Source organism: Dendrobates tinctorius, unplaced genomic scaffold (genome assembly GCF_039654945.1).
Source record: "Dendrobates tinctorius isolate UK_male_01 unplaced genomic scaffold, ASM3965494v1 ptg000097l, whole genome shotgun sequence".
NCBI lineage: Eukaryota > Metazoa > Chordata > Amphibia > Anura > Dendrobatidae > Dendrobates > Dendrobates tinctorius.
The window spans coordinates 539,558-608,384 of record NW_027361765.1 but is presented as its reverse complement, the minus strand read 5'-3'; the positions used below and the strand labels follow the sequence as shown (position 1 = coordinate 608,384).

The 68,827-nt window shown below is 46.1% G+C and overlaps 3 protein-coding genes across 3 annotated transcripts; 1 reads left to right on the top strand and 2 right to left on the bottom strand.

Annotated features, from left to right (window-relative positions):
• Window positions 1-8,173: 8,173 nt before the first annotated feature.
• On the bottom strand, window positions 8,174-9,106 carry LOC141098984 (olfactory receptor 6N1-like). The gene has a single exon (XM_073587038.1). It carries the CDS (start codon window positions 9,104-9,106, stop codon window positions 8,174-8,176), a length of 933 nt encoding a protein of 310 aa, XP_073443139.1.
• A 14,562-nt stretch (window positions 9,107-23,668) lies between these two features.
• On the top strand, window positions 23,669-28,948 carry LOC141098887 (endogenous retrovirus group PABLB member 1 Env polyprotein-like). Its single transcript, XM_073586852.1, has 2 exons — window positions 23,669-26,375; window positions 26,984-28,948. The coding sequence occupies exon 2, from the start codon at window positions 27,326-27,328 to the stop codon at window positions 28,436-28,438; it is 1,113 nt and encodes a 370-aa protein (XP_073442953.1). The 5' UTR covers window positions 23,669-26,375; window positions 26,984-27,325; the 3' UTR covers window positions 28,439-28,948.
• A 3,424-nt stretch (window positions 28,949-32,372) lies between these two features.
• Window positions 32,373-33,305, bottom strand: LOC141098983 (olfactory receptor 6N1-like). Its single transcript, XM_073587037.1, has one exon. It carries the CDS (start codon window positions 33,303-33,305, stop codon window positions 32,373-32,375), a length of 933 nt encoding a protein of 310 aa, XP_073443138.1.
• Between the last annotated feature and the right edge of the window lie 35,522 nt (window positions 33,306-68,827).

Below are 68,827 nucleotides of genomic sequence, written 5' to 3'. Positions count from 1 at the left end.
GCAGCATAAGGGGAATAATCTATGGAGCATCTTATGGGGGCAGCATATGTGGGAATAATCTATGGAGCATCTTATGGGGACAGCATATGGGGGCATAATCTATGGAGCATCTTATGGGGGCAGCATATGGGGGCATAATCTATGGAACATCTTATGGGGCCATAACCTTTATGGAGCATCATATGGGACATATTATTCTATGGAGCATCTTATGGGCGCATTATTAACCTTTGTGCAGCATTATATGGGGTGTATTTTGTATGGAGCTTCTTATGGGGCCATCATGAACTGTATGGAGCATTATATGGGGCTCCTGATTCAATATGGATATTCAAAAACATTTAACCTACTGATGTCTCAATTAATTTTACTTTTATTGGTATCTATTTTTTAAATTCACCATTAGCTGCTGCATTTTCCACCCAAGGCTTATACTCGAGTCAATAAGTTTTCACAGTTTTTTGTGGCAAAATTAGGGGGGTCGGCTTATACTCGGGTCGGCTTATACTCGAGTATATATGGTACTTTCTAAATCACACAGAGAGAGGATTAGTATATTCTAAGGGGCAATTTTACCATTTAGAGGACAAAAAGTGTGTTTTATTATGTAATTAACATATTGGGTGACATTACTCTGTGGGGCACTAAAGAGAGTGCCTTTACAGTGTCACCCAACAAGTCTACCATGCCCCTCTTTTTTGTTGTTCTTTATGCATATATTTGTGTTAAGAATTATTTGTGTTTAAGAATCTTTGTTATAAAATGCCTGAGGAAGGGACCTAAGAAGTCCCGAAAGCTTGCTTTATAACGTTATTTAGTTTATTTTTGTTAGCCATTAAAAGATTGCTTTATAACGCCATTTATTTTATTTTTGTTAGCCATTAAAAGGTATCATAACTACAAGATTATCTTGTTTTTCACATTGAGAGCATTCTTCTTACAACAAGTCTAGTAATATGGACAAATATCGCATCAGCAGACTCAGCACTGAGGTATCAGTAGGATGAGGAGTTTGTACAGGTTGGGAATAGTTGGGGACAGTGTTGGAAATGTGAGAAGTCACATGTGTCTTTCTTGTAAAAATCTGCAGAAAAGTTGTGGCTGGAAGAAGTTGTCATGCCGGTCTGAGCCAGAAAGAAAAGATGGGAAATGCCATCAGATAGAACGTCGGCTGAAAGTCAGTCTATAACTGTACTGTAATCTCTTTAAGGGAATCTTTCTCCATATTGATTTATCCAGAGGCGAATCTAGGGGGGCACAAGGGGTATGTGACCAGGGCACAGTCGGCAGGGGGGCACAGTAAGGCCTCCTACTGTGGCAGTCCGAAGTGTCTCCCCCGGCAGCTGAATTTTGCTGCACACCCGACTGTGATTCGGCAGCAGTTCTCTAAGAGCTGACAGCCGGCTCATAGAACATGCAGCGCGCCGGCTCCCAGTGATCAATTGTATTCATGTCTTTCAGATGACATCAGGAGCGTGATCCAGTCATGTGATCACACTGCTGGCGTCACTCGCCGGTGCGCATTGGTTGTCCACACTAATGGAGCTGAAGACACCAAAAATTGAAATTGACATGGGTGGGGGTGGGAACTTAGTGTTGGGATATTTACAGGAATGAATGGGGGCATTTACTGGATTGTGGATTGTATATTTACTGTGTGAAGGGGAGATTCAATGTAACAGAGCTTGAGGAAATTTACTATGCATGGGGGTATTTACTGTGTGGGGGGTTTTTACTGCAAAAACTTAAAGTCCAATAGTGGGACAAAGTAAAAAAGTTAAAAAAAAGCGAACAATATTGTAAAAATCTTTAAAAGAATCACAGAATAATTAATATATATTGTACCCACAAATAAATATTTTTCTAAAAAAAAGTAAACATATTGAATATATAAAACTGTCCTATAAAACCTATAAAACTGTCCCACTAGTTAACCCCTTTAGTGAACACCTTAAAATAAATAAATAAAACATGAAGCAAAAAAAACAAAGCTTTTGTCATGATACCAGTGCTGGGTGACCAGCACTTCTGGGGTTAATGTTCTGATCTCAGTGCAGACTCTCACCTGCACACCTGGGACCTATTATGGTGGCCTCTCATTGGTTCTGGGGAGGCTTCTTATAACCTCAGGAAGCTCCCATCCCCCATCAGTTATACTTTCGCCCTTGGCATTGTGTGGTGACCTCTGAGTGTGTTGTGCTGTGTTCTGGTTGCTTGATTCTCTGTGTATGACTCAGTCTGTTCTCTGGATATCGCTTTGGATTCTGCTTGGTACCTTCTACGTCCGTTTGGTTTTTGATCTCTGCTTGGCCCTGACTGTCCGTTCTGTCTCATCCCTGGTACTGTACTGATATCTTGTGTATGACCTTTGGCTTTGTCTGACTTTCCATCTGTTTATCCCTCCTGTACCTCGCTTGCTTGTATTGTGCTTGACCTCTGCTTTGCCTGACTCTGAGTTTTCTACCTCCTCTGAAAGCAGGACGCTAAGCCCGCCCCCTTGCAGTCACATGACCGTTCACATGACCATAGGTCTTATGCCGGCTTGCTAAACTTCTACATTCAGGTCCTGTGCATCTTTATTTTCCGGCTGTTCTTGTCCCCAGGGGTCTCTACGGTGCGGGTGAGTCCCTGCTTATCGGAGGCTGTACGCCGGCGCTGTCAGGACTCTGACAGCTTTATCATCATACCACCGAACAAAATGTGAAATAAAACGCGATCAAAAAGACTAATCTAAATAAAAATGGTGTAGATGAAAACGACATCTTGTCCCACAAAAAATAAAAAATGTATAGCTCTCAAACTAAAACAAAGCAAAAATAATTATTTTTTCTATAAAATAGTTTTTATTGTGTAAAATCAGATATAAATGGGGTGTTGCTGTAATTGTACTGACCCCAAGAGTAAAGCTGCCTTATCAACTTTATCACATGCAGAATGACATAACAAAAATACTGAATTGCTGGTTTTTGCTCATTCTGCCTCCCAAAAATTGGAATTGAAAGCAATTAAAAATGGTACCAATTAAAATGTCAACTTGTTTCACAAAAAAACAAGCCCTCACATGACTGTATTGGCTGAAATATGAAAAAATTATAGCTCTCAAAATATGGCAATGCAAAATCTATTTTTTGTAAAAAAAAAAAAAGCGTCTTTTAGTGTAGGACAGCAGCCAAACATAAAAACCCCATATAAATCTGGTATCGCTGTAAAAGCACCGACCCAAAGAATAAAGTTGCCTAATCACTTACACCACATGAGGAACGGCATCAAAATAAAAAAACAATTCTTCACCAACTATTGAGTTTTAAATTCTGCCTCCCAAAGATGGCAGAAAGCCTTAGCTCACATTCAGCGCTTCCACCGGGGTTTCCGTGTAAATTTCTGAAATATGTCATTCAGAGGGAACCCCCAGTGGAAGATTCCCCATAATGAGGTAGATGAAGGCACTGTGGATGCCATGTGGCTGTCTATGATCCTGCGATGTCTGTCTTTTTTGACTGGCAAAAAAGTGATATCCACCATAGTTTTCTGTGCTTTTGAAGAAAAGGACAATGCTGAACTACCGCTGACGTCACTTATGCTGCGCAGACTTCCTGCCTGACCTGAGGTGAACTCGACAGCGTGGGAAAATGTTCAGAAACTTTCCCACGCTAATCAGATCATCTCCGGTCAGGTGGGGAGGCTGTGCAGGCAGCTTTTCTTTCATTCCTCTGTTTTTTACAGCCGGGCAGGTCGCATTAGCGCTGATCCCGGTTGTAAACTATTTAACCCCTGCAGATGAATTGCAGTGTGGGACTTGATTGTACAGCAGACAGGAATTGGATATTGTTGCTTTTTATTTTTGATTTTTTACAGGAGAATGATGGCTTTGATTGGATTGGGAATGAAATAAAGATGGGAAAAAATGTGTGTATTTATTTCATTAAAACTATTTAATCTTAATGTGTGTGTGTGTTTAACCCTTTCATTAAGCCTCTCCATGATTAACCAGGCTTAATATCACCTTACAATAGCAAGGTGACATTAACCCCTTATTGCTCCATATGCCACCTGCTACAGGGCAATGGGAAGAGAGAGGGTAAGTGCCAGAATTGGTGCATCTTAGAGATGCGCCTTTTCTGGGGTGGCTGGGGGCAGATTTTTTTTAGCCGGGGGGGCAAAAACAATGATCCCTCTCTTGGCTATTAATATCTGCCCTCAGTCACTGGCTTGCCCTCTCTGGCGGAGAAAATTGCGCGGGAGCCCAAGCAAGTTTTTTCCATGAATTAATTTAACACCTACAGCTCCAAAATTTTACACACACACTGCTAACAGTATTAGTGAGGGACATATATTAATCTATCGGATTTGCACTTGTTTACTGTATGTAAACCATGTCTCATATCTTGTCGGGTTCTGTAATGATTTTACAGATGCCGACAATTGAATTTTCATCTATTCTGCTATGTATCTCTCTATGAAATATAAATATGCTAGAGGTGTGCCCGATGCTATCGCATCGGGAGGGAAGTGTGTGTGTGTGGGGTGTGTGTGTGAGTACGTTTGTGTACGTACGTGTGTGTGTGTGTGTGTACATACAGTACATATGAGTGTGTGTATGTACATGGTGGGCAGGCGGCTGGGCTCCTGGCGGCGGCCAGCTGGCAGGAAAGACCGCGGCTTGCGGCCTGTGCTGGAGATGGGGTGTGGCGCCACCAGAGGGCACCCGCACCCCATCTCCATGACAGGCCGCAAGCTGCGGTCTTTCCTGCCGGCTGTGAGGGAGGTGGGTGGGCAGACAGCGGCGGGTCCAGTGGGGGGGTCCAGCAGCGGCGACGGGGGGGTCCATCAGAGGTGGCGGGGAGGTCCGGTGGCGGGGGGGGGCGGCGGTGGGGGGGTCCCGGCGCGACACGCTGTAACGTGTATTTTTTCAGTACAACGACACAGTGTAGGTGCACTGAGACGCTTTACCCTTTTTTTATGTACAGCGTGTATTATTTTAGGTCCAGTGGTCCAGCGACACGCTGTAACGTGTGTTTTGTAGGTCCAGTGACATGCTGTAACATGTATTATTTTAGGTCCAGTGACACATTGTAATGTGTATGTTTTAGGTCCAGTGACAGGCTGTAAGTGTAACCTTTTTTTTATGTACACCGATTCAGAGTCTTTTTTTTATGCACACCAATGCAGAGTCTGATGGCAGGTGCATCACAGCAATAACATGCTATGATGCAGTTCATAAATAAACAGATAGAACAACTGAATTCACATGCACGGTGGCCGGGATTCCAGCGGCGGCTGTGATTCCCATGGCCGTCGGGATCGCAGCTGCGTCCTGGATCCGAGCACAGCCACAAATGTGCATGTGTCTGCACAAACGGTTAGAAACCAACTCCATGAGGATGGTCTGAGTGCCTGACATCCACAGATGGGTATTGTGCTCACAGCCCAACAATGTGCAGCCCTCCAAAGAAATGCCACCACACACCATTACTGACCCACTGCCAAACCGGTCATGCTATAAAGGAAGCTAAAGGAAAGAAAGCGCAATAGGGTCTTATCCGGGTGGTGTTTTAAAGAAATATAAAGAAATTCACTCACCTTTTCCAGCACGCCCGAAGGTCCACTCGTGACCACCAATATGAATCCTTATGGATAAGATATTTTTTGGACTTACTGTGCGCTGCTTGACAAAGTTCAATGGTACACCATAAAGGGTTTTAACTGTTTAATTCCCTGTGAATTAAACAGTTAAAACCCTTTATGGTGTACCATTGAACTTTGTCAAGCAGCGCACAGTAAGTCCGAAAAATATCTTATCCATAAAAAAAAGGTCATGCTGAAGGATCTGCCAGGCAGCAAATCACTCTCCACAGCATCTCCAGACTGTGTCACATGTGCTCAGTGTGAATCTGCTTTCATTTGTGAAGAGCACAGGATGCCAGTGGCGAATTTGGCAATCCTGGTGTTCTGTGGAAAATGCCAAGTGTCCTGCACGGTGTTGGGCTGTGAGCACAACCCCCATCTGTGGACATCGGGCACTCAAACCATCCTCATGGAGTCGGTTTCTAACTGTTTGTGCAGACACATGCACATTTGTGGCATGCTGGAGGTCATTTTGCAGGGCTCTGGCAGTGCTCCTCTTGTTCCTCCTTGCACAAAGGCTGGTGTAGCGGTCCTGCTGCTGGGTTGTTGCCCTCCTTTGTTTGTTTCCCATCTGTGTTTTCAATATGATCACTGCACCCCTGGATGAATTAATAAAGAGGTGCAGTTTATAAAGTGGTGTCTCTTATGTTGTGTTGTGCTGTTCTGGCACCTCAGGGGATCTGCCAGAGTGACATGGCATCCTCAAATCTGTCCAGCAAAATCTGAACTCCAACATGACGCTTCTTCTTTCTGAGCTTTGAACTGTGCCTCAAAAGTAATTTCCCCCCACAAATGGGATATTGGCACACTCAGGAGAAATTGCACAACTTTTGGCTTCCATTTTCTCCTGTTACCCTTGTGAAAATAAAAAATTGAGGCTGAAATAACATTTTTGTGGGAAAAATCAGATTTTTATTTTCACGGCTCAACGTTATAAACATCTGTAAAGCACTTGGGGTTCAAGGTGCTCACCACACATATAGATAAGTTCCCATTTCCATAATGATGTGACCTGTGGGGGGTTTCCATTGTTTAGGCACATCAGGGGCTCTCCAAGAGTCACTTGCCATCCGCTAATTATTCCAGAAAATTTTGCATTAAAAAAAGCAAACTGCGCTCTTTTCCTTCCGTTTCCTGCCATGTGCCAAAATAGTGGTTTTTCTTCACAAATTGGGTATCGGCATTCTCAGGAGAAATTGCATAATAAATTCTGGGGTTAATTTTTTCCAGTTGTCTAAAGTAAAATTTGAGTGAAAAAAATATTCATTTTTTTCCTTTCACATTCTAAAAAATCCTGTGAAGCACCTGAAGGGTTAAGAAACTTCTTGAATGTGATTTTGAGTACCTTGAGGGGTGCAGTTTTTAAATAGTGTCACTTTTGGGTATTTTCTGTCATATAGACCTCTCAAAGTCATTTCAAGTGTAATGTGGTCCATAAAAAATGGTTTTGTAAATTTTGTTGAAAATAAAAGAACTCGCTTGTCAACTTTTAACCCATATAACTTCCTAACAAAAAAATAATGATTCAAAAATTGTGCTGATGTAAAGTATACATGTGGGAAATGTTATTTATTAACTATTTTTTATGACATAACTCGCTGATTTAAGGGCATAAAAACTAAAAGTTTGAAAATTGATAAATTTTCTAAATTTTTGCCAAATTTTTGATTTTTTTCACAAATAAACACAAGTCATATCGAAGAAATTTCACCACTATCTTGAGCTACAGTATGTAATAAAAAAGCATTCTCAGAATCAGTGGGATCCATTGAAGCATTCCAGAGCTATTGCCTCAAAAGTGAAACTGGTCAAAATTGAAAAATTAAGCATGGTCATGAAGCTGAAAACAGGCTTGGAGGTTGAGTAAATTAATATTTGGCGCAGTAAGGAAGGTCTTCTTTTTAGTCCCAATGATGTTAATTGATGTACTGTGCCTTCACAGAGAAAACATACTTAGAAGAGTCAGCATGCAACCTTGGATCTCACTTGACTTGACCAAGACAGGTCCCAAGCGGCTTCTCCCTGCTTTGTTCCCCTTGACTGGCAGGTAAAGGGGATCAAGCAAGGCGAAGCCAGTGAACTGCATCAAACAAGTTATCCAAGATGCGTAGTCTTCAGAAGTATGTTTCCTCTGAAATGCAACAGCATTTCAGAATCAAATATAACTAAGTTCATTAACACAGCTGAATTCTGATTCATGCGGTCCATGAATCAGGCAAATTAATCAGATGACAGGTTCACCTTAAGACTCACATTTAGTAAACCAATTTTTTTTAATATTACATTTTTTACTTATTCTTGCAGGCATTCAAGTTTAGAAGTACTGACCAGGTCCTCACTGTCTCAACCTATATAGACAACAAACAATATTCTGGGACTTAGTATCAAATATTCTCTTTAACAATTTCAAAACATAATGACCCTTTGAACTAGTTCAACTCTTTGTAGCCCTTTGGCCTCATCCTCAGCGGAGCTCAATTTTCTTAACCCCGACTGTTCTTCAAGATGTTCTTTGCTTATGGCCAACAAGAGTCGAAGATCAAATAATTTACAATTTACTACTAGTACTTCTGAGATGAAGATATTTCTTAATTGTCTTCTTTATCTCTTTATTCCTTAAACTATAAACAGTGGGATTTAACAATGGAGTCAAAATGGTATAGTTAATGGTTACCAGCTGGTCATATTCAGGTGCATATACTTTCTGTGGTCTTACATACATGAAGGCTACACTTCCAAAAAATATCAACACAACCGTGATGTGAGCTGCACATGTTGAGAAAGCCTTTCTGCGTCCTTCCGCACTGTTCATCATAATTATTGTAATCAGGATTTTAGTGTAGGTCAAAGCAATGAACGCAGAAGTCAAAATAATGATGCAAGAATTGATGATAAAATCTGTAATAACATTAAGAAAAGTGTCTGCGCAAGCAAGGTGTAGAAGAGGAGACAGGTCACAGAAAAGATGGTGTATTTTATTCGATCCACAAAATGGTAAAAAATTGACCAAAATTAGTTTTGTTATTGGACTCATAAAACCACATAAACAACAAATGACTACAAGAAGCTTGCAGCATCTAGAAGTCATGATAGTAGAGTATCTGAGAGGGTTACAAATGGCGATGTAGCGGTCATAAGCCATAACAGTCAAAAGATAATTTTCAGTTATCCCCAGAGAATGAAAAAAATACATTTGTAATAGGCATCCACTGAAGGTAATATAGACGCGTCCCACCCAAAATATGACCAGGATTTGAGGAATTGTGACTGCAGTATAACATAAATCTAAAAAGGACAACGTTGCCGCAAACACATACATGGGAGTATGCAGACGTGGCTCAACCCAGACAATAAGAGCTATGGTTACATTTCCAGTAATTATTAGTAAATAAAGAAAAAGCAAAATTGCAAAGATAGGATATCGCAATGATTCCAAATGTGAAAATCCCAAAATAACAAAAACAGTAAGGGTTTCATTCATAGCACTAGAAAGTGTTATTATTAGGAGCATGCATCAGAAAGACAAAAATAAGCAATGTTATTATTTTATATGACGTCAAAAACACTACAGAACTGACAACCTATTTATTATAGCCATTATATATAACGGACATTCAATCTGTATGAATATGTATGCACTGGACCATCACACATTTATGACAACATAGCCAATACTATACAAATAACACATATATTCAGCTATGGCAAAGCACAGGAGTATAAAAATGATATTTAGCCATGTATAGTTGTTTTGCACACTTGTAAGGAGGTGGTGGGGATCCTCACGTGGCTTCTCTCTCCTGAATGCTGTGCACATATATCCCGTGTTTCACCTGGGCGTTAATTCATGTGCATTAATGTGGATGCATTGCTATATGTTTGTCATATACTGTAATGTGGTGCATTTGTTATGCATTGTGCATAAGCTAGGGATAGTAAAGGACCATTGGGGATTAGAGTAGAAGGGGGGCATCATAGAGATAGGATAGCATAGAATAGATAGAAGTGTTAGTAAGGAACAGGCAGCATGGGAATTGAGCAGTGGGGAGGAGTTAGAGCAGAGCAGGGCAGAGTCATAGGGATATGGGAGAGGGACTTCCTGATTAGGCAGCAGAGCCCAGGCAGCCTTGACCAAGGCAGTTTGTGTGAGGAGTAGTAGAGCAGACAGCTACAGGCCATGGGGATAAAGCTGCTATGGCAGTAAGGAGCCCCAGGTGGAAAACAGTGCAGTCGGGCACTAGCTCAGCAGGACCATCCCCAAGAAGGATCCGGGGTCTATGACTAGGGAGAGAGCAGCTGTGATGGCGTTCCCGGCACCTTTCCCAATTGGAATGGGATAAGGGGCTAACAGGGAGCTGGGGAGGTGAAAGGCACAGATGGGACACAAACTGTCCAGAGATACGGGAGGGATCACCAGGAAAAGGAAGCTGATAGAGAGGATTGGGCCTGCCTGGACAGCAGGGAAATATAGGAAGACGTCTCTGGGTTTAACCTGTGCTGCCAATGTGATGAAAGCCCTTTTGATTAGTAAAGTTCAACTATTGGAAAAGAACTGTGACTCTGAGGTGTTTTTTGGAACTTGGAAACATGGAGCGGAGGGACAGAACTGGAAGGGAACCTGGTAGTGACCGAAAGGGTATGTGCACATGATGCGGATTTGCTGTGGATCCGCATCAGAATTCATAGTGATTTACATTACAATGTTATTCTGTGGGAAATAAAAACCGCTGTGCACATGCTGCGGAAAAATCCGCGCGGAAGTGCAGCGGTTCATTTTCCGCAGCATGTCAATTCTTTGTGCAGATTCCACAGTGTTTTTACACCCATTCCATTATGAGAATCTACAGGTGTAAAAACGCATGCCAAATCCGCACAAAATTCACAATTAATCCGCAATAAATCAGCAGGAAATCCTCAGGAAAAACGCGCAGATTTTGACCTGCAGATTCTGCCAAAAATTGCAGATTCCGCATGGAAAATTCCGCACAGGAATCCGCAATGTGTGCACATACCCTAAGTGTTCTGCTGCGCACATTGTACACACAGCAGGAGAGACATTATATTGCATCTGTGGGGCACCAGGGTGTGGGAACAGAACTACCACGACTACCACCCTGGCCGCCTTACACACTCACCTATTGTTCATCTTCCACTTATTTTTCAGTTCTCATAGACATGAAGCTAATAGTAAAAAAAAAAAGGCACATGGAACATTACTACACACGTCACAATTCCTTAATTTACTGCACTACAGTAGATCTAGGATACCTTTACCTATAGATATTGCCTAAAGGGTCCAGCTTTTGCTCTTGCTGTATTCCTGCTGCTCCCAAGTTAACCATTTTTTATTTATAAATCTACCATAGAGTTTCAGTTTCAGAGATATGGACCTTTTTATTTAGTACTGTGCCAGGCTAAAGCTTTAAGCTATGTTTACTGAGTGTTTTTGCTGCATTTTTTTCTGAAGCCAAAAGCTGCTCTAGTGCTAATAAAAAATACACAGTTTAAAATTCCCATTTTTCTGCATTTTTGCTGTGTTTTTGGCAGCATTTTTTGGGGTATCCTTTGTCAACATTATGTGTTTAGTAATTAGTTTTATTCATTAAAAATGCTTCAAAAACGTGGTGAAAAATGCTGTTGCGTTTTTTCACTTTCTCGTTGCTGTCTCTGAATGTGTACATGGCCTTAATAATGGCAGTAATTTACATGATTTCATAGTGACAATTTTAGTAATTTCTCTTCTTTTGTGATGACAAGTGGGATCAAGTCAAGCAATCTTTTACAATGTGCAAACTACTTGCATCTCTGATATGGCATATACACTTCTGTAAGTTTCCTAGCACAGACAAGGGCTCATATACACGTCAAACCCCTGAGATGTAAAGACGTACAATACAGCTCCCCTACACCTGTATTGGGCCCTCTTGTACCTCTAGATTCCGAAGTAAGACTTCATGTTCTCTCAGAAGTACCCCATAATAAAGAGCTGTATATTAGTACATTAAGCCCTTGAGGTTCAATAGTACAGGGCAGCAGGGGCTCCACGTACAGAAAGCTACAAACTACAACTACAAATAAAGGATGCAGTATTGCCCTGACTATAGATTCTAATTTGGTTGGTTCATTTTCTTTCCACTTAAAATTTTTGGATACTGAAATGACTGGATGTCATCACTGGATGTCATTAATCTCGACTTCTCTAAAGCATTTGACACTGTCCCACATAAAAGATTGGTAAGTAAGATGAGAAAGCTTGGGCTAGGGGAAAATGTGTGTAGATGGGTAGGTAGCTGGCTTAGTGATAGAAAACAAAGAGTGGTTATTAATGGTGCATACTCAGATTGGGCCAGGGTTACTAGTGGGGTACCACAGGGTTCTGTATTGGGCCCCCTACTATTTAATATATTTATTAATGATCTAGTGGATGGCTTACACAGTAAAATAGCAGTATTTGCAGATGATCCAAAACTATGTAAGGTAGTTAACACAAAGGAGGACAGTTTGCAACTACAGACAGATTTGAGTAAATTGGAGAATTGGGCTGAAAAATGGCAAATGAGGTTTAACACAGATAAGTGTAAGGTTATGCACATGGGAAGGAGAAACAGATGCTACAATTACTTACTAAATGGGAAACTGCTGGGGAAATCAGACATGGAAAAAGACTTAGGCATCTTAGTCAATAAGAAGCTAAATTGGAGTGCCCAGTGTCAGGCAGCTGCCACCAAAGCAAATAGGGTCATGGGATGCATTAGAAGAGGTCTGGGGACACGAGATGAAAACATTATTCTCCCTCTGTACAAATCACTCATCAGACCACACTTGGGGTATTGTGTGCAATTTTGGACGCCGGTGCTCAAGAAAGACATTACTGAACTTCAAAGGGTTCAAAGGCGGGCTACTAAAATGATAAATGGAGTTGGTTCACTACAATACCCAGAAAGATTATCAAAATTAGGTCTATTTACTCTAGAAAAGAGAAGACTTAGGGGACACCTAATATATATGTACAAGTATATCAGAGGGCAATACAGAGATCTCTCCAAAGAACTGTTTGTACCAAGGACTGTGACAAGAACAAGGGGGCATTCTCTTTGTTTGGAGGAAAGACAATTTCTGCACCAGCATAGAAGAGGGTTCTTCATGGTAAGAGCAGTGAGGCTCTGGAATTCTCTTCCTGAGGAAGTGGTGATGGCCAACTCACTGAATGAATTTAAGAAAGGAATGGATGCTTTTCTTGTGAGTAACAGTATAGAAGGTTACGAATAACAGAATATTAAAGGTAGATGGTTGACCCAGCTTAGGAGAAGGAATTTTTTTCCCTATGGAGAAAATTGGCTTCTACTCTGTAGGTTTTTTTTTGCCTTCCCCAAGATCAACAATGCAGAACAACTGCACTAAAAATAGCCTGAACTAGATGGACATAAGGTCTTCCTTCAGCCTTCAAAACTATGTTGCTATGTTACTTTTGGCATAACCAAACTTCTTCAGACATCCTGTTTTCAGAAGAAGATCGATCATTTCATTCAACGGCACTATTTTGCTTCCAACAAACCTTCCTTAGTGCATCTCTCCTCAAAACGTTTTCTACCTACTCATGCTCCCCATTCTTTATAATTCTCATTAATTCAGGTGACATAAAAGACTATTTAAATAACAATGGGATTGATCAGGAAAAATCACAAATTGGCATTACATGATCTCAAGAATATTATTTTCACATTTTGAAATATACACAGATAAAAGTAATACGTGAAAACTACAGCAGTAAAACAACAAACCTTTCCCTACAGTACATGCTCCATTTATTAAACTACAAACCTTGCTGTCCCATTTATAAAGATTATCAACCTCTTTCTATGTGAAGCACATATTCCCTGTCCCATTCTTACTGACTAGGGAGGTGAACAAATAAATTGGACTTCCTAAGAGGCCACTAGGTAATACTCCGCTGTTCAATAATATCACACAAATGAATTAAATAATCACTACAGCTAAAAATTGTTTCATCTAGTACTTTATTATGAGCATGCATTTTGTACATACATTATTGCTAAGCCTTTAAGAATTAATGGAAAGGTGGTCACAAGTGATGAGCGAGCATGCTCGTGTAAGCAGAAGGACCGGGCTGGGGGTACCTTTCTCGTGCCAGGTCCAGAACTGTCGGGGCTGTCTCCTCTGTTGCCTGGGGGAAAGCTTAAGGAACCAGACCAACCTTTGCACATAGCAGCGGGAGACATGGCTAACTCAGGGATAGCTAAGCGCATGTGAAAACTATCAGACTTGGTGGGAACAGACAGCGCGCATTGTTGTGAGTTCATTTTTCCCTTCACCATTGAGGTCTGATGAACTCCCTCCTCTGGTGAAGGAAGGTAGTGAGACTGATTACCAAACACCTGGGCAGCTAGATGATAACTGGGTGGCTGGAATTGAGGACTGGATATAAGGCTGCCGACGCCCTTCTTCCTGGCTGGTGATTTTCCGGCTGGATTCTTGGGGACCAGTCTGATTCCTGCGTCTCAAAGCTAAGTTTTTCTGCTCTGCTTTGTACTCTTCAGTTTTGTTTTTGTTTTGCCTTGTTTTTTGGGAGTTCTGCCATCCCCGGCCGGGGGTGAGCTGAATTCCATTTTTGTCTCTGATCTGTTGATCTTTTGCTCTGTCTTCAGAATATACCTGAGTGCTGATATAGTCTTTTGAAGCCTAGCGACTTCAGGGCCTGTTTTTCCTATCAGTTGGTTGGCTCATTTTGATAGGGTTTTTGCGGATGGCAGACAGCAGCTTTCCTATCCTGTCCTATGTAGTTAGCTTGGGCCCCATCATTTGCTCTACCTATCTTTCTATCTGTGTTAGTGTTTTCATCTTGCTTCACAGTCATTATATGTTGGGGGCTGCCTATTGCTTTGGGGTCTGCTCTGGGGCAGTTTAGTTTTTCCCCTTTCTGTCTTTAGGCTATATAGCTCTCCGGCTGTGATCGAGGGGTCTAGGGCACCGTAGGAACCCCCCACGGCTACTGCTAGTTGTTGTGGATAGGTTCAGGGGTCTGCAATCCGATAGCTGCCATCCTCTCTGTTTTTTCTGGACTTAGCTGGTATTTTTTTTTTTCCTCCTTCGGTGACTCATCATAACAGCGCATGGCAGGGAGAAGTGAGTGCTCTGTCCCTTGAGCACCGTAGCAGCACAGGCCCGCGTCTGAGAATCCCCGCTGCGACTCGCAGAGACTGTGGACAGAGATGTAGTGTGCCCATTGGCTCTCACAAATCAGGGTACCAAACACTCCGGGCCTGCTTGTGGTGCCCTTGTACCGCTTAAGAGATACCAGGTATGTGACTATGAACTGTGCCCTGACTACCCTGTCCATATCGGCTGAGCCACATTGGGCTTAGACTGTGTTGCATCCCATACATTGCCTGCGACCACAACCCCTGGACTAAGGAACCTGCATAGGGTATCAGAGACTAACTGTTGCCTCAAGACTTCACCGGATCCTCACTTACATCAGGACTTCGCCAAATCAAACCTTCGCTGACAGCTGTCGGCGTCACCGCTCTGCATCGCTGTATCCACCATCTGGAAGTCATCTGCCTGGATAAGTTATACCTTAAGAACTTGTTTCCGCCTTATCACCCATGTTTTTCACCCTCCTTATTTCCCTGTGTTACCCCCATTACAGTAAAATGCCTGCATAACCACCTAACTCCCTGCGTGGAGTGAATCCCTGTTAAAGTAAATATGTTAACCCTTGATGTGTCTCTTGTCTGTCACTGCATCCCGCAACCTGCTCACACTCGTCACTATCCGGTGCTCACCCGAGCATCGCAGTGCTCATGATGCTCGGAGCTCACCGAGTATTTCCGGGGTTGCTCGGCGGGAGTTCGGGTACCTGCCCTGTATGTTTGGTGCTCTTTAGAGCTCAAATTAACATGCAAGCATTGTCTGCCACAAACTGTAATGCCGCAGTCATGTTGGTTATGTCTATACAATGATTGGCTGGCCGCATAGCGTCATCAGGTCTATAGTAGATAGGATTCCACCCTGCTCGTCACAGTCTGCTCCGGACTCAGGCAGAGTAGGGAGAGTTGCTGCTCATATAGGGAGAGATTTGCAATTTTATTAGCTAGTGTGGGTATATCATCTGTAATACACAAATCCAGCTCAACAACAGTCCTTCTGAGGACTAATCAAGATGTATATAGATATCAGTGCTAGGCAGGCAGGCAGTGTTTGTGGGTATACAGATATCAATGCTAGGCAGGCAGGCATTGTATGTGGGTATATAGTTATCAGTGCTATGCTGGCAGACAGAGTATGTGGCATCCTTCATTGCACACAGCAGGAGGGGAGGAGCCTGGTCAGAGGTTTGTTCTTCTGGTGAACTGCTGGTGTTGTGTGGAGCTGCTGAAGGAAAAGGAGATTTTTTTCCATCTGGACATTTGTCTGCCCCTTCCCAGCAAAAGAGAGGCTTTGTGGGACTGGATCCCGGGATTGGGACCCCAGCTCCTACCTCCGGTCTAAGCTGGGGGGCCTAAGGAAATATCAAGAGAGATCTAAGATCATGCCAGGTCCTGGATGGAGCAAGCCAGGGCCAGAAGACAATTACCTCGGGGGGGTCGCCAGACCCCTGAACCTGCAGCCACAGTAGCTCCTCCTTCCAGAGGTAAGAAGGCATCCAGCAGAAGTGTGGCAGTGGTGCCCCTTGACTGGGGCACTAAGGAAGCAGGAGAATCAATGACCACCTATGGCCTCCGCATACACGCACACCTCTTTGAATATGAAGATGCCACAAAACAACTGCGGATACTCTGGGAGGAATTGAGGTTGGTGAGGCTAAGAAACGGGGTATCTAGCTCAAAAAGAGCAGAGCTGTCTGCCGCCTTGAAGAGGCTGAAGGAGTCTAACAGCAAGTTGGAGGAAAGAAGCGCTACCATCTTTGTGGGGAGCGGCCCCTTTGCAGAGAAGCTGAGGAATGGTGACCGGTTCAGAGCCCTGACCGGTGGGGCTCCTGTGGGGTCCTGTCCAGGTGGAGGAGAATTAGGAAGTGGAAGACCATCGCACCATACCCACCTGGAGGCCTGGTAAGTGAACCCTAGGCAGTATGTCAGAGGATAGTGGGAGCAAGGGGAGGATGGAGGAAGTGGGAGCTGTAGTGAGGGGGGCTGCCGCATTTTGCAACAGATCAAACAGATCGAGTCCCTGGCCATGTCATGTTTGGGGATGAGGTCTGTGAGGATCAGGCAACTGGGAACAGGAAAACATGGAAGAAGAGGAATACCAAGAAGGCGAAAACAACTGCCATGGATACATTTATCTATGTTCCCCTTTCTGTGACCTCCCTGTCCCGTTGTGTGGAACCCGCTGCCCACCTTAGCTCGGGCCCTGTTATCGGTCTGCATCAAGGGAGCGGGGAGAGAAAGATCTGTCAGGAGCAGGGCGCCATCTCTGTTAGTGGTGACTCAGCTTCAGACAGTGATATGGAGTGTGGCACGGAGGGTGGCTTGGTGGCGGGCAGTGGTAATGATGGAGGTGCTCGAGCTAAGTCCTCTGTGGCAGGGCGACTGGCATGGCACCTGGGGCACCCACTGGCATGCAGAGGATGGCATGTTTGGTGGCTGCTACCTGCTGCACTGCTGGTGCAGTGCTGACAGCCGGGGCCGTATCTCCGGCGGTGTGTGATGGGGTGTCTGAGTCTCTCACATACAGATCTGCACCAGCTGGATCTTTTTCTGGGGCCCAGGGACAAAAAAAACTAAAAGGGTAGAGCTTGCTTCAGCAGCAAAAATGAAAATGAAAAGCAGTGTGGTGGTCGCTCCTCTGGCGGTGTCAGCGGCTGGGTCGGGGACCCCTGTGCGCAGTTCCAGTGATGGGTCTGTGTCAGGAGCCCCACCACCACTGGATGCAGAGGGGGATTGGCCTGAACTAAAGAGTTCGGCAGAGGTGGCGGTGTGGGAGGCCGCACCTCTAGGAGTCTGTGCTACGGTACTGGTGGCCCCTGTGCGCAGATCCAGAACTGGGACAGACTGGGGACTGGCGTGGCTGGCTCCAGGGGCATGGCCTCCTGGAGGTAGCTCTGCCCACTCTGGTCGCACCCCCGAAAGGGGGCATGGCCTCCTTGGATGTAGCCCTGCCCACTCCGACAGCAGCCTGTGGCCTTGATTGCGGTGGCTCCGCCGACTCTGGCAACGGCTGGGGGTGCTGGGGTCCCCTGCTCCCTGTGCCTTACCTGATTCTGTCCAGCAAGGGCCCCCAGCAGAGGAAAGTGAGAAGCTATAGCAAAATAAAAGTAAAAATAAAAATATCATTTGTGGGAATGTGGTGACTGGGGTGAATGGTCGTGAGAGTGACGAGGCATGGACGTGAATGTGGGGGTACGAGTGGTGGAGTGAATGGTGTGAGTGCTGGTGGTGGGATGGTAGGTGAGGGGGGCAGGCCCATCCGCCCCCCCAGCTACGGGTCCTCATACTTTTGCGGGGGTAGTGTAACATAGTAACATATTTAGCAAGGCCAAAAGAGACATTTGTCCATTCAGTTCAGCCTATATTCCGTCAGGATAAATCCCCAGATTTACGCCCTCCTAAATTACCTAATCACTGTAAGATAAAATATTGTTACGCTCCAGGAGGACATCCAGGCCTCTCTTGAACCCTTTGACTGAGTTTGCCATCACCACCTCGTCAGGCAAGGAATTCCAGATTCTGATATTAAATAAAATTTCAAGGGCGCTAGCGAAATAAGGTGGGTATCAGCTGCAAAAAATAGAACAACACCACTCAGTTGTCCAAAATAAAGAATATAAAATATATATCACATGTATTTGCACTAGAATATATCCCCTATATTAATGAAGGCGCTACTTCAAATATATATAATCCGCAATGTGAGTAAACATGTAGTTAAGATAAAAAATATAGAAACATAAATGTCAACATTCACAATATTAATAAAATATCATGAATGTCATGTATACATGAATGTTTGTGTATGTCACCTTAATTCCAGATTTTCACTGCCCTAACAGTAAAGAATCCTCTTCTATTAGGTCTAAAAGTGCTGCTCCTCTGGTTGGATTCTGCACTAGTTGTGAAACATAATTTTTCTTGGTTATTAGCAAAAACCTGTTGCCTTTGTGGGTTTCGCATGGCTGTTTCCCATTTAATATCTGGGTAGTTAAAGTCCCCCATAACTAGGGCCTCATTATGGGTTGCAGCTTCATCTATCTGCCTTAGTAGTAGACTTTCCATGATTTCTGTTATATTTGAGGGTTTGTAAAAAACCCCAATGAGAATTTTGCTAATATTTTTCCCTCCATGTATTTCAACCCATATGTACTCGACATCCTCATTTCCTTCGCTAATATCCTCCCTTAAAGTGGACTTCAGACAAGACTTTACATAAAGACAAACCCCTTTTCCTCTCTGATTTTGACAATCCTTTCTAAACAAACTGCAACCCTGTAAGTTAACTTACTTAATTGCTCTGAAGTGCGGTGTACTGCGGAAGCTGTCAAGTGGACGGCCAGAGAATAAAGCTTGGACCTGTTGTACCCGACATCTGCCTCCATTGTCTCTGTGACATCTCTGCGCGGTATAAAGTGGGAGCACCCCCCCCAGTACGCCCCCCCACCCTTCATTTCCACCATAGTTTTCTGTGCTTTTGAAGAAAAGGACAATGCTGAACTACCGCTGACATCACTTATGCTGCGCAAACTTCCTGCCTGACCTGAGGTGAACTCGACAGCATGGGAAAATGTTCAGAAACTTTCCCACGCGAATCAGTTCATCTCCGGTCAGGTGGGGAGGCTGTGCAGGCAGCTTTTCTTTCATTCCTCTGTTTTTTACAGCCGGGCAGGTCGCATTAGCGCTGCTCCCGGTTGTAAACTATTTAACCCCTGCAGATGAATTGCAGTGTGGGACTTGATTGTACAGCAGAAAGGAATTGGATATTGTTGCTTTTTATTTTTGATTTTTTACAGGAGAATAATGGCTTTGATTGGATTGGGAATGAAATAAAGATGGAAAAAAATGTGTGTATTTATTTCATTAAAACTATTTAATCTTAATGTGTGTGTGTTTAACCCTTTCATTATGCCTCTCCATGATTAACCAGGCTTAATATCACCTTACAATAGCAAGGTGACATTAACCCCTTATTGCCCCATATGCCACCCGCTACAGGGCAATGGGAAGAGAGAGGGTAAGTGCCAGAATTGGCGCATCTTAGAGATGCACCTTTTCTGGGGTGGCTGGGGGCAGATTTTTTTTAGCCGGGGGGGCAAAAACAATGACCCCTCTCTTGGCTATTAATATCTGCCCTCAGTCACTGGCTTGCCCTCTCTGGCGGAGAAAATTGCGCGGGAGCCCAAGCAAGTTTTTTCCATGAATTAATTTAACACCTACAGCTCCAAAATTTTACACACACACTGCTAACAGTATTAGTGAGGGACACATATTAATCTAATGGATTTGCACTTGTTTACTGTACGTAAACCATGTCTCATATCTTGTCGGGTTCTGTAATGATTTTACTGATGCCGACAATTGAATTTTCATCTATTCTGTTATGTATCTCTCTGTGAAATATAAATATACTAGAGGTGTGCCCGATGCTATCGCATTGGGAGGGAAGTGTGTGTGTGGGGTGTGTGTGTGAGTACGCTTGTGTACGTACATGTGTGTGTGTGTGTGTGTGTGTCAAGGTGAAAATATATTTTCTTATATAACTTTTATATTTTTATACTGTGAAACAATAAGTTTTTCCTAATTGCTTGCTAATGCAAATGTAACTGTATTAAAGATGGCTGCCAGTGTTCACTTTCACTTAAATTCAGTGTCTAAAGAGTTAAGTTAAGTTTCATTTCTCCTAAAAAAGATAACTCAGGAATGTGAAGAAGGAGTAACCATCGGGAGACGTTTTGACGAATCAGAGAGAGACTGGACCCTAGATGTATACTGCATAAACCCCGCCTAATGCACGCCTTCCCCTAACACTCAATATAGTATTGTGTATTTGTAAATAAAAGCCAGTTGTTGTACTGCTCCTGACAGGTGTGGATGCAGGACATTAGCTAAGACTGAATCAGCTGCGTGTCTGAGTCATTCTTAATCGGTACCAGATGTTTTGCGCTCGCACAATGATTTGGAATGACTGGTGAATGAGGATTCATTGTCGTTTACGACCCCGACAATTTGGAGCCCAACGGGGGGCGTGGACAGTGATCCGAGGCTCCTCTGGACCCATGCCTGGATGTCTGTGGATGATACCTGTAGTGGCTGACCTCGAGGACTGATCACCCTCCAAAACACGGTAAGTGAGATCATATACACTGTATGTGTCACACTTGCTAGTGTCTCAGCCGTTATTGGTTTGTCTGTGGTCTCCTTGGGTCTGAGGGGTGACCGGTCGAGTGGTGAGACTGAGTGCGATCCTGTGCCACGCTCTGAACCAGCAACTGAGAGACGTCGCATTCTGCGCGTCCTCGTGTACACCACACCTCCTCCACCGGTCATTGTACTCCATTCAACCACCCTACCCGTGACTATTGTCTAGTAGTGAAGTGGAGTGATAAATTGAGCTAGTTGCAGATTGTGGGGCAACCTAGAGGAAGGGATAGGAGACGCAGCCTCTGTGATATTGTACCAGCTAGGTAATTAAGACGTCCCGAGAAGGGACCACCTGTATTTCTGTGGAGGGCTCTCACTAGGAGACCGCCTCCCGACTGTTGGAATATCGTGGCAGGATAATCTGTTAATCACTGCTGTTCAAGGTTAGGGAAAGGAAATATTGAGCGCGAGGCTCTTTTCCTAGTACGTCGAACGTGAGGCTCCGTACTGTGGAACATCAGTGTTGATATCGCTACCAGTGGTTTTTCTGCAGAGAACCATAGTATTCTGTAAGAGTCATGCTGCGTATCTTAAAGCAGAAGAAGTCTGTGCCCCACAAGTTAGATGAGGATGCTGTGGAGGTCAAGGCAATAGTAGCGTCACGGGAAGGCAAGAAGGCAGTCAAGAATGTTGAGAGATTGTATAAGCATGTAGGATTGCCCTCGTCAGGGAGATTACAGCCGGCTATGTGGCATAATCTCATAGAGAACAAACGAGGCATGTTGAAAGATAAAGGATTGTTAGAACAAGCACAAGCTCATCTGCGAGTTGCGCGAGGCTTGAAGAATGAAGGATGGAAAGAGATTGATGGGGAAGGAGGATCAGACAATGCGGAACCTGTGTTTGGTTATAAAATGCCTTTGAACTGTGATCTTATAGATTGTAAAATGGCCGCCGTGCCACTGATGATGAAAATGCAGTCCCAACCACCGCCCTATAATGGCGACAAGACGAGCTCTCCAGAAACGTGGGTGTGTCCTGTTTGTGGCATGCAGAATCCAACCTGGGTGGAAACCTGCCGTGTGTGTGGGGCGGGCCGTCCTTGGGGTTCCGCCCAGACCATGGACGGAAGTGGGGCATGCCACGCCTCCACCGGCAGCCATCTTGGTGCACCCGGAATTCCTCCCCAGCCACTATGTCCGCTGGTAACACTTTCCGGTGAGTACTATCAGGGACCACCACTTCCTGAGAAACCTCCGGCACCGACCGATGCTGTTCCCACCTCTAATGTTCCTGTTTCTGTTCCGGCCTCTGGGCCTAGTCTCCCGGTGCAACCCACTGTGATATTTGTAAATACACCTGGTCAAGGTCCCTTCACTCTTGATGCCCTGACCGGCAGTACGGCTTTCCGGTCCGTAATGCGTATGAGGCGCCAAGCTATCGGAGATGATGAGGGATCAGAAGATTCTGACAATCAGGTTGCTACAATTCCCCCTGCCCCGCCACTGCTATTAGGTCCGTTCGAATCCCCCCGGCCCGGAAGGAGCCCACTACCTACCCCTCTCAACAAATCCTCTAGGTTGCCCCATGACCCTGAAATCTGGTTCCCCTGTCATTCACGCTATTACATCACACCTCAGGGCTCCCAGGTTCTTTTCTCAGTGGGGTATGGGGACATAGTTACCCACCAGGTAGGAGCCATAGTGAACCCAGCTAACTCTACCCTGTCGCATAGAGGTGGTTTGGCCCAACAGATAGCTAAAAAGGGAGGCCCAGCCATAACCCAAGAGTGTCAGGCCTACCTTGCCAATTATGGCCCCTTGCATCCAGGAGACGCTATGTCCACCCAGGGAGGGAATTTGCCCTGTGATATAGTGTTACACACTGCAGGCCCTATATATGATTACAGGACACCCGAGCATTGCCGTATCCCGGACAGATGCGTTATAGATATTTCAAATCTACATCTGAGACTGAATGAATTGAGTAATGATATAGTTCGTGTTATATGTGGCATTGCATTGTAAAGTTTCCTGAATGCATTTGGCCAGAAAAAGGGCAAGGCATGGTTAATCTCATTATACAGTTATCTGCTCTTACAGTGAAATCCCGTGATTTTGAGTTTCTTTGTAGAAATTGATTTTGATAAGTCTAAAGAACTACAGAATTCTGTGAAGGACGACGCTGCATTCTGACGGGAGGGGTGAAGGATGGCGCTGCGTAGTTTCTTCTCCCTTCGCTCTTATCTCTGCTGAGTGTGAGTTGTGCTCAAAATTCTCTGTAATTCTATCCGTAAGGTACACGCTGAAAGATTTGTGCATTTTAAAGCAACAGTACTTAATTGAAGATTGGAAGTTAAAAGTAAGATATGGTGCCTAATTTAGAAGGGAATTGTAAGTGATTGCTTGGTCATTAATGTGTTTGAACCTGCTTCTAGTTGTGTGATTGATTTGTATAGCAAATTGTGTCAAATTACAAGAGACAGAGAAGGAAGGAAGCAGTAAAACAAGTGGGACAAATATTGAAAAAGGCAAAAATACCAGAGTGTGAATGTTTGGATGTACAAAAAGGCACAGACAAGGGAAGAAAATAGCAAGTGAATAAATGATGCTTGAGAATGTGCAGCAGTGTGGAAGGTGTATTATGAATGTTTGATTGACAAAGTGTAACCAGAGACCCAGACAAAACAGATGGACTTGTAAACACTGTGGTCAGACTCAGACAAACCCAGACTGAATAGCTACTTGTGTGACCTGTGCTACTGACCTAAGAGAATTGCACTAAATCCTATCCAGACAAGATCATAAGAAGCTGACATAATAGTGTGGATAGTGGGTAGTGGGGACATTGGCCCTTGAGGAGTAAGCTGACAGTAGACATCAGACGGCCAACCCCATCAGGACCTAGAAGTGTGACTAGAATAAGAAAGATACAGGTGTATTATCCCTGGAGCCCCTCTGACCAGCTAGCTTTGCTGAAGCAGCTGCCTGCCCCTGAAGACCAACCATTCCCGTTTTACAGACACATAAAGGAAGTACAGCAGACATATAAGTGTACCTGGGCAGACCTAGAGAGGTTGGTGAGTTTAAAGGCAGGTGACGCACTAGATCATATAATTAAGACACACAGATGTGACAAAGAATCAGGCTTGGGGCATGGATGATAAATCTGCACGATCTGGGGAGACGTACTGTGAGTCACTAAGACAATGGGCTGCAGTGGAACAATCAGAGCAGTCTGTACTCCTGACTAATGTGACACAGCAAAGAGGAGAGAGAGTAGAGATATACCTTGGACGGTTACAGCTGAAATGGGCAGACATGGGGTACATTTGCATAAATCCACTTGATGTTAGAATACTGGTGGATGCATTCATTGACGGTATGAACAAAGACTTACGAGACGCAGTACAGACAGCCAGACCTGAATGGAGACATGTAGATCCAAAAGACCTCCTTAAGGTAGCTAAAGAAATTGAGCAAACAAGGACAATAAAACGACCTGTCATGTATGCTGGAGCACAAGGAAAAAAGTGGAGACGTAATAGGAAAGGCATGTGAGATGACACTGACGTTTCTTTTGACAATCTATTCCCCACATGACATCCATGCCATACTCCTACAAGTTCAACCAAAACATCTGTCTATGGCCAGACAGCTCTGACTTGAGTGTGCTCTACTAATTCCTGAGTATGTCACTCCTCAAAAGATGTAACGTTCTGAATCCAGCCACCCTCCTGCCTGTGGATTCAGAAAAGGGGGAATTGGTGACCATATTAGCGCGTGAGGAAAGATACTTTGACATGACGCATGAACATGTCTGCATAGAACTGATGAGTCAGGAGACAGTTGGGTTTGCACACATTCATGAAAAACCTGTTCCTAATGCAGACTTTGAGTTTCTTTTTTGTAGATGGCCCCAGATACCACCAGGATGGACGATTCTACACTGGATATGCAGTAGTATCCTCACATGAGGTAATCCGAGCGGAACCACTCTCTCCTCACATGTCGGCGTAGGAGGCAGAGTTGAAGGCACTCACTGAGGCGTGTAGAGCCGCTGCAGGTAAAGTCGCTAATATTTTCACAGATTCGAAGCCCATTAAAAATGCAGAGCTGGTGAAACAATTGATGGAGGCATTGATGTTACCAGTCCAGGTTGGCATTGTCAAGGTAAAAGCACACACAAAGGTGACTCCGTGGAGGTAGAGGGCAATAGAAGGGCGAACGAGGCTGCTAAAATAGCACAAGGCGGCCTAGAGAGAGCAGTGGACGGTGGCGGGGAGTCAGCATATTCCAGCCACATTGGGTCTAGATGTCCTGAAATCCCTCCAGCAAAAGGCTGCCCAAACAGAGAAGGTACACCGAGGGAGACTGGGAGCTGAGCTGAACTCAAATGGAGTATGGGAGAATAAGGATAAAATGTGCCCACCAAAGTCCCTGTTCCCAATCATGGCGCAAGCAGCACATGGCCCCAATCACACCTCAAAAAGTCACATGTGTGCCATGGTAGATGCCTTCTGGATCGCTCCTGGCTTCAGTTGCGCAGCCGCGAAACTTGTACAATCATGCCTCATCTGTGCACAGCACAACCCAGGTAAAACAGTAAAAGTCCCTAAGAAAGCGACACCTAGGCCTCTCTACCCGTTTCAGAGACAGCAGATTGACGACATACAGCTACCAAGGTAGGAGTGTATGCAAATATCCTAGTATGTGTAGATCTCTTCTCTGGATGGCCAAAGGCCTACCCGGTGAAAACGGCTACAGCTCGAGCCACTGCAAAGAAACTGGTGATGGAACTAGTACCACGATTCGGTGTCCCTGAAACAATTGAATCAGACAGAGGTACACACTTTACTGCTGAGGTAATGCAAAATGTAATGCAAATGATAGGTGTAGAACAAGCATTTCATACACCCTACCACCCACAGAGTTCAGGGAAGGTAGAGAGAATGAACGGGACACTAAAATTGAAAATACAGAAAACCATGGAGCAAACCCATAAACCATGGCCAGAGTGTCTCCCATTAGCATTATTCTCAGTAAGGTACACACCCACGGGGAAAACTAAACTGTCACCCTTCGAGATACTGTTTGGAAGACCACCGAACACAGGGTTGTACTACCCACAGGTCTTAACACTCAATGTGGATAATTTGACAAGTTATGTAATCCAGTTGCAAAAGCATTTAACTCAAATGCATTCTCTAGTTTTCTCTTCCATTCCAGATCCAGATAGTGTGGAAGGAACTCACTGTCTACAACCTGGTGATTACGTATATGTCAAGAAACACTCCAGAAAGACCCTTGAACCCCGATATCAAGGACCTTACCAAGTACTCCTGACAACGCCTACTGCTGTTAAGTTGGAAGGACGACCAACCTGGATCCACGCATCGCATTGCAAACTAGCCACAGGAATTAACAAAGCATAAGAGTGCATAATGTTTTGGTTTGGTTTTGTTGCATTATCTGTAATAATGGTAGCTGCGTGGGACAATCTAAATTCTCCAATGTCCTTGAATAATAAGTTTATACAACATCATGAAAAAATACTAAATGATTGGTCAAAAGACACTCAGTCTCCAGCAGATTGCTGGATCTGCACACATTCACCAATATCGGCCACTAGTATTCCGTTCCTTGTTATTCCTGTGCCACCCGAGGAATTATTTGCCTGGACCAGTTGTTCTGATACACTTGCTAATAATGCCACAAATAATGTGAAGTTATGGAACACAACTGTTGGAATACCTATTGTGGGATGGGTAGGATACCCTTGGTGGCAGGGTAATCTTTCAGGAAGTAACACATACCTTCAATATCTGGCATATAAAGGGGGGGCTTGGGTACCCAGGAATAGAACTCGGTTAACCTACCTGGGGCAAATTCCAATGTATGGCCTACAAGTTAGTTTTAATGTAACTTCCCACTCTACTGATGCCTTCAAACCAATACTGCTAGAAAGAAGGTTGCATAACACGTCCTGGAAGTATTCCAATTTATTTCCCCAGGGCAATAATGAAACTTGTTTTAATATTTCAGGTAATATACCTTGCAACGAGTCATCTGGATATGAGAAAGGAACTCCCACCTGTAGAAATCCCGACGTAGGGTATTGTAGCCCTTTAGGACAACTTCCAAATTGGTGTATGCTTCAGAATGTATCTGCGTTCATAGATTTAGTTCATAGACTGGTATTACAACATTCAGCCCTATGGGACCTACCTAGTGACATGTACTGGATATGTGGAGACAATGCATATAAATGGTTGCCAGTAGGGGTAAAAGGTGCCTGTACTCTGGGTCGTTTGACTCCAGCTACCTTTGTTATTCCGAATGACCAGTTGAATACTCAGAGCATACCTAAACACCACTGCCTGTGTCATGAATTTGTTGAAAGGTTTGAAGCCCACTGATTGCCCAGATTACGTCCCACTAATTCATAAGGAACCCAAACTAAAGGTCCCAGGAGAAGTAACTGTATTAGCTGACAATTACACCTGCTATAATTCCCACGACACCGCAGGTACACCAGTAGGGATCTTCGAGACAGGTTTCTGCAAAGAGAATAGTTCTCTAGATACTGACTTGTTAATCAAACATACACAATATATGTATGACATTTATTGGTTATGTGGAGATGGTAAGCTCCGTCCTAGGTTGCCAAATGCCTGGACAGGCCAATGCACCCTTGTTAAACTAGCTATGCAGTTCAAGATTCTACCCTGGGATCCAAAGATACCTGATGAACCTACCAGGAAAAGGAGAAGCCTCGATCAGCTCCATATGAGTTATGAAGAAGATCCACTAGTATATATTGATGCTATTGGAGTGCCAAGGGGGGTGCCTGACCAATTTAAAGCCCAGAACCAGATCTATGCTGGCTTTGCTTCTATAATCCCACAGGTGCAGATTAATAAAAATGTTGAATGGATCAATTACATATATTACAGTGAACAAAGGTTTGTCAATTTCAGCCAAGATGCCTTCCAAGGTATAGTTGAAGAATTGGGCCCTAACACTAGGATGACACTCCAAAATCGACTAGCCCTTGAAATGATATTAGCTGAGAAAGGAGGAGTTTGTGGGATGGTGGGAGAGGAGTGTTGTACCTATATCCCTCAGAACTCTGGAGTGAATGGAAAAACCATGATAGCCCTTAAAAAGATAACTGGGTTAGCAGCAGAATTGAAAACTAATGCTGGAGTAGACACATCTTTCTTTTCCGGCTGGTTGGGTGGACTCAAGGGATTCCTTCAACAAGCTTGTATAGTACTGATTGCCCTCCTTGTAATTGGATCAATAACTCTTTGTTGTGTTATTCCCTTGTATAAAAAGGTTATTGCCAAAGCAACTCCGACTGGCACCTTCCTCAATCAAGAAGTAGACCCACCAGAGTACGATGGTACTGATCTAGGGAAGATCCCTAAGTATATTCCCCTCAAGAGAGTAGACAAAACCCCCCATTCTCAGATGATGTTAAGAGACTTAGTTTAGGGACAGCGGGAGAACTCCATGTGAGGTTAGTGAAGGGTTCAGCTGCCTGGAGGCCTCTCGCTAGGGGAGAGCTTCTGAGGTGTCTGGATGAAGAAATCCACCTCCCCTTTTCCCATCACATGGACAGTCTCGAAGGATCTTTCATTAAGGGAAAAACTTAGTGTTTAGGGGGGATTGTCAAGGTGAAAATATATTTTCTTATATAACTTTTATATTTTTATACTGTGAAACAATAAGTTTTTCCTAATTGCTTGCTAATGCAAATGTAACTGTATTAAAGATGGCTGCCAGTGTTCACTTTCACTTAAATTCAGTGTCTAAAGAGTTAAGTTAAGTTTCATTTCTCCTAAAAAAGATAACTCAGGAATGTGAAGAAGGAGTAACCATCGGGAGACGTTTTGACAAATCAGAGAGAGACTGGACACTTGATGTATACTGCATAAACCCCGCCTAATGCACGCCTTCCCCTAACACTCAATATAGTATTGTGTATTTGTAAATAAAAGCCAGTTGTTGTACTGCTCCTGACAGGTGTGGATGCAGGACATTAGCTAAGACTGAATCAGCTGCGTGTCTGAGTCATTCTTAATCGGTACCAGATGTTTTGCGCTCGCACAATGATTTGGAATGACTGGTGAATGAGGATTCATTGTCGTTTACGACCCCGACATGTGTACATACAGTACATATGAGTGTGTGTATGTACATGGTGGGCAGGCGGCTGGGCTCCTGGCGGCGGCCAGCTGGCAGGAAAGACTGTGGCTTGCGGCCTGTGCTGGTGATGGGGTGCGGCGCCACCAGAGGGCACCCGCACCCCATCTCCATCACAGGCCACAAGCTGCGGTCTTTCCTGCCGGCTGTGAGGGAGGTGGGTGGGCAGACAGTGGCGGGTCTGGTGGGGGGGTCCAGCAGCGGCAACGGGGGGGTCCATCAGCGGTGGCGGGTAGGTCCGGTGGCGGGGGGGTCCCGGCGCGACACGCTGTAACGTGTATTTTTTCAGTACAACGACACACTGTAGGTGCACTGAGACGCTTTACCCTTTTTTTATGTACAGCGCGTATTATTTTAGGTCCAGTGGTCCAGCGACACGCTGTAACGTGTATTTTGTAGGTCCAGTGACATGCTGTAACATGTATTATTTTAGGTCCAGTGACACATTGTAACGTGTATGTTTTAGGTCCAGTGACAGGCTGTAAGTGTAACCTTTTTTTTATGTACACCGATTCAGAGTCTTTTTTTTATGTACACCAATGCAGAGTCTGCTGGCAGGTGCATCACAGCAATGACATGCTATGATGCAGTTCATAAATGAACAGATAGAACAACTGAATTCACATGCACGGTGGCCGGGATCCCAGCGGCGGCTGTGATTCCAATGGCCGTCGGGATCACAGCTGCGTCCTGGATCCGAGCACAGACACAAATGTGCATGTGTCTGCACAAACGGTTAGAAACCAACTCCATGAGGATGGTCTGAGTGCCTGACATCCACAGATGGGTTTTGTGCTCACAGCCCAACACCGTTCAGCCCTCAAAAGAAATGCCACCCCACACCATTACTGACCCACTGCCAAACCGGTCATGCTGAATGATCTGCCAGGCAGCAAATCACTCTCCACAGCATCTCCAGACTCTGTCACATGTGCTCAGTGTGACCCTGCTTTCATTTGTGAAGAGCACAGGATGCAAGTGGTGAATTTGGCAATCCTGGTGTTCTGTGGCAAATGCCAAGTGTCCTGCACGGTGTTGGGCTGTGAGCACAACCCCCATCTGTGGACGTCGGGCACTCAGACCATCCTCATGGAGTCGGTTTCTAACCGTTTGTGCAGACACATGCACATTTGTGGCATGCTGGAGGTCATTTTGCAGGGCTCTGGCAGTGCTCCTCTTGTTCCTCCATGCACAAAGGCTGGTGTAGCGGTCCTGCTGCTGGGTTGTTGCCCTCCTTTGGTTGTTTCCCATCTGTGTTTTCAATATGATCACTGCACCCCAGGATGAATTAATAAAGAGGTGCAGTTTATAAAATGGTGTCTCTTATGTTGTGTTGTGCTGTTCTGGCACCTCAGGGGATCTGCCAGAGTGACATGGCATCCTCAAATCTGTCCAGCAAAATCTGTACTCCAACATGACGCTTCTTCTTTCTGAGCTTTGAACTGTGCCTCAAAAGTAATTTCCCCCCACAAATGCGATATTGGCATACTCAGGAGAAATTGCATAACTTTTGACTTTCTCCTGTTACCCTTGTGAAAATAAAAAATTGAGGCTGAAATAACATTTTTGTGGGAAAAATCAGATTTTTATTTTCACGGCTCTACATTATAAACGTCTGTAAAGCACTTGGGGCTCAAGGTGCTCACCACACATATAGATAAGTTCCCATTTCCAAAATGATGTGACCTGTGGGGGGTTTCCATTGTTTAGGCACATCAGGGGCTCTCCAAACGTCACTTGCCATCTGCTAATTATTCCAGAAAATTTTGCATTAAAAAAAGCAAACTGCGCTCTTTTCCTTCCGTTTCCTGCCATGTGCCAAAATAGTGGTTTTTCTTCACAAATTAGGTATCGGCATTCTCAGGAGAAATTGCACAATAAATTTTGGGGTTAATTTTTTCCAGTTGTCTAAAGTAAATTTTGTGTGAAAAAAATATTCATTTTTTTCCTTTCACATTCTAAAAATTCCTGTGAAGCATCTGAAGGGTTAAGAAACTTCTTGAATGTGATTTTGAGTACCTTGAGGGGTGCAGTTTTTAAATAGTGTCACTTTTGGGTATTTTCTGTCATATAGACCTCTCAAAGTCATTTCAAGTGTAATATGGTCCCTAAAAAATGTTTTTCTAAATTTTGTTGAAAATAAAAGAACTCGCTGGTTAACTTTTAACCCATATAACTTCCTAACAAAAAAAATAATGATTCAAAAATTGTGCTGATGTAAAGTAGACATGTGGGAAATGTTATTTATTAACTATTTTTTTAGACATAACTCGCTGATTTAAGGGCATAAAAACTAAAAGCTTGAAAATTGCTAAATTTTCTAAATTTTTGCCAAATTTTTGTTTTTTTTCACAAATAAACACAAGTCATATCGAAGAAATTTCAGCACTATTATGAACTACAGTATATCATAAAAAAGCATTCTCAGAATCAGTGGGATCCATTGAAGCATTCTAGAACTATTGCCTCAAAAGTGAAACTGGTCAAAATTGAAAAATTTGGTATGGTCATGAAGCTGAAAACAGGCTTGGAGGTTGAGTAAATTAATATTTGGCGCAGTAAGGAAGGTCTTCTTTTTAGTCCCAGTGATGTTAATTGATGTACTGTGCCTTCAGAGAGAAAACATACTTAGAAGAGTCAGCATACAACCTTGGATCTCACTTGACTTGACCAAGACAGGTCCCAAGCGGCTTCTCCCTGCTTTGTTCCCCTTGACTGGCAGGTAAAGGGGATCAAGCAAGGTGAAGCCAGTGAACTGCATCAAACAAGTTATCCAAGATGCGTAGTCTTCAGAAGTATGTTTCCTCTGAAATGCAACAGCATTTCAGAATCAAATATAACTAAGTTCATTAACACAGCTGAATTCTGATTCATGCGGTCCATGAATCAGGCAAATTAATCAGATGACAGGTTCACCTTAAGACTCACACTTAGTAAACCAATTTTTTTTAATATTGCATTTTTTACTTATTCTCGCAGGTATTCAAGTTTAGAAGTACTGACCAGGTCCTCACTGTCTCAACCTATATAGACAACAAACAATATTCTGGGACTTAGTATCAAATATTCTCATTAACAATTTCAAAACATAATGACCCTGTGAACTAGTTCAACTCTTTGTAGCCCTTTGGCCTCATCCTCAGCGGAGCTCAATTTTCTTAACCCCGACTGTTCTTCAAGATGTTCTTTGCTTATGGCCAACAAGAGTCGAAGATCAAATAATTTACAATTTACTACTAGTACTTCTGAGATGAAGATATTTCTTAATTGTCTTCTTTATCTCTTTATTCCTTAAACTATAAACAGTGGGATTTAACAATGGAGTCAAAATGGTATAGTTAATGGTTACCAGCTGGTCATATTCAGGTGCATATACTTTCTGTGGTCTTACATACATGAAGGCTACACTTCCAAAAAATATCAACACAACCGTGATGTGAGCTGCACATGTTGAGAAAGCCTTTCTGCGTCCTTCCGCACTGTTCATCATAATTATTGTAATCAGGATTTTAGTGTAGGTCAAAGCAATGAACGCAGTGGTCAAAATAAAGATGCAAGAATTGATGATAAAATCTGTAATAACATTAAGAAAAGTGTCTGCGCAAGCAAGGTGTAGAAGAGGAGACAGGTCACAGAAAAGATGGTGTATTTTATTCGATCCACAAAATGGTAAAAAATTTACCAAAATTAGTTTTGTTATTGGACTCATAAAACCACATAACCAACAAATGACTACAAGAAGCTTGCAGCATCTAGAAGTCATGATAGTAGAGTATCTGAGAGGGTTACAAATGGCGATGTAGCGGTCATAAGCCATAACAGTCAAAAGATAATTTTCAGTTATCCCCAGAGAATGAAAAAAATACATTTGTAATAGGCATCCACTGAAGGTAATATAGACGCGTCCCACCCAAAATATGACCAGGATTTGAGGAATTGTGACTGCAGTATAACATAAATCTAAAAAGGACAACGTTGCCGCAAACACATACATGGGAGTATGCAGACGTGGCTCAACCCAGACAATAAGAGCTATGGTTACATTTCCAGTAATTATTAGAAAATAAAGAAAAAGCAAAATTGCAAAGATAGGATATCGCAATGATTCCAAATGTGAAAATCCCAAAATAACAAAAACAGTAAGGGTTTCATTCATAGCACTAGAAAGTGTTATTATTAGGAGCATGCATCAGAAAGACAAAAATAAGCAATGTTATTATTTTATATGACGTCAAAAACACTACAGAACTGACAACCTATTTATAATAGCCATTACATATAACGGACATTCAATCTGTATGAACATGTATGCACTGGACCATCACACATTTATGACAACATAGCCAATACTATACAAATAACACATATATTCAGCTATGGCAAAGCACAGGAGTATAAAAATGATATTTAGCCATGTATAGCTATTCTGCACACTTGTAAGGAGGTGGTGGGGATCCTCACGTGCCTTCTCTCTCCTGAATGCTGTGCACATATATCCCGTGTGGCACCTGGGCATTAATTCATGTGCATTAATGTGGATGCATTGCTATATGTTTGTCATATACTGTAATGTGGTGCATTTGTTATGCATTGTGCATAAGCTTAGGGATAGTAAAGGGCCATAGGGGATTAGAGTAGAAGGGGGTCATCATAGAGATAGGATAGCATAGAATAGATAAAAGTGTTAGTAAGGAACAGGCAGCATGGGAATTGAGCAGTGGGGAGGAGTTAGAGCAGAGCAGGGCAGAGTCATAGGGATATGGGAGAGGGACTTCCAGATTAGGCAGCAGAGCCCAGGCAGCCTTGACCAAGGCAGTTTGTGTGAGGAGCAGTAGAGCAGACAGCTACAGGCCATGGGGATAAAGCTGCTATGGCAGTAAGGGGCCCCAGGTGGAGAACAGTGCAGTCGGGCACTAGCTCAGCAGGACCATCCCCAAGAAGGATCCGGGGTCTATGACTAGGGAGAGAGCAGCTGTGATGGCGTTCCCGACACCTTTCCCAATTGGAATGGGATAAGGGGCTGACAGGGAGCTGGGGAGGTGGAAGGCACAGATGGGACACAAACTGCCCAGAGATACGGGAGGGATCACCAGGAAAAGGAAGCTGATAGAGAGGATTGGGCCTGGCTGGACAGCAGGGAAATATAAGAAGACATCTCTGGGTTTAACCTGTGCTGCCAGTGTGATGAAAGCCCTTTTGATTAGTAAAGTTCAACTATTGGAAAAGAACTGTGACTCTGAGGTGTTTTGGAAACATGGAGCAGAGGGACAGAACTGGAAAGGAACCTGGTAGTGATCGAAAGGGTATGTGCACACGATGCGGATTTGCTGTGGATCCGCATCAGATTTCCTAGTGATTTACATTACAATGTTATTCTGTGGGAAATAAAAACCCCTGTGCACATGCTGCGGAAAAATCCGCGCGGAAATGCAGCGGTTTATTTTCCGCAGCATGTCAATTCTTTGTGCAGATTCCACAGCGTTTTTACACTCATTCCATTATGAGAATCTGCAGGTGTAAAAACGCATGCCAAATCCGCACAAAATTCACAATTAATCCGCAATAAATCAGCAGGGAATCCTCAGTAAAAACGCGCAGATTTTGACCTGCAGATTCTGCCAAAACTTGCAGATTCCGCGTGGAAAATTCCGCACAGGAATCCGCAATGTGTGCACATACCCTAAGTGTTCTGCTGCGCACATTGTACACACAGCAGGAGAGACATTATATTGCATCTGTGGGGCGCCAGGGTGTGGGAACAGAACTACCACGACTACCACCCTGGCCGCCTTACACACTCACCTATCGTTCATCTTCCACTTATTTTTCAGTTCTCATAGACATGAAGCTAATAGTAAAAAAAAAAAGGCACATGGAACATTACTACACACGTCACAATTCCTTAATTTACTGCACTACAGTAGATCTAGGATACCTTTACCTATAGATATTGCCTAAAGGGTCCAGCTTTTGCTCTTGCTGTATTCCTGCTGCTCCCAAGTTAACCATTTTTTCTTTTTAAATCTGCCATAGAGTTTCAGTTTCAGGTTTTATGGACCTTTTTATTTAGTACTGTGCCAGGCTAAAGCTTTAAGGTATGTTTACACAGTGTTTTTGCTGCATTTTTTTTCTGAATCCAAAAGCTGCTCTAGTGCTAATAAAAAATACACAGTTTAAAATTCCCATTTTTCTGCATTTTTGCTGTGTTTTTGGCAGCATTTTTTGGGGTATCCTTTGTCAACATTATGTGTTTAGTAATTAGTTTTATTCATTAAAAATGGTTCAAAAACGTGGTGAAAAATGCTTTTGCGTTTTTTCACTTTCTCGTTGCTGTCTCTGAATGTGTACATGGCCTTAATAATGGCAGTAATTTACATGATTTCATAGTGACAATTTTAATAATTTCTCTTCTTTTGTGATGACAAGGGGGATCAAGTCAAGCAATCTTTTACAATGTGCAAACTACTTGCATCTCTGATATGGCATATACACTTCTGTAAGTTTCCTAGCACAGACAAGGGCTCATATACACGTCAAACCCCTGAGATGTAAAGACGTACAATACAGCTCCCCTACACCTGTATTGGGCCCTCTTGTACCTCTAGATTCCGAAGTAAGACTTCATGTTCTCTCAGAAGTACCCCATAATAAAGAGCTGTATATTAGTACATTAAGCCCTTGAGGATCAATAGTACAGGGCAGCAGGGGCTCCACGTACAGAAAGCTACAAACTACAACTACAAATAAAGGATGCAGTATTGCCCTGACTATAGATTCTAATTTGGTTGGTTCATTTTCTTTCCACTTAATCATTTATCTCGACTTCTCTAAAGCATTTGACACTGTCCCACATAAAAGATTGGTAAGTAAGATGAGAAAGCTTGGGCTAGGGGAAAATGTGTGTAGAAGGGTAGGTAGCTGGCTTAGTGATAGAAAACAAAGAGTGGTTATTAATGGTGCATACTCAGATTGGGCCAGGGTTACTAGTGGGGTACCACAGGGTTCTGTATTGGGCCCCCTACTATTTAATATATTTATTAATGATCTAGTGGATGGCTTACACAGTAAAATATCAGTATTTGCAGATGATACAAAACTATGTATGGTAGTTAACACAAAGGAGGACAGTTTGCAACTACAGACAGATTTGAGTAAATTGGAGAATTGGGCTGAAAAATGGCAAATGAGGTTTAACACAGATAAGTGTAAGGTTATGCACATGGGAAGGAGAAACAGATGCTACAATTACTTACTAAATGGAAAACTGCTGGGGAAATCAGACATGGAAAAAGACTTAGGCATCTTAGTCAATAAGATGCTAAATTGGAGTGCCTAGTGTTAGGCAGCTGCCATCAAACCAAATAGGGTCATGGGATGCATTAGAAGAGGTCTGGGGACACGAGATGAAAACATTATTCTCCCTCTGTACAAATCACTCGTCAGACCACACTTGGAGTATTGTGTGCAATTTTGGATGCCCGTGCTCAAGAAAGACATTACTGAACTTGAAAGGGTTCAAAGGCGGGCTACTAAAATGATAAATGGAGTTGGTTCACTACAATACCCAGAAAGGTTATCAAAATTAGGTCTATTTACTCTAGAAAAGAGAAGACTTAGGGGAGACTTAATATATATGTACAAGTATATCAGAGGGCAATACAGAGATCTCTCCAATGAACTGTTTGTACCAAGGACTGTGACAAGAACAAGGGGGCATTCTCTTCGCTTGGAGGAAAGACAATTTCTGCACCAGCATAGAAGAGGGTTCTTCATGGTAAGAGCAGTGAGGCTCTGGAATTCTCTTCCTGAGGAAGTGGCGATGGCCAACTCACTGAATGAATTTAAGAAAGGAATGGATGCTTTTCTTGTGAGTAACAGTATAGAAGGTTACGAATAACATAATATTAGAGGTAGATGGTTGACCCAGCTTAGGGGAAGGAATTTTTTTCCCTGTGGAGAAAATTGGCTTCTACTATGTGGGTTTTTTGCCTTCCCCAGGATCAACAATGCAGAACAGCTGCACTAAAAATAGGCTGAACTAGATGGACATAAGGTCTTCCTTCAGCCTTCAAAACTATGTTACTATGTTACTATGTTACTTTTGGCATAACCAAACTTCTTCAGACATCCTGTTTTCAGAAGAATATCGATCATTTCATTCAACGGCACTATTTTGTTTCCAACAAACCTTCCTTACTGCATCTCTCCTCTAAACGTTTTCTACCTACTCATGCTCCCTATTCTTTATAATTCTCATTGATTCAGGTGACATAAAAGACTATTTACAGTCATATGTTAAAGTTTGGGCACCCCTATTAATGCTAACCTTTTTTCTTTATAACAAGTTTGGTTTTTGCAACAGCTATTTCAGTTTCATATATCTAATAACTGATGGACTCAGTTATATTTCTGGATTCAAATGAGGTTTATTGTACTAACAGAAAATGTGCAATCTGCATTTTAACAAAATTTGACCGGTGCAAAAGTATGGGCACCTCAACATAAAAGTGACATTAATATTTCGTAGATCCTCCTTTTAAAAAAATAACAGCCTCTAGTCGCTCCCTGTAGCTATTAATTAGTTCCTGGATCCTGGATGAAGGTATTTGTGACCATTCCTGTTTACAAAATAATTCCAGTTCAGTTAAGTTTGATGGTCGCCGAGCATGGACAGCCCGCTTCAAATCATCCCACAGATGTTCAATGATATTCAGGTCTGGGGACTGGGATGGCCATTCCAGAACATTGTAATTGTTCCTCTGCATGAATGCCTGAGTAGATTTGGAGCGGTGTTTTGGATCATTGTTTTGCTGAAATATCCATCCCCTGCGTAACTTCAACTTCATCACTGATTCTTGCACATTATTGTCAAGAATCTGCTGATACTGAGTTGAATCCATGCGACCCTCAACTTTAACAAGATTCCCAGTGCCAGCATTGGCCACACAGCCCCAAAGCATGATGGAACCTCCACCAAACTTTACTGTGGGTAGCAAGTGTTTTTCTTGGAATGCTGTGTTTTTTAGCCTTCATGCATAACGTCTTTTTGTATGACCAAACAACTCAATCTTTGTTTCATCAGTCCACAGGACCTTCTTCCAAAATGTAACTGGCTTGTCCAAATGTGCTTTTGCATACCTCAGGCAACTCTGTTTGTGGCGTGCTTGCAGAAACGGCTTCTTTCGCATCACTCTCCCATACAGCTTCTCCTTGTGCAAAGTGCGCTGTATTGTTGACCGATGCACAGTGACAGCATCTGCAGCAAGATGATGCTGCAGGTCTTTGGAGGTGGTCTGTGGATTGTCCTTGACTGTTCTCACCATTCTTCTTCTCTGCCTTTCTGATATTTTTCTTGGCCTGCCACTTCTGGGCTTAACAAGAACTGTACCTGTGTTCTTCCATTTCCTTACTATGTTCCTCACTGTGGAAACTGACAGGTTAAATCTCTGAGACAACTTTTTGTATCCTTCCCCTGAAAAGCTGTGTTGAATAATCTTTGTTTTCAGATCATTTGAGAGTTGTTTTGAGGAGCCCATGATGCCACTCTTCATAGGAGAATCAAATAGGAGAATTACTTGCAAGTGGCCACCTTAAACACCTTTTCTCATGATTTGATACACCTGGCTATGAAGTTCAAAGCTCAATGAGGTTACAAAACCAATTTAGTGCTTCAGGAAGTCAGTAAAAAGTAGTTAGGAGTGTTCAAATCAAGAAAATGATAAGGGCGCCCATACTTTTGCACCGGTAAAATTTTGTTTAAATGCAGATTGCACATTTCTGTTAGTACAATAAACCTCATTTGAATCCAGAAATATAACTGAGTCCATCAGTTATTAGATATATGAAACTGAAATAGCTGTTGCAAAAACCAAAATTGTTAAAAAGGTTAACATTAATAGGGGTGCCCAAACTTTAACATATGACTGTAAATAACAATGGGATTGATCAGGAAAAATCACAAATTGGCATTACATGATCTCAAGAATATTATTTTCACATTTTGAAATATACACAGATAAAAGTAATACGTGAAAACTACAGGAGTAAAACAACAAACCTTTCCCTACAGTACATGCTTCCATTTATTAAATTACAAACCTTGCTGTCCCTTTTATAAAGATTATAAACCTCTTTCTGTGTGAAGAACATATTCCCTGTCCCATTCTTACTGACTAGGGAGGTGAACAAATAAATTGGACTTCCTAAGAGGCCACTAGGTAATACTCCGCTGTTCAATAATATCACGCAAATGAATTAAATAATCACAACAGCTAAAAATTGTTTCATCTAGTACTTTATTATGAGCATGCATTTTGTACATACATTATTGCTAAGCCTGGTGGTCACAAGTGATGAGCGAGCATGCTTGTGTAAGCAGAAGGACCGGGCTGGGGGTACCTTTCTTGTGCCAGGTCCAGAACTGTCGGGGCTGTCTCGTCTGTTGTCTGGGGGAAAGCATAAGGAACCGGACCAACCTTTGCATATAGCAGCGGGAGGCGTGGCCAACTCAGGGAGAGCTAAGCGGGTGTGAAAGCTATCAGACTTGGTGGGAACAGACAGCGCGCATGGCAGGGAGAAGTGAGTGCTCCGTCCCTTGAGCACCGTAGCAGCACAGGCCCGCGCCTGAGAATCCCTGCGGCGACTCGCAGAGACTGTGGACAGAGATGTAGTGTGCCCATTGGCTCTCACAAATCAGGGTACCAAACACTCTGGGCCTGCTTGTGGTGCCCTTGTACCACTTAAGAGAGACCAGGTATGTGACTATGAACTGTGCCCTGACTCCCCTGTCCATATCGGCTGAGCCACATTGGGCTTAGACTGTGTTGCATCCCATACATTGCCTGCGACCACAACCCCTGGACTAAGGAAACTGCATAGGGTATCAAAGACTAACTGTTGCCTCAAGACTTCACCGGTTCCTCACTTACATCAGGACTTCACCAAATCAAACCTTCGCTGACAGCTGTCGGCGTCACTGCTCTGCATCGCTGAATCCGCCACCTGGAGGTCGTCTGCCTGGATAAGTTATACCTTAAGAACTTGTCACCCATGTTTTTCACCCTCCTTATTTCCCTGTGTTACCTCCATTACTGTAAAATTCCTGCATAATCACCTAACTCCCTGCGTGGAGTGAATCCCTGTTAAAGTAAATATGTTAACCCTTGATGTGTCTCGTTTGTTACTGCATCCCGCAACCTGCTCACACTCATCACTATTCGGTACTCACCCGAGCATTGCAGTGCTCATGATGCTCGGAGCTCACCGAGTATTTCTGGGGTTGCTCAGCGGGAGTTCGGATACCTGCCCTGCATGTTTGGTGCTCTTTAGAGCTCAAATTAACATGCAAGCATTGTCTGCCACAAACTGTAATGCCGCAGTCATGTTGGTTGTGGCTATACAATGATTGGCTGGCCGCATAGCGTCATCAGGTCTATAGTAGATAGGATGCCACCCTGCTCGTCACAGTCTACTCCGGACTCAGGCAGAGTAGGGAGAGTTGCTGCTCATATAGGGAGAGATTTGCAATTTTATTAGCTAATGTGGGTATACCATCTGTAATACACAAATTCATCTCAACCAAAAGTCCTTCTGAGGACTAATCGAGATGTATATCAGTGCTAGGCAGGCAGGCAGTGTATGTGGGTATACAGATATCAGTGCTAGGCAGGTAGGCATTGTATGTGGGTATATAGATATCAGTGCTACGCTAGCAGACAGTGTATGTAGCATCCTTCATTGCACACAGCAGGAGGGGAGGAGCCTGGTCAGAGGTTTGTTCTTCTGGTGAGCAGTTGGTGTTGTGTGGAGCTGCTGATGGAAAAGGAGATTTTTTTTCCATCTGGAATTTTGTCTGCCCCTTCCCAGCAAAAGAGAGGCTTTGTGGGACTGGATCCCGGGATTGGGACCCCAGCTCCTACCTCCGGTCCAAGCTGGGGGGAGGCTGAGGAAATATCAAGAGTCATTCTAAGATTATGCCAGGTCCTGGATGGAGCAAGCCAGGGCCAGAAGACAATTACCTCGGGGGGCCGCCAGACCCCTGAACCTGCAGCCACAGTAGCTCCTCCTCCTGGAGTTAAGAAGGCATCCAGCAGAGGTGTGGCAGTGGTGCCCCTTGACTGGGGCACTAAGGAAGCTGGAGAGTCAATGACCACCTATGGCCTCCGCATACACGCACACCTCTTTGAATATGAGGACGCCACAAAACAACTGCAGATACTCCGGGAGGAGTTGAGGTTGGTGAGGCTAAGAAACGGGTAACCAACTCAAAAAGAGCAGAGCTGTCCGCCGCGTTGAAGAGGCTGAAGGATTCTAACAGCAAGTTGGAGGAAAGAAGAGCTACCATCTTTGTTGGGAGCAGCCCCTTTGCAGAGAAGCTGAGGAATGGTGACCGGTTCAGAGCCCTGATCGGTGAGGCTACTGTGGGGTCCTGTCCAGGTGGAGGAGAATTAGGAGGAGGAAGACCATCGCACCATACCCACCTGGAGGCCTGGTAAGTGAACCCCAGGCAACGCTTAGTGGGATAGCCCCTGAACAAGTGGCTCTCCCACTTGACTCCAGTATGTCAGAGGATAGTGGGAGCAAGGGGAGGATGGAGGAAGTGGGAGTAGTAGTGAGGGGGGCTGCCGCATTTTGCAACAGATCAAGCAGATCGAGTCCCTGGCCATCTCATGTTTGGGGATGAGGTCTGTGAGGATCAGGCAACTGGGAACAGGAAAAAATAGAAAAAGAGGAATACCAAGAAGGCTAAAACAACTGCCATGGTTAAATTTATCTATGTTCTCCTTCCTGGGGCCCCCCTGTCCCATTGTGTGGAACCCGCCTTGAAGAGGCTGAAGGAGTCTAACAGCAAGTTGGAGGAAAGAAGAGCTACCATCTTTGTTGGGAGCGGCCCCTTTGCAGAGAAGCTGAGGATTGGTGACCGGTTCAGAGCCCTGTCTGGTGGGACTCCTGTGGGGTCCTGTCCTGGTGGAGGAGAATTAGGAGGAGGAAGACCATCGCACCGTACCCACCTGGAGGCCTGGTAAGTGAACCCTAGGCAGTATGTCAGAGGATAGTGAGAGCAAGGGGAGGATGGAGGAAGTGGGAGCAGTAGTGAGGGGGGCTGCCACATTTTGCAACAGATCAAACAGATCGAGTGCCTGGCCATCTCATGTTTGGGGATGAGGTCTGTGAGGATCAACTGCCATGGATAAATTTATCTATGTTCCCCTTTCTGTGAACTCCCTGTCCCGTTGTGTGGAACCCGCTGCCCACCTTAGCTCAGGCCCGGTTATCGGTCTGCATCAAGGGAGCGGGGAGAGAAAGATCTGTCAGGAGCAGGGCGCCATCTCTGTTAGTGGTGACTCAGCTTCAGACAGTGATATGGAGTGTGGCACGGAGGGTGGCTTGGTGGCAGGCAGTGGTAATGATGGAGGTGCTCGGGCTAAGTCCTCTGTGGCAGGGCGACTAGCATGGCTGCTGCCTGCTGCACTGCTGGTGCAGTGCTGACAGCCGGGGCCGCATCTCCGGCGGTGTGTGATGGGGTGTCTGAGTCTCTCACATACAGATCTGCACCAGCTGGATCTTTTTCTGGGGCCCAGGGACAAAAAAAACTAAAAGGGTAGAGCTTGCTTCAGCAGCAAAAATGAAAATGAAAAGCAGTGTGTTGGTCGCTCCTCTGGCGGTGTCCGCGGCTGGGTCGGGGACCCCTGTGCGCAGATCCAGTGATGGGTCTGTGTCAGAAGCCCCACCACCACTGGATGCCGATGGAGATTGGCCTGAACTAAAGAGTTCGTCAGAGGTGGCGGTGTGGGGGCTGCACCTCTAGGAGTCTGTGCTACGGTACTGGTGGCCCCTGTGCGCAGATCCAGAACTGGGTCTGTCCCGGGGACCGGCGTGGCTGGCTCCAGGGGCATGGCCACCTGGAGGTAGCTCTGCCCACTCTGGTCGCACCCCCGCAAGGGGGCATGGCCTCCTTGGATGTAGCCCTGCCCACTCCGACAGCAGCCTGTGGCCTCGCTTTCTGTGGCTCCGCCGACTCCGGCGGCGGTGGGGGGTGCTGGGGTCCCCTGCTCCCTGTGCCTTACCTGATTCTGTCCAGCAAGGGCCCCCAGCAGAAGAAAGTGAGAAAAGCGAGACGCTATAGAAAAATAAAAGTAATAGTAAAAATATCATTTGTGGGAATATGGTGACTGGGGTGAATGGTCGTGAGAGTGACGGGGCATGGATGTGGATGTGGGGGTACGAGTGGTGGAGTGAATGGTGTGAGTGCTGGTGGTGGGATGGTAGGTGAGGGGGGGCAGGCCCATCCGCCCCCCCAGCTGCGCGTCCTCATACTTTTGCGGGGGTAGTGTAACACAGTAACATATTTAGCAAGGCCAAAAAGAGACATTTGTCCATTCAGTTCAGCCTATATTCCGTCAGGATAAATCCCCAGATCTACGTCCTCCTAAATTACCTAATCACTGTAAGATAAAATATTGTTACGCTCCAGGAAGACATCCAGGCCTCTCTTGAACCCCTTGACTGTGTTCGCCATCACCTCCTCGTCAGGCAAGGAATTCCAGATTCCGATATTAAATAAAATTTCAAGGGCGCTAGCGAAATAAGGTGGATATCAGCTGCAAAAAATAGAACAACACCACTCAGTTGTCCATAATAAAGAATATAAAATATATATCACATGTATTTGCACTAGAATATATCCACTATATTAATGAAGGCGCTACTTCAAATATATATAATCCGCAATGTGTGTAAACATGTAGTTAAGATAAAAAATATAGAAACATACTGTAAATGTCAACATTCACAATATTAATAAAATATCACGAATGTCATGTATACATGAATGTTTGTATATTTGACCTTAATTCCAGATTTTCACTGCCCTAACAGTAAAGAATCCTCTTCTATTAGGTCTAAAAGTGCTGCTCCTCTGGTTGGATTCTGCACTAGTTGTGAAACATAATTATTCTTGGCTATTAGCAAAAACCTGTTGCCTTTATGTGTTTCGCAGGTGTCTGTTTCCCATTTAATATCTAGGTAGTTAAAGTCCCCCATAACTAGAGTCTCATTATGGGTTGCAGCTTCATCTATCTGCCTTAGTAGTAGACTTTCCATGATTTCTGTTATATTTGAGGGTTTGTAAAAGACCCCAATGAGAATTTTGCTAATATTTTTCCTTCCATGTATTTCAACCCATATGTACTCGACATCCTCATTTCCTTCGCTAATATCCTCCCTTAAAGTGGACTTCAGACAAGACTTTACATAAAGACAAACCCCTTCTCCTCTCCGATTTTGACAATCCTTTCTAAACAGACTGTAACCCTGTAAGTTAACTGCCCAGTCAAAGCTTCATCTAACCATGTCTCGGTTATTCTCACTATGTCATATAAAGTCTTTTTACACCAGATGTCTTTGCTCTAAAAAAAAAGTATGACATAGTGATCATGGGAGATTTTACCTATCCAAATAATTGTTGGGTATCTCTCGCAGGCAAAAGTAATGAGTACAGAAAATTGTTATCTTCTCTTGCAGACAACTTTTTCTTTCAAAAATTTAAAGAGAGCACAAGAGGATCTGCCATTTTCGACCTAATTATTATCAACAGGGGGAAATGGTTGATGAAGTAAAGGTGGCTTGGAATTTAGGAGGTAGTGATCTTTCTAATTTTGGATTACAAGAGGTGGAAGACCTGCGAGGACTCAGACTTTAAGGTTGAACTTCAGAAAGATGGATTTTAATGAACTCAGAAAGAGGATAGGAAAGGTCCAATGACTAGATGTTCTAAAGGACAGAAATGTCCAAGAAGGGTGGAAGATTTTACTTAATGAAATTTTCACTGCACAATTAGTAGCAATCCTGAAAAGACGGAATAATTGGAAGCATTTAATGAGACCAGGATAGATGGACACAGAACTTAAACACTTGCTGAAAGAGGAAAAAATAAATGTATATCAAATGCAAAGAGGGGAGCATATTAGTGATGAGCGAGTATACTCATCACATGGGTTTCCCCGACTATGTTTGGGTAATCTCTGAGAATTTTGCTGTGGTCGGAGATTTAGTTTTCATTGCTGCAGCTCATGATTTTTGGCTACTAGACAGGCTGAATACATGAGGGTATTGCCTAACAAACAGGAATTCCTCACACGTATTCAGGCTGTTCAGCAGCCACAAATCATGCAGCTGAGGTGACGATGTGGCGCCCCTGAGGCTCAGTCGCCACAGAGGTACTGCACCTCCTCATGAGGTCTGATGCCCCACCATCCAGGTAAGGTGGAGGCTCCCGACCACACTCCAACACCTGCACCACACACCACAAAGTAGTGTAGCAAAGCACCTTAGGTGGCTCCCTGCTTGGAGTGTAGCAAAGCACACATTGGTGGCTCCCTGCTTGGAACACGAAATGTGCTGGGTGGTGGGTGGAGCTTAGTGACATTAAAGAGAGCGGGAAGAGTTTTAGGTGAGAGTTGTTGTTCAGTTGGAGAGAGAAGAAGATCCCCAGAGAGAGGGATAGATGGATGGAAGTGCTGCAGCAGATCCCAGTAACCTGGGTCTGCTAGCACAGGAAAGGAAGAGAGAGCGACATAGACTGAAAGCCTGATTTTCCATAGAAAGAAAGGTTAGTACGGAACGTGAGGAGTAAAAGAGAACAGAGGACGTGGGTTAGAAGAGAACCCTTCCTAGAAGTTCTAAGCGCAAGGCCGGGGCCCGGTCCCCGAGGTTGTATGGATACTAATGGCCCTGCAGCAGACACTGGAGGAATAGAAGTAGTGACCGCTTTATTCCCACAAAAGACTTGGGGGCACAACAGCAACTGGATAGTGAGCCAGGACTTAGTAGCAAGGAGTCCCCGAAGCAGGCTACAGCTGTCTGCCATACAAGTAGAGTTCATAAGAACATCGGACAGGAGGAACTCCAGTGTAACTCAGTACTAGGAGTACTTCACTTAAAGGCGCTATAAGAGGAGACGTTCAGAAAGGCACATGTTGGCGGAGTGTTGGAAAGGAGTATTCCATCTGGCCTGGAGGTTGACTGAGTCCCTAACCTGAAGGACGTGGCACGGAAGCAGGCACCTGTTTGTACAACAGACTTTGAGTAAAGCTTTGGAACTGCATGCCCTGGTGTCCTCCACTCATTCCTGCGCCACACACCTGGCACCACTACATCCCTGTGCCTACACTGCACCAGTGCTGCAATGCTTATCTACACTGCCCTGTCCCGTACAGGGAAGCCTCTGCCCCTGGAGGACAATAAGACAAAGGACCCTCGGAGCGGACACAGGTGCTGGAAAATTGGGACTGATCACCCCCCACGGCAACCACGGTAAGTTGGCAGTTATACTGTTCAGACTGACCGTTGGTGTGGTTTTCCTGTGCTTGTTGCTGCAAAGAGGATCTGAGGTTTGTCCCCTGGTGGGGTGATTCATGGGTGGAATCATATAGAGGTGTAGTCCCGTTGGGGGCCCAGTGCTCGAACCGTACCTCATAAGGGATGGACACCCTGGATTGACCAGTGATTGTGACTCTCTTAATAGTCAAAATATCCTGAAATTCCCGATCATTATTAGTAATTGGGCGTGGTGAGTGATCGAAGACTGGGTAGGATACGTAACTCAGGTATATATAGAAAGATATATATATAACCAGAGGTGTCCGGAGGGATAGTCTGAGACGCCCTCCTCCTTTCACTGAGTACCGTGAATTTTGGGCTTCCCAGAGGGGGATAGACCCAGTGGAACAGAGACTGATACGGCCGCTCCAGATCTGTGCACAATTGAAGTAAGGGTATTTAGCTCTAAAAGAGAGAATTATGTTTCTGTGGAAGAAAAAGAAAAGTTTGGAATTGTGTGAAGGATCAGATACTGTTAGTCTTATGATTCAAAGACGAGGAAAGAAATTTGTCAGGAATGCAGGAAAAATATTTTCGATTCTGGGATTTCCTAAGGGCGGGAGGTTGCAGCCTATGCTATGGGATGAAGGAGTTAAAAAGAATAAAGGAAGGTTGACTGATGATGGATTACTTGAAGGCGCTGAGGAATTCCGTGGCTTGGCACATGAATTGTATAATGAAGGTTATGTGGACATTGAACAGCAAGTGAATTCTGATTGTTTCTATTACTGCTATGTTGAAGAAGGAAAATTGTCTATTATTATGGCAAAGACGGGATGTATTGTGGTTCAAGAAAGTGACTGTGGTGTGAGAATGTGATTGGTTAAGAAGGAACTAAGATCCAGACAATGTGTCAGGCAGTCAAATAATTAAAAGTGATGGTTTGAAAGAAGAGGTCTCCCTGCTAGATGACAATTGTACAAGGAGACCGAGAGTCACAGCCCCCACCTCTGCTGACGGCACCTATTATCATCCGCCGCCAGCCTTAGTCCCTGTTATTGATAGTGGTTGAGTATCCACCCCTTCCATTTACCAGCTCCAGAGGGGAAAAAAAAAAAGTTTTCAGAAGACTTTAACTTGCTCTGTTCAGGAGAGAGAGAGAAAAAAAAAGAGCAAACAGCAGCCTCTAGCCCCCACCGCAGCTGCGAGCACACAGTGTGCCCTTCAGCCCACACAGCAAACTCTGGCCCCCCCCTCAGACTTCAGCTCCCTACTCCAATATCTATAATTCTATGAATAGGAGCCTTTCTCCCCAGCCCCTCCCTGTCAATTCTTGTCTGCAATGCGCTGTGCCAGACTTGAACACTTTCAGAGAGATTGTCATCCCCCTGTTGTTTTAATCAGAGTAGATGGTAGACCCAATTAATATACTTTTATAAACCCTATTTCTGTGGGACCTTTTCCCAAGGTTACTGTTCAGTTTGTAATCTCTCCCACATGTCCAGTAAATTTACTGGGGGTAGATTTATTATCACAGTTCCGCTCCAGAATACAATTCCAAGATGATGGTCAGATGGTTTTTTTTGTTATATAATCCCTACGCAGATGAAGACAGTGAGGAAATCTGTATTTTGCATGCCCTTCCTACTGTTATGATGGCCCTGATAGACCCCATACCTCTCAGAGATACTATCTAAACTCTGGTCAAAAGGGCCAAATGATATAGGGAAAATGCCTGTAGAACCAGTAAAAGTGTTTCTCAAACCTGGTGCCTAATCCACATACTCTTTTGTCCCAAATACCCCAGGATGCTGCTTGGTTTATAGTTATTGACCTTACCAATGCCTTCTTTAGTATTCCATTACACCCAGACTGCCAGTTTCTATTTGCATTCACTTATCAGGGATGACAGTTAACATGGACAGTTATGCCACAAAGGGCCCAAAACAGTCCCAACCAGTTTGCAAAAAATATGAGCAGGTGTCTTTTGCCATTTTTGCCAATGTTAGCCTCCTTAAGTATCTGGCAGCACTGAACTGTCGGGTTTCGGCCTCGAAACTTCAGTTCTGCCTTGGTCAAGTGATATTCTTGGGTCACTGTCTCCTTCAGGGTGCCAGACACCTCGCAGAAGAAAGAAAAATAGCTGTCCGCTCCCTTCCTTTCCCAAAAGATGAAACTGAACACCAACGTTTTCTTGGACTATGCACTTATTTTTGTCAGTGAATACCGGATGCATCCCGCATAATGCAACCCCTTTACAACGCCTTGAAAGACGTATAATGAACTATAAGGAAAGATGGCAGTGATGAGGATTACCTCCAATATGACTGTTCCCAACTTCTGACTGAAGAAACAGCTACTCCACCAAATGTCAGTGAGATTCCACTCCCAAATCCTGATCTGGTGTTATACATGGATGGTTCAAGATATGCTGACGAGTTTGGTAGATTCCACACGGGATATGCTGTTACCACAGAGGACACTGCAGTGCACGCAGCTGCACTCCCGCCCTCACAGTGAGCACAAGAAGCAGAACTCCAGGCTCTGTCTACTGCATGTACTTTGGCCAAGAACAGACGGGCTAATATATACACAGACTCACGGTATGCATTTGGTATTGCTCACGATTTTGGGGCTCTATGGGCCAATCGAGGGTTTATTACTACTGCCGGAACCCCAGTGAAAAATGCCGAAGCTGTTAAAACCCTCATGGACTCGATCAAATTCCAGAAGTTGTTGAAAGTAATCAAGGTCCGGTCTTTTCTTCTCATGTGTACCAAGAAGTTCTGACAATGCTTGGATCCACTGTAGCCCTCCATACTCCGTACCACCCACAATCCAGTGGGAAAGTTGAGAGGGTGAACGGCACACTGAAGGGACAATTAACCAAAATAATGCAGGAGACTACGGCTCCATGGCCAGAGCTCCTACCCATTGTACTATACCACATTTGTACTACCCCTATTGCAAAACATGGCCTGTCCCCATATGAGATACTGTTTGGTACTAGGCCCCCAGTTGCAAATTTCCAGCCTCAGCAGTTATCAGAAGAAACTGACCGTGCTGTTCAATATTTTATTCAGCTTAGTAAAAATCTTGCTAACACCTACTGTATGTTCTAGTTTCCTTTTCTTTTCCAGATTCAGCAGAAACCGACACCTATCATAACCTGAAGCCTGGTGATTTGGTAGTCGTGAAGAGGCATATCAGGAAGCACGGACTAGAACCCTTGTATGATGGTCCCTATCAAGTCCTCCTCATCACCCAACGAGCCGATGGCAAATAAGGGGGCATAATGTTTTGGTCTTTCGCATTTTCCATATTAGTATTGGTAGAAGTTAAAGTTAAAGTTAGAAGATATTCAAAGACTCAGAGATCAATACAATAAAGACAATGATCATACTAAGGACAGTTGGTGGTCAGACACCTTCTCCATTCTCAATCCAGCCAATTGGTTTAAGGGAATTGGGGGCCGGATAGCTGGGATCTTACAGAGCTTGTTACACATTGCTGCCTGTATCCTTGTTGTATATGTGATACTAAAACTTGTTCTTTGGTGTATTTCTGTATGTATTAGGAAATTCTGCACTAAGACAGCTAATGATGATACCAAAGGTGTCGTTGCCCCTGCTCTTCTCTGCACCGATCTCAAAAGGCTACTTGATGAAGATGTTGAAGCCAAGCACATGCCTACATACAAAAGATCCCCACCACTGTCATCAAAAATTGTTATTCGTGAACTGCGGTATACAGGGGGGATGGGTGCACCGCGACAGCCATGACTGGTAACACAGTATCAGTCATGTGAAGACCAGTACCCCTCAAGCTGTTAGCTTGGGATAGCACCTCTGACGCTGCATATGTGTTGAAAAATTTATCTGGGGGGATTGTGAAAGGTTAAAACTAAAATCAGAGCTTAAGTTTCACTTCTCCATTTCTCTGAAGGTTTCGTTTCTTAATTTTTGTTGCTGTAAGATAAATTTTTGTAATTGGCATGGGCTGTTATGAAACCAGACTGTTCTCATCAGGTGCAAAGATAAGGGAGGCGGGAGTGTAAAACTCTGAAGAATATGCCATTATACTACTTTCTATTTGGATACGGACATATATGTAGTTTCCGGTTTTCTTGCAATATTATTGGCTTACAAAGTGAAATGATGCTATTGTTACTTGAGAACCTTGCATAATTAAGCAAAAGATTATAAAAGATGTGACTAAAATAAAGGGGCTTAGTGATCTGTCTCGATCCTCCCATACAGAGACCCCCGTCTCCGTGTGGTCATTTGAGTTGCTAGCAACACTGTGGAATAATTTGGAAATCACTGGATCAACCGTGAAGGGTTAATTTAGCCCTCCCAAAATAGCTACCTCGACACTGGGACTACAGCTTCACCTGTGGGGAGCTATAACATCTTTGCTGCGCCATACCATCAGTCCCAGAGGATCTGCATGCAGCGTCGGCCTAACACCCCCCTTGCCGAACACCACAGGTGGTGTCATGAACCATTCAACTTTATTCCACCATTTAATACCCCCCTTTTACATGGGCGCCAAGGGCCACGGACCGGGTCACCGCTGCTGTGACAATCCCCACTGAGAGACCGGCCAGGTACCGAGTTGTTGTGAGTTCATTTTCTGTTCCAGTTGTGAGTTCTCCTTCCAGGCTCCCTCTGGTGGTAACAGGAGGTAGTGAGGATGGTTTGGTCAGTGGTGATCTGCCACTGGAGAATGAGGATGACGATTGGACCTCAGGAATCTCAGATTGGATTTAAGACAGACGACGCCCTACTCTGGTGCTGGTGATTCCTTCTGCTTGTCAGGTCTTGGTTCTCAGCTCTGTTCCAGTCATCTAAAGCTAAGTTTCTCTGCTAATGTTCACACTTGATTTTGTTGTTCAATTCAGTTTTTTGTGTGGTCAGCCAGCTCGGCTTGGGCCGTGCTGAATTTCCACTCTTACTTATCTATATTTGCCAATTTGCTTTTTGTCCCTTATTAGATTGGCCTCTTTTTGCTCTGTCTCAGAATATTTCAGAGTGCTGATAGAGTGGGAGAAGTCTAGTGACTTCAGGATTAGTTTTGCTATCAGAAGTGTTGGACATTATTTTGTTGGGTTTTGGGCAGATTGCAGACAGTGTCTTTTCTTTCCTTTCCTCTCTAGTTAGTTTAGGCCCCATCGTTTGCTCAGCCTATTTTCCTACCTGTGTTTGTGTTTTCATCTTGTTTCACCATCAATACATGTGTGGGGGCTGTCTTTTCCTTTGGGGTCTGCTCTGGGGCAGTTAGTTTTCCCTCTTCTTGCTTTAGGCTTATTTAGTCCTCCGGCCATGACGAGGCGTCTAGGTTCATCGTGGGCACACTCCACGGCTGCTGCTAGTTGTGTGGTAGGATCAGGGATCTGCAATCTGCATAGTTACCAACCTCTCTGTTTTTTCTGGACTTAGCATGTTTAGGTTTTTTTCCTCCTCGGTGACCCATTCATAACATCGAGTACCCCACAGCCCTGGGAGGGCGACCCAACGAAAACTAAATCTCCGAGCACTACAAAATACTCGGAGGACACCCGAGCATGCTCGGTGAAACCCGAGCAATAAGTATACTTGCTCATCGCTAGTGCATATCTAAAAAAAAATGTAATGCTGTCTGCATGGAATGCAGGGCAAAAGATAAAAGTGGCAAAGCCAGTAATTAAATGAGGGCACATTTAGTTAATTTAAATAAATTTAAATCTCTTGATCCAGATGAATTACAGATAGTGGTGAGCGAGTATACTCGTTGCTCTGGTTTTCCCGAGCATGCTCGGGTGGTCTCTGAGTTTTTTGGTGCGCTTTGATATTTAGTTTCTATCAATGCAGCTGATTTGCGATTGCTGGACAGCCTGAAAACATGTGGAGATTCCCTAACAAATAGGCATTCCTCACATATATTCAGGCTGTCCAGCAGCCACAAATCATGCAGAAATTAAATATCCGAGCATTCCAAAATACTCAGAGGACACCCAAGCATGAGTATACTCGCTCATCACTAATTACATCCTATGGTACTGGGATCTAAGGGGTAAGGTTTTTCCTTGTGGAGAGTGACAAGCCAGGTCTGGCATGCCAGTATGAGGACATGGCTTGCATGCTCCTCTGGGAAATTAAATATGCAAATTGTCTCTTCAGAGAGAAAAAGGACTGGAACTCTAGAGCCATCTATTTGAAGTATCAATCCTACAAGTCAATGTCAACCTTTTAAGTCTTCTCATTCTGGCATTCCAGACCTGGCTTGTCACTCTCCACAAGGAAAAACGTTACCCCTTAGATCTCAGTTTTAGCCTCTCACATACCAAATTAGTTCTCATACTTTACACTGACAAGGGGCAATACCCCAAAACACCTGGTCGCCAAATTGCGATTCTGATTTTGCTTTTTTCCTAAGTCATATTGACTTTTAGGATTGCTACTTCCAATATGTGGCACTGGAGTTCAAGTCTTCTTTCTCGCTGAAGAAACAATTTGCATATTTAATTTCCCATAGGAGCATGCAAGGCATTTAAGCCTCCTTTTAATGGTATGCCAGACCTGGTTTGTCACTCTCCACCAGGAAAAACCTTACCCCTTGGGTCCCTGTCTTGGTCTCTCACTTAGCCATATCAGATTTCATACTATGAATTGACTAGGGGAATAATCTGAAACACCATATCGGCAAATTGGGATTCTGGTTTGGCTTTTCCCCTCAGACATATTGCAAGGCTCAATAAAAGGTTGATATTGACTTGCAGGATTGCTACTTCCAATTGGTGGCATTAGTCCTTTTTCTTTCTAAAGAGACAATTTACATATACAAGGATACTGAAATAGATAGCAGAGGAAATTGCAGAACTACTAGCCAGAATCTTTGAAAATTCATGGAGAATGGGAGAAGTCCCAGAAGATTGGAGAAGGGCAAATGTTGTCCTTATCTTTAAAGAAGGAAAGAAGATGGAGCCTGGAAATTACAGGCCAGTGAGCCTTACTTCTATACTGGGAAAGGTCTTTGAACAAATTATTAAACAGCATCTATGTAAGTAATTGGATAAAAATATAAGAATACAGTAATTAACCTGAGCCAGCATAGGTTTGTAGCAAACAAGTCATGCCAGACTAATCCAATGTCCTTCTATGATGGTATCAGTGACTGTGTTGATCAGGGAAATAAGGAAGACATAATATATCTTGAATGCAGCTAAGTTAAAAATGACCAAGTATCAGATTGACAATGCTACAGTTAGTTGGATTCATAACTGGCTCATGGATTGTACTCAAAGACTGACAATAAATGGTTGCATACCAAATTGGAAGAGTGTTTCAAGTGGGGTATAGTGTTGAGCATTCCGATACCGAGTACAGATATTTTTACAATATCGAATACCGGAATCGGAAGTTCCCATAACGCAATGAGCCAGTTGTGTTAGCCATGTTAACTAATGGCATGGCTGTGATTGGCTGCTGAAATCATAGATCATAGAATCGTAGAGTTGGAAGGGACCTCCTGGGCCATCTGGTCCAACCCCCTGCTCAAAGCAGGATTCGCTAAATCATCCCAGTCAGATGTCTGTCCAGCCTCTGTTTGAAGACTTCCATTGAAGGAGAACTCACCACTTCTCGTGGCAGCCTGTTCCACTCATTGATCACTCTAACTGTCAAAAAGTTTTTTCTAATATCTAATCTGTGTCTCTTCCCATTCAGTTTCATCCCATTGCTTCTAGTCTTTCCTTGTGCAAATGAGAATAAAGTTGATCCTTCTACAATGTGACAGCCCTTTAGATATTTGTAGACAGCTATTAAGTCTCCTCTCAGTCTTCTCTTTTGCAAACTAAACATTCCCAAATCCTGCAACCTTTCCTCATAAGACAGGGTTTGCAGACCGGTCACCATTCTGGTCGCTCTTTTCTGAACTTGCTCCAGTTTGTTGATGTCTTTTTTAAAATGTGGTGCCCAAAACTGGACACAATATTCCAGATGAGGTCTGACCAAAGAGGAGTAGAGGGAAATAATGACTTCACGTGATCTAGACTGTATGCTTCTGTTAATACATCCTAGAATTGCATTTGCCTTTTTTGCTGCTGCATCACACTGTTGACTCATATTCAGTCTGTGATCTATTAGTATACCCAAGTCTTTTTCACATGTGCTGTCACTTAGCCCTATTCCTCCCATTCTATATATGCTTTTTTCATTTTTATTGCCCAGATGTAGTACTTTGCATTTCTCCCTGTTAAAAACCATTCTGTTAGTTGCTGCCCACTTCTCCAGTTTATTTAAATCTTTTTGAATCCTCTCTCTCTCTTCTCTAGTATTAGCTATCCCTCCTAGCTTTGTGTCATCAGCAAATTTAATCAGTTTACCCTCAATTCCTTCATCTAAATCATTGATAAAGATGTTGAACAATACAGGGCCCAGGACAGAGCCCTGTGGTACCCCACTTGAGACATTCTTCCAACTGGATGTGCAGCCATTTACGACCACTCTTTGGGTCCGATCACTAAGCCAGTTATGAATCCACCTAACAGTTGCCTTGTCCATTCCATACTTAGTCATTTTTTCAATAAGGATTGTATGAGAGACTTTGTCAAATGCTTTGCTGAAGTCAAGATATACTATATCTACAGCATTTCCTTGATCCACCCAATCAGTGATACCGTCATAGAAGGAAATTAAGTTAGTCTGACATGACTTATTAGTTAGAAACCCATGCTGACTCTGTTTAATCACTTCATTCTTATCCAGGTATTGACATACATGTTGTTTAATAATTTGCCAGATGATGTCTAATTTGCCAAATGATGTCATCGAGATGCGCGGTCTGAGCGGGCCTGTCGGGGGTCTGTGCGGGCCTGCCGGGGGTCTGTATGGGCCTGCCAGGGGTCTGTGCGGGCTGCCGGGGGTCTGTGCGGGCCTGCCAGGGGTCTGTGCGGGCTGCCGGGGGTCTGTAGGGGCCTGCCGGGGGTCTGTGCGGGCCTGCCGGGGGTCTGTGCGGGCTGCCGGGGGTCTGTGCTGGCCTGCCGGGGGTCTGTACGGGTATGCCGGGGGTCTGTGCGGGCTGCTGGGGGTCTGTGCGGGCCTGCCGGGGGTCTGTGCGGGCCTGCAGGGGGTCTGTGCGGGCCTGCCGGGGGTCTGTGCGCACTGCCGGGGGACTGTGCGGGCCTGCCGGGGGTTGTATGTGTGTGCAGGCATTGTCCGATGGGGCTACAAGTCCAATCGGGCTATGCCTGCTACAATGGCAGTGATTGACACATTAGCCAATGATGGGACAGTAGTAATCCCATCATCCAGCTAATGTGTTGAATGTAAAAAAAAAACATACATATTACATACTACATACATACTTCATATATGCTACATTCATACAACATACATACATACTACATATATACTACATTCATACAGCATACATACTACATAATACATACATACTACATATATACTACATTCATACAACATACATACTTACTACATACTACATACATGCTACATATATACTACATTCATACAACATACATACATACTACATAATACATACATGCTACATATATACTACATTCATACAACATACATACATACTACATACATACTACATATATACTACATTCATACAGCAAACACACTACATACATACTACATTCATACAACATACATACATACATACTACATATTACATATATACTACATTCATACAACATACATACATACATGAAAAAACTGGAGAAAGTAGAGTCTAAGCTAGTTTACAAAAATACCAAACTTTATTCGTCATAAAAAATGACATAAATGTCAATTGAGCAACAGAACAACATATATAGTACATTAGTAAGCAGACAATATGTAAAGGAGGTACAAATAGTTTATGGTGACCTAAATACCCTAAAAAGTAGCATACACTACCATCTCACTTGGCACATGCGGGACAAAAAATATATATATATATATATACTGCCACTAATCAAAACAGTCTCAATAAGCTGCATGGTCCAAAAAAGTAATGAGCATAATGCAAAACCTCAGCATCTGTAGCTCACCCCTATGTAGTATATAGAAAGTGAGACCTAATGATAATAATAGAAACAGGTGGAGCATCAGATGCAGCGGTATATTAAGAGACTGGAGAGTAGTGGTTATATATAGCCATGTGGCAAAAACATATAAAGTGATTTTAAGTCAACAGACAGTACATCACTAATATATAATTACCCGTCATGTGTCCAGTGGGGAGGGCAGGAAAAGCAAACCCCGACGTACGTTTCGATGTATTAACCTTCCTCAGGGGGCATGGCTTTAAAATGCCCAAGTTCCCATTTAAATACCCTACTAGCTTGTCAATTTACCAATAAAAAACGTTGTGAAACGGTGACGTCAGTTACCATCAGTGTATCCACCTATAAGCATCCAACTTAACCCTACTGACTCACGCTGGCCAATCCCCAGAGGCGGAAGGGACCCATAGACCAATAATAGCCACACACATCGTCACCGATAGTCAGGAAGTGGACGTGACACTTTCAGATTCTGCCAGTAAAGTGTATACACGTCACTTCCGCCCTCAGTGTGGGGCGAAGCATAACAGCGCCGTGAGACGGAGAGTATCTCCGTACCAATAATAAACCTGTGCGTCACTGGAGCTCTGCTGCTGAGTCACGTGGGGCGGCCGGCGCCTAGCCGTTACCAAGCGACGCAGCAAAGCAAGAGACAGGAGGAACGCGCTAGGAAGATCCGGCACATACAAGTCCAGGGGGCACGACCGCCGCAGAGGTGGCAAGCGGGAGAGACATTATGGGAAGTGTTTAGTAAAAATACGTTGTCGCGCCACACATGCGTGTGCACACACATTAGTGATGCACACATCCTCAGGCGCACAAGGCATCAGTAAACCGTCAAAACGGAAACAAGTAAGCAGGCAATTGATTATAGAAAAACAACGAAATGGAAATTCATATACAAGCATAGGACAAAATATTGAACCTTTAGCAGATTGAAAAACAGTCCATACAGTAGTCACAGCAAATACATTTTATGTAACATAAATATATCCTAGATGGCCCATGATCTAAATATCTTATCCACAAGTCATAATTGTATGAAAAAAAAAAAAAAAAACTATACATCATACTAAGAGGACTTATTGATAAAGACATCCTGTCAGAACAAGAAATGTGAGTTGATAAGACTAATAGGTTTTCAATGGTCTCTCATATGATGCCTCATTCACATCTGATCCATAATTCTTGATAATATTGAGCTTGAAGGAACTGTACGGACATGCTGAAGGTTCATCACTGGGAGCTCCTAAACGAGGCTGAAGATGTTGGTCACTAGACAAATCAAAATACAGACAATGAACAACAAAAGAGATAAAAACCAACAAAAAATTTTTAAAAAAAAAAAGCCATGGATAAAATCAAAATTGGGGGTGGAAGGTAGACAAAAACTCATTACCAAGAATGGGTAAGAGCCTAAATTGAAAGAAGCGAACAAGGGGGGTTAATCCAAAGCATTCACAGGAAAGAGGCGAATCCCTGTGCTTCATTTAGCCCTTGGGGAGACATTGTTCCCAGGGTAGTAATCCACCTGCACTCTTTTTGTGCTAATAGTCGATGTATATCACCACCTCGTATTCCACTGTGAATGTGTTGGATACCCCTAACCATAAATGACTTAGGGTTACATTGGTGGAATTGTTTGTAATGTTTTGGTATAGTCTTCAAAGTCGAGAGGTCTGTGACAGAAGCTGCTGCCATGATGTCACGAACATGTTCCCTTGTTCGGGTTCGAAGTTGGCGAGAAGTTAGGCCTATATAAATTTTCTGACAGCCACATGTGGCATAATATATTACCTGTGTTGTAGTACAGGTAATATACTGTCTTATTGAAAATTGCTGAGAGCCATCAGCTGAAGTGAAGGCATTGGTTCGCATAATAATTTTGCAAGCCACACAGCTCCCACAGGGAAAACATCCCTGTGGTGGACCCCTTGAATTGAAAAAAATTTTTTGTGTCCGTGGAGCATAGTGACTATGCACGAGGGCATCTGACAAATTAAGGCCTCTTCTAGCTGTCATAAGTGGCCTTTCAGGTAAAAGTGATGTCAAAGATGGATCAGTTTTTAAAATGCTCCAGTGCCGCTGAAGACACTGTTTCATAGTTGACCATTCTCCATTAAATTTGGAGATAAATCTAAGTTGCTCCTCAGCTTGTTTATTTGACCTATTAGTAGAATGCAAAAGAGACGTACGTTGACTCCTTTTTGCCCTCAGATATCCATGTTTTACACTCCTGTTACTATAACCACGCATCTTAAATCTATTTTTGAGATCTCTGGCCTGGTTTTCAAACCTGAAATCAGAAGAGCATACTCTTCTTAATCTCAAAAATTGTCCTGTAGGAATTGCCCTAACAGTGGCCTCCGGGTGACAGGAACTGGCATGCAGCAGCGAATTTACCGAGTTGGGTTAAGTTGGATGCTTATAGGTGGATACACTGATGGTAACTGACGTCACCGTTTCACAACGTTTTTTATTGGTAAATTGACAAGCTAGTAGGGTATTTAAATGGGAACTTGGGCATTTTAAAGCCATGCCCCCTGAGGAAGGTTAATACATCGAAATGTACGTCGGGGTTTGCTTTTCCTGCCCTCCCCACTGGACACATGACGGGTAATTATATATTAGTGATGTACTGTCTGTTGACTTAAAATCACTTTATATGTTTTTGCCACATGGCTATATATAACCACTACTCTCCACTAGTCTCTTAATATAACGCTGCATCTGATGCTCCACCTGTTTCTATTATTATAGTGGTTTGAAAAAACCACTATATTGTAATCCGAACGCTGCTAACTTATTCTTCTTATTATTATTATTTTCCAGTTGATTTCCGCAATTAATGCGGCCCGAACCGCTACACGCACAGACTCCGTTGAGGTGTCGTTTCGAAGCCAGCGTCCATGAGAGGTGTGCTAAGTATTTTTTGTGTAGATCGGATTTGTAGTTTTTGCGCAATTTGCGTTTGAAAATTTTTTTTCCCGTCATTGGAATGCACTGTCTCAATGCATTTGAATGGGGAAATTTTGCTATAGACAAAACATGCCCTGAGGCGATTGAAATGGCAGTTGAGCTCATTGATATGCGCAGGCAGACCCAGTTACTATGCCAACGCCTACGAACGTCACATGACCTCTCCAAGACAGAGCTTCTGCCACATAATATCAGCTCTTAAAGCAAAACCCACAGCACAAATGCAAATCTAGCTTCATCACATGACGTATGCCCTGAGAGAGAATGTGCGCCAAAGTGGATTTAGAAGCCCAGTGAGCCACCCTGGCTCTTAAAGGGCCGACACGCCAAAGTGATTCTTAAAGAGCCGGCGCACCAAAATGAGTCTTAAAGGGCCGGCGCGCCAAATCGAAAGCTGAGTGACCCAAGGCTCCAAATCGGAGGCTGAGCCACCCTGGCATCCAAACTGGACCCAGAGTGGCCCCGCCCACCAAATCGGACCCAGAGTGGCCCCGCCCACCAAATCAGACTCAGAGTGGCCCCACCCACCAAATTGGACCCTGAGGGGCCCCACCCACCAAATCGGACCCTAAGAGGCCACCCACAAAATCGGACCCTGAGGGGCCCTGGCCACAAAATCGGACCCTGAGGGGCCCCACCCACAAAATCGGACCCTGAGGGGATCCGGCCACAAAATCAGACCCTGAGGGGCCCCGGCCACAACATCGGACCCTGAGGGGCCCCACTCACAAAATTGGACCCTGAGGGGCCCAACCCACAAAATCAGACCCTGAGGGGCCCCACCCTCAAAATCGGACCCTGAGGGGCCCCAGCCACAAAATCAGACCCTGAGGGGCCCCAGCCACAAAATCGGACTCTGAGGGGCCCCTCCCACAAAATTGGACCCTGAGGGGACCCACCCACAAATTCAGACCATGAGGGGACCCGGCCACAAAATTGGACCCTGAGGGGCCCCGCCCACCAAATCGGACCCTGAGGGGCCCCACCCACTAAATCGGATTCTGAAAGGCCCCAACCACAAAATCGGACCCTGAGGGGCCCCGCTGACCAAATTGACCTCTGAGGGGCCCTGCCCACCAAATCGGACCCAGAGTGGCCCGCCTACCAAATCAGACCTAGAGTGGCCCCGCTCACCAAATCGGACCCCGAGGGGCCCCACCCACCAAATAGGACCCCGAGAGTCCCCGCCCACCAAATCAGACCCTAAGGGGCCCCACCCACAAAATTGGACCCTGAGGGGCCCCGGCCACAAAATTGGACCCTGAGGGGCCCCACCCACAAAATCGGACCCTGAGGGGATCCGGCCACAACATCGGACCCTGAGTGGCCCCACTCACAAAATCGGACCCTGAGGGGCCCTACCCACAAAATCGGACCCTGAGGGGCCACAACCACAAAATCGGACCCTGACGGGCCCCGACCACAAAATCGGACCCTGAGGGGCCCCGGCCACAAAATCGGACCCTGAGGGACCCCACCTACAAAATTGAACCCTGAGGGGCCCCAACCACAAAATCGGATCCTGAGGGGCCCCACCCACAAAATCGGACCCTGAGGGGCCCCACCCACAAAATTGGACCCTCAGGGGCCCCGGCCACAAAATCGGACCCTGAGGGAGCCTGGCCACAAAATCAGATCCTGAGGGGCCCCAACCACAAAATCGGACCCTGAGAGGCTCCGGCCGCAAAATCGGACCCTGAGGGGCCCCAACCACAAAATCGGACCCTGAGAGGCACCGGCCACAAAATCGGACCCTGAGGGGCCCCGGACACAAAATCGGACCCTGAGGGGCCCCGGCCACAAAATCAGACCCTGAGGGGCCCAACCCACAAAATCAGACCCTGAGAGGCCCCGCCCACCAAATTAGACCCTGAGGGGCCCCACCCTCAAAATCGGACCCTGAGGGGCCCCAGCCACAAAATCAGACCCTGAGGGGCCCCTGCCACAAAATCGGACTCTGAGGGCCCCTCCCACAAAATTGGACCCTGAGGGGCCCCACCCACAAATTCAGACCATGAGGGGACCCAGCCACAAAATTGGACCCTGAGGGGCTCCGCCCACCAAATCGGACCATGAGGGGCCCCGCCCACTAAATCGGATTCTGAAAGGCCCCAACCACAAAATCGGACCCTGAGGGGCCCCGCTGACCAAATTGAACTCTGAGGGGCCCCGCCCACCAAATCGGACCCAGAGTGGCCCGCCTACCAAATCAGACCTAGAGTGGCTCCGCTCACCAAATCGGACCCCGAGGGGCCCCACCCACCAAATAGGACCCCGAGAGTCCCCGCCCACCAAATCAGACCCTGAGGGGCCCCGCCCACCAAATCGGACCCCGAGGGATCCCGCCCACCAAATCGGACCTCGAGGGTCCCCGCCCACCAAATCGGACCCTGAGGGGCCCCGCCCACCAAATCGGACTCTGATAGATCCCGCCCACCAAATCGGACCCTGAGGGGCCCCGCTCACCAAATCGGACCCTGAGGGGCCCCACCCACAAAATCGGACCCTGAGGGGCCCCGGCCACAAAATCGGACCCTGAGGGGCCCCACCCACAAAATTGGACCCTGAGGGGCTCCGGCCACAAGATTGGACCCTGAGGGGCCCCAACCACCAAATCAGACCCTGAGGGGCCCCGGCCACAAAATCGGACCCTTAGGGGCCCCACCCACCAAATCAGCCCCTGAGGGGACCCTGCCACCAAATCTGACCCTGAGGTGCCCCACCCACAAAATCGGGCCCTGAGGCCAAAGTGGCCCCTGAGAGGCACCCACAGTTAAAACGGATCCTGAGTTGAAAGTCTTGCAGGTGCAGCAGGCAAGTCTCTCTTAAAGGGGCAGCCTGGGCAGCATTTCAAACCACTATCTGTACTTCCTTCAGGAAATACACATCCGAACGCTGCTAACTTATTATAGTGGTTTGAAAAAACCACTATATTGTAATCCGAACGCTGCTAACTTATTATTCTTCTTATTATTATTATAGTGGTTTGAAAAAACCACTATATTGTAATCCGAACGCTGCTAACTTATTCTTCTTCTTATTACTATTAAGTTGATTTCCGCAATTAATGCGGCCCAAACTGCTACACGCACAGACAGGTGTCGTTTCGAAGCCAGCGTCCACGAGAGGTGTGCTAAGTATTTTTCGTGTCGATCGGATTTGTAGTTTTTGTGCAATTTGCGTTTGAAATTTTTTTTTCCCGTCATTGGAATGCACTGTCTCCAATGCTTTTCAATGGGTAATGGCAAAACGTGCCCTGAGGCGATTGAAATGGCAGTTGAGCTCATTGATATGCGCAGGCAGACCCAGTTACTATGCCAACGCCTACGAACGTCACATGACATCCCAAGGACAGAGCTTCTGCCACATAATATCAGCTCTTAAAGTGAAATCCACAGCACAAATGCAAATCTAGCTTCATCACATAACACATGCCCCTGAGATAGAATGTGCGACAAAGTGGATTTAGAAGCCCAGTGAGCCACCCTGGCTCTTAAAGGGCCGACGTGCCACAGTGATTCTTAAAGGGCCAGCGCACCGAAATGAGTCTTAAAGGGCCGGCGCGCCAAATCGAAAGCTGAGTGACCCCGGCCTCCAAATCGGAGGCTGAGCCACCCCGACCTCCAAATCGTAGGCTGAACCACCCCGGCCTCCAAATCGGAGGCTGAGCCACCCTGGCCTCCAAATCGGACCCAGTGTGGCCCCGCTCAAAAAATCAGACCCAGAGTAGCACAGCCCACCAAATCAGACTCCGAGTGGCCCCGCCCACCAAATCGGACCCTGAAGGGCCCCGTCCACCAAATCGGACCCTGAGAAGCCCCGCCCACCAAATCGGACCCAGAGTGACCCCGCCCACCAAATCGGACCCTGAAGGGCCCCGCCCATCAAATCGGACCCAAAGTGGCCCCGCCCACCAAATCGGACCCTGAAGGGCCCCGCCCACCAAATCGGAACCTGAGGAGCCCCGCCCACCAAATCGGACCCAGATTGACCCCGCCCACCAAATCGGACCCCCGAGCCCCGCCCACCAAGTGGACCCAGATTGACCCCGCCCACCAAATCGGACCCTGAAGGGCCCCGCCCACCAAATCGGACCCAGAGGTGCCCCGCCCACCAAATCGGACCCTGAAGGGCCCCGCCCACCAAATCGGACCCAGAGGTGCCCCGCCCACCAAATTGGACCCTGAAGGGCCCCACCCACCAAATCGGACCCAGATTGACCCCGCCCACCAAATCAGATCCTGAAGGGCCCCGCCCACCAAATCGGACCCAGAGGTGCCCCGCCCACCAAATCGGACCCTGAAGGGCCCCGCCCACCAAATCGGACCCAGAGGGGCCCCGCCCACCAAATCGGAACATGAGGGGCACCGCCCACTAAATCGGACCCAGAGTGGCCCCGCCCACCAAAATGGACCCAGGGGGCTCCACCCACAAAATCAGACCCTAAGGGGCCCCACCCACAAAATCAGACCCTGAGTGGGCCCGGCCACAAAATCAGACCCTGAGGGGCCCCACCAACAGAATGGGACCCTGATGGGCCCCACCCACAAAATCAGACCCAGAGGGGCCCCAGCCACAAAATCGGACCCTGAGGGGCCCCACCCACAAAATCGGACCCTGAGGGGCCCCACCCACAAAATCGGACCCTGAGGGGCCCCGCCCACCAAATTAGACCCTGAGGGGCCCCACCCTCAAAATCAGACCCTGAGGGGCCACAGCCACAAAATCAGACCATGAGGGGCCCCAGCCACAAAATCGGACCATGAGGGGCCCCACCCACAAAATCGGACCCTGATGGGCCCCACCCACAAATCCAGACCCTGAGGGGCCCCAGCCACAAAATCGGACCCTGAGAGACCCTGGCCACAAAATCGGACCCTGAGGGGCCCCAACCAAAAAAACAGACCCTGAGGGGCCCCGATAACAAAATCGGACCCTGAGGGGCCCCACCCACAAAATCAGACCCTGAGGGACCCCAGCCACAAAATCAGACCCTGAGGGGCCCCAGCCACAAAATCGGACCCTGAGGGGCCCACCCACAAAATCGGACCCTGAGGGGCTCCGCCTACCAAATTAGACCCTGAGGGGCCCCACCCTCAAAATCGGTCCCTGAGGGGTCCCGGCCACAAAATCGGACCCTGAGGTGCCACGGCCACAAAATCGGACCCTGAGGGGCCCCGGCCACAAAATCGGACCCTGAGGGGCCCCGGCCACAAAATCGGACCCTGAGGGGCCCCACCCGCAAAATCGGACCCTAAGGGGCCCCGGCCACAAAATCGGACCCTGAGGGGCCCCACCCGCAAAATCGGACCCTAAGGGGCCCCACCCGCAAAATTGGACCCTGAGGGGCCCCACCCGCAAAATCGGACCCTGAGGGGCCCCACCCGCAAAATCGGTCCCTGAGGGGCTTCACCTGCAAAATCGGACCCTGAGGGGCCCCGGCCCCAAAAATCGGACCCTGAGGGCCCCAACCACAAAATCGGACCCTGAGAGGCACCGGCTACAAAATCGGACCCTGAGGGGCCCCGGACATAAAATCGGACCCTGAGGGGCCCCGGCCACAAAATCGGACCCTGAGGGGCCCCACCCACAAAATCGGACCCTGAGGGGCCCCGCCCACCAAATTAGACCCTGAGGGGCCCCACCCTCAAAATCAGACCCTGAGGGGCCACAGCCACAAAATCAGACCATGAGGGGCCCCAGCCACAAAATCGGACCCTGATGGGCCCCACCCACAAATCCAAACCCTGAGGGGCCCCAGCCACAAAATCGGACCCTGAGAGACCCTGGCCACAAAATCGGACCCTGAGGGGCCCCAACCAAAAAAACAGACCCTGAGGGGTCCCGATCACAAAATCGGACCCTGAGGGGCCCCACTCACAAAATCAGACCCTGAGGGACCCCAGCCACAAAATCAGACCCTGAGGGGCCCCAGCCACAAAATCGGACCTTGAAGGGCCCCACCCACAAAATCGGACCCTGAGGGGCCCCACCCACAAAATAGGACCCTGAGGGGCCCCGCCCACCAAATTAGACCCTGAGGGGCCCCACCCTCAAAATCGGTCCCTGAGGGGTCCCGGCCACAAAATCGGACCCTGAGGGGCCCCGGCCACAAAATCGGACCCTGAGATGCCCCGGCCACAAAATCGGACCCTGAGGGGCCCCGGCCACAAAATCGGACCCTGAGGGGCCCCACCCGCAAAATCGGACCCTAAGGGGCCCCGGCCACAAAATCGGACCCTGAGGGGCCCCACCCGCAAAATTGGACCCTGAGGGGCCCCACCCGCAAAATCGGACCCTTAGGGGCCCCACCCGCAAAATCGGACTCTGAGGGGCTCCACCCGCAAAATCAGACCCTTAGGGGCCCCGGCCCCAAAATTCGGACCCTGAGGGCCCCAACCACAAAATCGGACCCTGAGAGGCACCGGCTACAAAATCGGACCCTGAGGGGCCCCGGACACAAAATCGGACCCTGAGGGGCCCCGACCGCAAAATCGGACCCTGAGGGGCCCAACCCACAAAATCAGACTCCGTGTCCCCGCCCACCAAATCGGACCCTGAAGGGCCCCGTCCACCAAATCGGACCCAAAGTGGCCCCGCCCACCAAATCAGAACCAGAGTGGCCCCGCCCACCAAATCGGACCCTGAGGGGCCCCGCCCACCAAATGGGACCCTGAGGGGCCCCGCCCACCAAATTGGACCCTGAGGGGCCCCGCCCACCAAATCGGACCCTGAGGGGCCCCACCCACTAAATCGGTTTCTGAAAGGCCCCAACCACAAAATCGGACCCTGAGGGGCCCCACCCACAAAATCGGACCCTGAGGGTCCCCGCTGACCAAATTCAACTCTGAGGGGCCCCGCCCACCAAATCGGACCCAGAGTGGCCCGCCCACCAAATCAGACCTAGAGTGGCCCGGCTCACCAAATTGGACCCCGAGGGGCCCCACCCACCAAATCGGACCCCGAGGGGCCCCACCCACCAAATCGGACCCCGAGGGGCCCCGCCCACCAAATCGGACCCCGAGGGATCCCGCCCACCAAATCAGACCCAGAGGGTCACCGCCAACCAAATCGGACCCTGAGGGGCCCCACCCACAAAATCGGACTCTGAGGGGCTCCACCCGCAAAATCGGACCCTGAGGGGCCCCGGCCCCAAAAATCGGACCCTGAGGGCCCCAACCACAAAATCGGACCCTGAGAGGCACCGGCTACAAAATCGGACCCTGAGGGGCACCGGACACAAAATCGGACCCTGAGGGGCCCCAGCCACAAAATCGGACCCTGAGGGGCCCAACCCACAAAATCAGACTCCGTGTCCCCGCCCACCAAATCGGACCCTGAAGGGCCCCGTCCACCAAATCGGACCCAAAGTGGCCCCGCCCACCAAATCAGAACCAGAGTGGCCCCGCCCACCAAATCGGACCCTGAGGGGCCCCGCCCACCAAATGGGACCCTGAGGGGCCCCGCCCACCAAATTGGACCCTGAGGGGCCCCGCCCACCAAATCGGACCCTGAGGGGCCCCACCCACTAAATCGGTTTCTGAAAGGCCCCAACCACAAAATCGGACCCTGAGGGGCCCCACCCACAAAATCGGACCCTGAGGGTCCCCGCTGACCAAATTCAACTCTGAGGGGCCCCGCCCACCAAATCGGACCCAGAGTGGCCCGCCCATCAAATCAGACCTAGAGTGGCCCGGCTCACCAAATTGGACCCCGAGGGGCCCCACCCACCAAATCGGACCCCGAGGGGCCCCACCCACCAAATCGGACCCCGAGGGGCCCCGCCCACCAAATCGGACCCCGAGGGATCCCGCCCACCAAATCAGACCCAGAGGGTCCCCGCCAACCAAATTGGACCCTGATGGGCCCCGCCCACCAAATCGGACTCTGATAGATCCCGCCCACCAAATCAGACTCTGAGGGGTCCAGCTCACCAAATCGGACCCAGAGTGGCCCCACCCACCAAATCGGACTCAGAGTGGCCCCGCCCACCAAATCAGACCCAGAGTGGCCCCGCCCACCAAATTGAACCCTGAGGGGCCCCACCCACAAAATCGGACCCTAAGGGGCCCCACCCATAAAATTGGACCCTGAGGGGCCCCGGCCACAAAATTGGACCCTGAGGGGCCCCACCCACAAAATCGGACCCTGAGGGGATCCGGCCACAACATCGGACCCTGAGTGGCCCCACTCACAAAATCAGACCCTGAGGGGCCCTACCCACAAAATCGGACCCTGAGGGGCCCCAACCACAAAATCGGACCCTGACGGGCCCCGGCCACAAAATCGGACCCTGAGGGGCCCCGGCCACAAAATCGGACCCTGAGGGACCCCACCTACAAAACTGAACCCTGAGGGGCCCCAACCACAAAATCGGATCCTGAGGGGCCCCACTCACAAAATCGGACCCTGAGGGGCCCCACCCACAATATTGGACCCTCAGGGGCCCCGGCCACAAAATCAGACCCTGAGGGACCCCGGCCACAAAATCTGATCCTGAGGGGCCCCAACCACAAAATCGGACCCTGAGAGGCTCCGGCCGCAAAATCGGACCCTGAGGGGCCCCAACCACAAAATCGGACCCTGAGAGGCACCGGCCACAAAATCGGACCCTGAGGGACCCCGGACACAAAATCGGACCCTGAGGGGCCCCGGCCACAAAATCAGACCCTGAGGGGCCCAACCCACAAAATCAGACCCTGAGGGGCCCCACCCTCCAAATTAGACCCTGAGGGGCCCCACCCTCAAAATCGGACCCTGAGAGGCCCCAGCCACAAAATCAGACCCTGAGGGGCCCCAGCCACAAAATCGGACTCTGAGGGGCCCCACCCACAAAATCGGACCCTGAGGGGCCCCACCCACAAATCCAGACCCTGAGGGGACCCGGCCACAAAATCGGACTCTGATAGATCCCGCCCACCAAATCAGACTCTGAGGGGTCCAGCTCACCAAATCGGACCCAGAGTGGCCCCGCCCACCAAATCGGACCCAGAGTGGCCCCACCCACTAAATCAGACCCAGAGTGGCCCCGCCCACCAAATTGAACCCTGAGGGGCCCCACCCACAAAATCGGACCCTATGGGGCCCCACCCACAAAATTGGACCCTGAGGGGCCCCGGCCACAAAATTGGACCCTGAGGAGCCCCACCCACAAAATCGGACCCTGAGGGGATCCGGCCACAACATCGGACCCTGAGTGGCCCCACTCACAAAATCGGACCCTGAGGGGCCCTACCCACAAAATCGGACCCTGAGGGGCCCCAACCACAAAATCGGACCCTGACGGGCCCGGCCACAAAATCGGAACCTGAGGGAACCCACCTACAAAA

Coding starts and splice junctions, on each gene's coding strand:
- LOC141098984 (XM_073587038.1), bottom strand. CDS start 9,106: ATGAATGAAACCCTTACTGTTTTTGTTATTTTGGGATTTTCACATTTG.
- LOC141098887 (XM_073586852.1), top strand. CDS start 27,326: ATGAATTTGTTGAAAGGTTTGAAGCCCACTGATTGCCCAGATTACGTC.
- LOC141098983 (XM_073587037.1), bottom strand. CDS start 33,305: ATGAATGAAACCCTTACTGTTTTTGTTATTTTGGGATTTTCACATTTG.